At 30.6% G+C, this 72,089-nt stretch overlaps 1 protein-coding gene across 4 annotated transcripts; it reads left to right on the top strand.

Moving 5' to 3' along the window:
• Positions 1-49,511: 49,511 nt before the first annotated feature.
• On the top strand, positions 49,512-54,768 carry LOC149561030 (uncharacterized). Of its 4 annotated transcripts, none has more exons than XM_089823732.1 (6): positions 49,512-49,685; positions 49,906-51,657; positions 52,721-52,884; positions 54,111-54,177; positions 54,292-54,353; positions 54,457-54,768. In XM_089823732.1, exons 2-5 carry the CDS (start codon positions 51,576-51,578, stop codon positions 54,306-54,308), a joined length of 330 nt encoding a protein of 109 aa, XP_089679858.1. In that variant the 5' UTR covers positions 49,512-49,685; positions 49,906-51,575; the 3' UTR covers positions 54,309-54,353; positions 54,457-54,768. The 4 variants fall into 4 exon arrangements, with proteins under 4 accessions (XP_089679858.1, XP_089679856.1, XP_089679857.1 ...); XM_089823730.1 differs by having other exon boundaries at positions 51,558-51,657; positions 54,457-54,748; XM_089823731.1 differs by having other exon boundaries at positions 51,558-51,657; positions 54,111-54,162; positions 54,457-54,671.
• The last annotated feature ends 17,321 nt before the right edge of the window (positions 54,769-72,089 follow it).

Here is a 72,089-nt window from a genome sequence, read left to right as displayed (position 1 = left end):
AATTGTGAACTTGAAAGAACGTTCCCACACTTGGCTTAGAAATATTTTGTTATTAATTAGTATTTTTCTTTCATTCATTTATGTTTTCTAAGTTAGAAGGGTTTGGGGATATTAATATTCTTTGTAAGAGATTAAGAATGAGTATATGATTTTGTAAAAGATGGGATTAATCTGAGGTACACCTACCTAAACCTTGCAAAGTTCAAATAGGAGAAGATTGAGTTATCCTGTTAGTTGGTCCTATTGGTCTGTCAAAGTATATCTACCATTTATATAACTAATTCCTAGGTTTATTTGACATTCTGTAAGGTGATTAAAACCCTATCAAATCAGGCTCCAACAAACACTATATCATTTTTTGGGGTAGTAAACTCTAATAGATTTCACTCTTCTCCCATGCCTACTTAATTAACACTTATATTTGTTACCGAACTAAAATTTCATGATCAAATATTTAATTTTAATTAAATTTCAAAACACTTCATAATATAATCTAATCTAAGATAAGGGTATTTGCAGGATTATGGTGTGCCAAAAAGTGTTGATCTGAAAAATCTATAGTTATGAAATATCTCAAACCATTTCAAAATCAATTCCAACTTTTTTCCCATCTACCCTAATACTAAATGAAAAAAATTAATATCTTTATAAGGTCTACTATATCTTTTGATACCAAACCTATACGGTCAACTTTAAAAACATCCTAAATATGTGCTTTTGGCCAATTTTTATGTGATTTTTACTTCAAACATGTAGTTGATGACATTTTTTTCACCAAAATTTGACAAAATGAAATAGGTTTCTTATGAATGTTCTTATCTTTCCATAAATGTAAGGTTTGTCAAATTATGAGTTTAGTAAGTAATTATTACTTATTTTCTAGTGGAGTTACATATAAAGTGCTGACTGACACAATACTTGAAAAAAAATGATAACTTTCAAATGGTTCAACATTTTTTAAATCTAAAAGATGCATCCCATTCTATGTTTCTTCTAATATAAGGGGAAAAAATGAAAATTTGAATTTTGTAGAGTTTTGAATTAGTTAAGGTAGTTAGACACAAGAGTTTTTTTTATTCAAAAAATACTAAAGTGAAAAAATATTTATTTATTATTTATTTAGAAAAAAAACAACCAAAAATATGTGTCACATCCAAGCATAAATCTACTACTTATATGTAGAATATTATTAAAAAATATTATCATTTGATTTTGATTAAGGTGGTTAGATATACATCTACTTTGTTCGAAATTTTTGTAATATTGCATTAAAATTCAAAATTTTGACCAATCAATTTTTATCTTTTTGAGATAACTCCTAGTAGTTTATAAACTAGATTCAATTTTCTAAAGATTCTTTTCTCTGAACTTTTTGATATAAAGTTAATAACAAGTAGAAAATTGCATGTCAAGTTGACATAACCTTGATTTTCTGATTGTTTATTGCCACTTAAAAGCATAGTTTGTTTGACCATGATCCTGCACATACCCATAATGTTCTTTGTATTTAAAAATAATAATATTTTAGGAACTATATTATTGAAATAATTTTTAGATGAAAAATATTTAAGATCCTCTTACATTGAAGCATTTTAAATAATTTTTAAACCTTCTTTACTGTTTAAAAATTTAAAAAGTGACCCAAAATTCAAGGAAGAATTTGATGTGGTTGTGTCAAAAAATAAAGGACACACTCTCTTAATTATAATGAGACACAATTTTTTGAAGAAAGATCAAATTATTTCCCTTTGTGGAGATGTACATGTAAGAGTTATTACTCCTTGTTGATTGCACTTCTTGCTCATGCTAGTGATATTTGTGAGTTAAGCTTATTTTGGTCAAGGTTAATGTTTTAAGGACTAGTTTTATTTGAGACCAATAGATGCCAAATTTTATTATCAAGGGCTAGGTGTTTTTAGCTATTGATGAAAAGGCTATGTCAATTTCTCTAAGGAAGTGGTTGTGGATTTAGAGGTGAATTTTGATATTGACCATGGGAATCATGTTGAAATTGAGTCGAGTGAGATCCATGAGATTAATAAAAAAAGTGAACAATCTTGATATCATCATCACAAAGGAGGTTTACTATTTTTTGAGAAATGCATCAAGGGGCATGGTGGAAATGTGTCTATGTAGTTTTTTAACTCAAGGAATAATCAGCTTGCTACTTGGAATGGGATTTAGTTCAAAATCAATGAAGATGTTATTGCAAGGGCGAGTGGGCTCTCTTTTGAAGGTAGGAATGGTGCAAGAGAACTAGAATTTTAGATGAAGCTAACCTCAATAAATTTATTTTCCAAGGTGAAGAGTTAGTTCATTCTCATGGTAGGTTTGAACATGAATCCTTTCCACTACCATGGGCTAAGGTATGTTATGTTATCATACATTACATTATGCTCGAAGGCCATTTCCCTATATTTTATTACCACTATTTCCCTATTCTAAACCACTTTAGAAATAGGGACCTTATGTACTTTCCCTTCCTTCTTCTACATTCGATGGAGGAAAATATTGTAAAAGTCACAAAGAAGAGTTAGAAAGGTAAATCCTATGCAGTGCTTCATCACTCCTTTATATTTTTCCTTTAAAATAGACATTGGGCTCCATGTCCCCCTATAACTATAATAATTTAACTTTCTCAACCAAACCTGCAACCCTTTATTTCTACTCCTTAGATTTAGGGTGTGGGTGGCTCTGTTGGTGTAACTAAAAACCCAAGTCCTACCGCCACATACATTTTTCAACCAATTATAACGGAGAAATATGTTAGTCGATATGTTGAGCTTTATTTGGGTGGGACAAGATCCCCAAAGACAAAAAATAATGTTAAATAGGGAATACCTAAGGAGAAATAGTCTATTATACCATTAGCTTGGACTCTAGGAGCAATGAAAAAAGTAAAAAATCCATGAAGAGGAAATAAAAGGGAAGAATGGGGTAAGTATATTGAGAATGATAAGGATAACACTAATAGTGGAGGCCCTTAGATGGGGATGATTTTAATCCTATGGATAGCCAAGCTTGTCATATCCCCTCTCATATGTCCAATACTCTCAAGGAAGATACACAAGCTTAGCAAGTGGATGCTACTATAGGTGGTGACCCAGATACTATTACCTCCCCTAACTACAAAAATAAAGGTGAAGGGAGTATTTGGGAGGCAGCTTTGAGGTTATTTACTTGTTGGTAAAATCAAGATAGGAATGCAGTGGAGGAGATTATCAAGAAGATTATTAAGTGATAGGATAACTTGGACTAGAGGTTTGATGAGTTGACCAATTTTAAGGTTATGGTATGAACTCAAAGGACACCCACCTCCACCTTCTACATACTCAAAAAGATTGTATAGTTGTATCTACTAGATTTGACACCATAGTGTTCCTATAAAAGTTCTTGATAGATTACTAGCTTCATGTCCCACTAGGGAAACTAGATAAGGAGAAGAAAGAGAGAGAGCTCTCTTGGCTTTATTTTCTATGTTCTTTTTGGTAAGTGGCCTTCATGGTAGGAATTTCATTTTAGTTTATGACTGGATCCTTGCTATTTTTTATTAAGGGTTTTACAACAATAATTTTTTTACAAGGAACCTAAAATCCAAAAACCATTACAAAATAATAATAAAATTTCAACAGTTTAGACTATAATAGAAAAGAAAAAAACACCCCTAGAAAACCAACATCCCACTATAGAGCCAATAGATAACATGAACCAAAACTAGTGCTAAAACAAAACAACAATCATAAGATAAAGACACAAAAACATTGTTCTTCTCAAAATCATTCCTAGTAGCACCACTCATAGGCCCCTTATTCTTGTTGTTCTCAACTTCCTCCGTTTTAGCATTTTAGGGCTTTATAGTTGATGTTGAGTTATTCAATGGAGTTAAAAGTCTATTCCATCTTCTTATGGTCATTACTATGAATATGTATAATGTTAATTTAGAGACTATTAGTCACCCTACGAGCTATAGTTGTTTCAGAGAATGGGATTATCTAATGTGGGGGTTTTCAATATTAAGAAATGTGTAGGAGGATACTATGTTGTAAGTAATTTTTGTGGTTTTGTGAGTTTTGTTTCTAGGTTAGCCCCAAATTTGGCTACAATTTAATATTAAAAAATACCCTCTATATCATTTTTATTTCTTTATACATTTCTATTACAACATTATCTTTAAAAAATACTCTCTAAAATAAGAAATGCATAAAAAGTGGAGTCAAAGAAGAAAGAATATATAAAATTTGATATGTTGCCCATTCTCTTGTGACAATTTTGGTTATAATAAGTGGTGTATATATCATTGTGATTCGTTAGCATAAAATGGCACAATGAAAATTTTTCATAATAACATAGAGTAACATCTATTACCTATTTTCTTGACCGGAGTATGTGTACTCAATTTCTTTGAATCCAATACCATGTAGATTGTAACCCCTAAGGTGAGAGTTTGTGGAAATGTTCAAAATAATATATTTCCTTTCTCTATGTTATTATTAATGTTTTTATTAAGTTAATAAATGAAATAAGAATAAATTAATTAATGTCTATTATATGACAAGTTTGTGGTACTTTGGTATTGTAAATTTCTATACAAGTGTTATTTTGTTGGTTTTTGTAATACATACATATATATATATATATATATATATATATATATATATATATATATATATGATAAGAAGAGACAAATTTCCTTAATAAAACAAACAAATATTATTATGCTTTATCTGTTTAATTTTGTCTATTTTTAAAAATTTGTTGATTTTTTTTTTCAACTTATGTAATGTGGCTTCATCTTTATTCTGTAAATATAGATGCAATTATCTCTTTTTCAAGTAAAAGAGTTTACATAGAAAAACATATTATAGTTGACTAATGTAATTTATGAAAATTATTGAAGGATTTTAAGACATATTTAGAATTATTTTTAATATTTTCTAATCATGTGCTTCATAAAGGTAAGGAGATTTTGTGATGCAAAAGAGAATAGGTGTAGTGTTAATGATAATTCTATTTCATTTGTAACATAATTCATAATTGTAATACTAAATATAATACTAATTATTTTATATTCTCCCTCTAAAAATGTTTGATTGCAATGAATAATTATTCTCTTTAATTATGTATATTTAAATATCTATTAGTTATAAATTTTTAAGTTTTTCAAAATTATTTTAATTATTTGATATATTCTTTTACATTTTCAAATATGTAGTAAACATTACTTATTTATTAGATCTTCTTGCACCAATTCTCACTAGCAATAAAGATGTATTCTTTTGGATAGCTTATTGATATATATGTTTCCATGTTAAATTAAAAAAACAAAACATAATTAAATAAATGTATATAAAAATTAATAAAGACATGGTATTTTTGTATTCTTCATTTCTATAGAAAACTGTCTTTATTGGTTTAGATTTTTTTCCTTTTACATTATGAAAAGAGACAATTTGAACTAATACCAAACCATATATATTGCTATGTTTTTGTCTAGATAGGTTGTTCTAATTTATTTCTAATGTTTTGACGTGTGGTTACATATTTTAACCTTTGAAACTAAAACTATGTTATGATTAATAATTACATAGAATAAAGGGTAGATGGAGGAGGGAGGGGGAGAGGGAGAGGGATGAATACTGCTAGCTAACATTTTATTAAACAAGAATGGAGAAGTTTCCATATTGAAAAAAAAGGTATTTTGACAATCAATTTAAATGATACTGATAATGATCTATTGTGTGTGTGTGTGTGTGTGAGAGAGAGAGAGAGAGAGAGAGAGAGAGAGAGACAGAGAGAGAGAGAGACAGAGAGAGAGAGAGAGAGAGAGAGAGAGAGAGAGAGAGAGAGAGAGAGAGAGATGGTGTCCTTGGTGACAACAACTCTAAGCCTACTTCTCAATTTGGGAACCTCTATATTAATATCGCGATGCAAAACACACCTTACTGGAAGACTTTTCCTCTTTGGACTTTTCACTTAAAGAAGATCAAAAAGTCTTCATGCTAAAAAACCATTTCATGCTATATAAAAATTTTCACAACGAAAAAATTCATTTTCCTTTTTTTATAAAATAAATTTCTATCAAGTTTATTTGTCTTCCCATGAAAATAATCCCCCTTCTATATATAAATAGTGTACCATAATTTGTCCAAAAATTGTATAACCTTTATGATAGTAATATTTTTCCAATAACAACAATAAACCATACATTAAAAATCTACGCTTTTTTGATGAATAGACATTTAAAATAACAAACTTTAAAAATAAGGCTTATGTGGTTAAGTCATCAACCAAAAAGTAACAACATTAATTTGTCCATATCAAATCCTAAAAACCTCACATATCATGATGCTTCAGAGAATTTGAGGGAGTTTAGAAGTTCATAGGTTAAACCAACCTAACCTTCTTTTATAGATCTTCAATCATTTTATAATTATTCAATGTAAAGACCATCGAAATAAATTATGACTACCTCAAGTGGTTTTCCTATAAGTAGGATAAGTTTTTTATTTTGTTTTATTGAAGAAATCTGATAAAAAAATACAAATAAATGATTATAGTTAAGAATATATAGAGCAAACTAAAAGTTCTCAGCCAAAAAAATGGTAACTAGTCATAAGGCTTTAAAACAACTCATCTTTTAAGACAAATAATTAGCCAAAAGGCCTAAGAACTAGATGCTAACAAGCTGTCACATAAAGAAAACAACAACAATTACAAAAATTCAATCAGAATCTTAAAATAAGAAGTAGTTGAAGTTTCCTAGAGCATTTTATTTTACCTCCCTGTAGCTGCAAAAACTGATACTTGATCTCATCCAGCTGTTTTTGATATATTGCTCCATCTTTACGCTTAATCTTCAGCTGCAAACATAAATAAACTAGTTCAAACAACATGTCTAAGTAAAACACTAGAATATCTATTTCCTGATGCAAATAATGATTAGTAAGAACTGCTCAACATCTACTTTTCCATATATGTAACAAAATGCATTGCCACATAGAATTTGAAACTATATTCTCATGAGAACCAATCCCAAAGATTGCCTCCTTCCATCTCAAAGTATGATAAAATATACTAGGAAAATGTTGAAATATGGCATTTCATTTATTTCTGACTCTAGGAAAGCTCCAAAAGATATGTTTCAAATCTTCAGATTGATGACAAAATGGGCAAGAATTGGCTTTCACAGACAATAATCTTAATCTATCACTGACTGGTAATTTCTGGTGTAAAACTTTCCATGAAAAAATTTGTGCATTTTCCTCTTCAGAGAGTTCGTAAGTAGGATAAGTTGCAATAGAAGTCTTAAGGGTGAAATCCCCCAATAAATGTTTTGTTACCACAATATGGCACAAAAATCTATTTGTCAATGGGGGGTCGTGTATCACATTCTAAGTGCACCAAAAAACATATACATTGTTGTGTCACCCGATGATTATCTTTCCATTATTTTTTCTAGTCAAACTTGTAGACTTATGCCAGGTCATCTATATAATCTATTATTGTCATGTTGATGTTATATAGTTGACCTTATACCTTGGTAAGTTAAGTTGGTCATATCTACTGCAAATAGACTCTATTGTTGAATATAAATATAGTTCATAAATCAGTGCAACAAGCACTTTGACTTGGCATACATCTTTTTCTTCTATTTAATAAAATAAAAAGTGTGATTCTTTTCCTAAACCTCTAACTTGTCTATTTGGAAAGATATCATAACTTCTACATATGAACTTATTTTGAGCCTCTTCAATTTGTGCCAATACCATGTGAGGGAAATCCATGCATTTATGTCATTTTCATGAGAATATGAGTTTCTTCTCTCTCTTTTTGTCATTTAGATCTACCAAGATCATGCATATTTATTTTGTAGCTACATATTGTGGTTGCATCTTCATTTAATGTATTTTCCTTATTATATAGATGCATTAATAACTTGTTTAAAAACAAGAGTTTATATGAATAGATATGTCTTACATCTCTTAGTTTAGTAATACAATTTCTAATGATTTTTAAGTGATTGGTTTTTTTATAGGAATTTTCTTAATTTAGTTAAATCTTTTCTTAATTAGTGCTCGATGTGAAGTAATTGACAATTTTTGATACAAAAATTGTAGAGGTATATCTAGATGATGAATGAGTATTCCATGTATGTCACATTTCTCTAATTTCTATTTTTTCCTCATGTTTTTATATTAAAATGTTGTCAAAATGGGTAACATTCCCAAAAGGAACATTAAAAAAGTGATAAAATCACTATCACTAGATTGGTAGCCCACATGCCACAACCACAATCACCACACTAGCCACCCATATTGAATATCAAAATAAGAAATTGTGAGAGTTCAAAATCCTACTATCACACAACCTATAGATTATAGTAATAAAATAGTAGAAATATTAGCTACCCACATAATTATTCATAGTAAAACTAAAACCTAAACAAAATGAAACCATGTTTAAAGTTTTCAAAGTTTCCATAAAGGAAGCCACATAGGGTTTACATTCATCCAACATTAAAAATCACAAAAAACAATTTAAAGCATGGAACAAGAGCAAATCCTTATTGTTTTTTCTCCTCTAGGGGAGTTTGTTTAACCAGCAATACATAGAGCCAATTGTCAACAATGAATCTCTCATGTCTTTGGACACTGTTTGCATCCTCGTTAGCTTTACCCTCCACCTTCTCCTACTATAAGACCTCAAGGATGGTAACCACTTTGTGCATAGCTTCAACTAGAAATGTATGCCAAGGTGTTGAACCTAAGCTCCAAATCCATCATATATTTCTTTAGGTTCTCTAGCTCCACCCATAGATTCTTTAATTGAGTTCAACCTTCACAAAAGTAGTTTTATCCAAGTTGGGGGTGGAGAAATGAATCTGAACTAGAGGTGGACATAAGGGGCATACTAGGAGGAGGGGGGGACATGGTGGGCAAGGGTGTGGATTGGAGGATCCTCCTTTGGCTTCCTGAGAGAGGAATTAGTAGTTAAGGTTGAATTATCACTAGTGCCCAGGGCATCCTTGTTGGTAGTGACATCTAGCATGCCCAAACTAATTGACCAGTCTTAGTAGTTTCTTCTTCATCGTCCTCAATGTAGAGGTACCTCCTAGCTTTCTATTTTTGTCTTGCATTTTTCTTTTTTTCACCATTTCCCTTAGGTTTTGAGTTTTAATCAACCTCTTATGTACTCTCCTATTTATCTACCCTTTTTGCTTAGTAGAATTATTAGTAATCATGTGGGAGCATCTTTTCCCCCAAGTAGAATCCATAGACACCTAACCCAATTCAACAACAAGATCTAGCTTAGGGTAAATATGAAAAAATGACACCATGGAGGTGTTCTTCATTTCCAACCTTCTTGAAGAAGAGGAATCCGAGGAAACATCATGGGAATTTAGAATGTAGGTCAGCACAATTACAAGAGTATTATTGGGCCTTAGGGCTTGTATAATAATGATGTTGTGACATGGACACATGGTGCGATGAACCTTACATAAACAAAAAATAACGCCTTGGTGGAGGATGATCTAGTTTTTAAGATGGTCGTCGATTTCCTAGTGATACTCTCTTGTGAGTTTCTTAAAGAAATTCACTAAAACATAGTATCTATTAAAGTAACTTTAGCAAATTTAGTAACTTCAATAACTTCATTTAAATTCAAATGTAATAATTGAAATCTTTGGAAACTCTAGCATGAAAGCAATGATATCTAGCCTTCAAATACAACTTCTTTAATATCTATAATATATGTTGTAGGTCTACAAAACATTGTACTAAATATACATCAAATGAATAAATATGAACAAGTTTCTCATGTGATTACTCCTAAGAAACTAGGGCCAAAATTTGAAAGTCAAGCCTAGCTTTCAAGTGGTTATTATAAAATAATATTTCATTCCATGTCTTTAATTCATTATTTAATACATTCTTTGACTATCTAAGGTTGAAATTAAAACCAAACCTGTAAAAATGTGAAATAGTTAAACTGATATAAAATATTTCAATTCATAGGTTAACATTTCTTATAAAGTAATGTTGACTAAAGCTAAAACATAATAATTACCTAACAAGGGTTTGAACTTTAGTATGAATACCAAAAAAATCACCACTACACATCCATAGTATGTGATAAATCTTTATTTAAAATTGATTTCAATAATTAATAAGATGTGAAAAAATCAATTTTACTTCTTCTTTATTGGTATGCCAAAAGTACCAGCCTATATATACAGACTTAGACATATATACAGTAAACTATAGCTCTTACAACTTTATATTAAATTAAAATAAAAAATTATATATTATATAAAAATTAAATATTCTATAACTCTGTGTTTTCTTATCTATGATATAATATATAAAAGCTAGTTCATTTAACAACAGCCCTATTCGTTTTTCTTTGTATTAATTAAGGATAAACCATGAAACTGGTAGATTGTATTTTTATATAATAAAATATTGATATTTATGAGTTTCTTTTCTCTCATTCTTACCGGTGCGTGTCCTAGTCTACTTAATTTTTATAGATTGCAAAAGGATCTTCAATTATTGACATTAGTTTACAGCTTCAACGTAATTCATTCAGCTTGGATAAATCATGACATTTTTACCTCTGTCATCTATATATATGTTCACTCACCTTCAATACATAGAAAGCTGTGTATTAGTTATAACATTGAAGCGCACTGCACTGTGAAACAGAGAAATTACTTTTAATTTCTCCAAGTGAAACCTCTCAAAGAGGGAGTAATTAAGAGTTTCATGGCTGACATCCCAATGAAGAATTCTTGCAAAATTTGCATGAGCTCTGCAACTTGTAGACATCATCCGCCTGCACAGAAGAGAAAAGTGTTGACTCTATTATCTTTCTTTTTCTTCAATATTTTTGTGTTTTCTATTTCTGTTGACAAATTGATTTTCTTTATAAGCACTTTGAAATCATGTTTGAATTTATGCTTCCTCCTTTTCATTTTGCTTGTTTAGACGGATGTTTTGATTGATCTTAAAGTATGTCCTACTAAAACATTTGATGACAAAATGATTTTTGATGGAAAATGTTCAGATCCAAAATCGATTCTGAAAGAAATAGGAAGGTTATCATATTAATTCTATTACATTGCGTCAGTTTATCATTTAGCTGTTTTGTGCTTGAGTCTGTATTTTTCCATTTCTCTACTCCCACTTTCCGATCTATCATATCATTGTTAGAAAGTTCAAATAAAATCAGATTTGTAAAGTGAAATACATTTAATGTTTTCAGTCTATTGAATAATATTATAAGAATAACTATTTGTCGAGTTCTGATGAGTGAGAGTAAAAGTATCAGTAACACAAGTCAAATCTAGAAAACCATTTACAACTACAATTATGTCATGATCTTTTTGTGAGATCTCCATATAGAATATCTTGACTCTCTTTCTACTTTTTAAATGATGGTTTGGTTTAAGATTCAGAACTACTAGAGTTAATCAATAATTAGTCTATACTATTAAATGTTATCTTATATTATTAAATCTTATATGTTTCTAAAGACTATCTTCAACATTTAATACATTTTCATAGATGATGATGTAAAGTATCAAAATTTTATTTTGGCGAATGGATCTTGATCTGTTGGTGAAGTTCAAAGTTTCCTTTTAATTATATCATATTAAAAAAATCTGAAAAATTACAAAATTTTCTAATTTTTTTTATAAGTAGGGTCTTTCAAATGATACCCATCTCTATATATGTCCACTTTGTTTGCTGATGTATATCGAACTTTAAAGATTTAAAATATTTAATCTTATATATGTATGGTTCTGGTTGTGCCAATGATTTTCTTTTAACATTTTAGATCAAATGTCACATAGTCTATCATTAGGATAGATGGGACAATTCCTTGTGATTGAAGATTAAGATTTATATATGAACTATTTTCTTAATACATCAGGATGACAGATGAGGAGGTATAATATAGAATATTGGTAGAAAAAAAATCTTGTCCTTGTTCTATACATTTCATAAGAAGAATGCAAGAAATTTTTCTTCAAGAAATGTAGCATACTATTTGAATTCATAAGTCGTTTTATCTGTGTTTTCATGGGTAGAGCTTCTAAAACTTGAATGTCCTTTTTCTCTATTACAATGTCACTTGTCAGTTCAACAACTCTGGTAAAAATGTAATGGCTTTGGTGCAAACAATTCAAATAGAGTTATGTCATTTTAGTTGTAAAATTTCTATTTACAATCATTTTTGTTCTTGTTTAAAAAGATGGCTATATTAAATTTGCACAATACATAATATCACCAAATCTGGTATGTTTTTCGATTTCACTATCTTATTTTTTATTAACATTTCATAAAATATTATATAATTCGTTATCAAGGTGTTTAGTCTTCATGATTGATCATAGAGATATGCAAAGTGTGTCCCTCAATCTATCTATCTTAATCGTAGGTTACAGAATGTAATCTAAAATATTGTAGTTAATTAAAACTGTAAATCTACAAAATTTTAAAAATCCTATAGACTTTACTGATTTATTTTGTTTATTAATTTTTATTTTTTTATTATGTGCTTTCTGTTGATGATTAATAGAAAATAATAATAATAAATTGATTATGAAAGATTAGTTGAACAAATTTAGAAAAATTGTGAAACAAAAATTCACAACTCTAAAATTTTGCTCGGCACATAAAGCTGTTGAGTGTTAGTTTTGCTTGGCACCAATGGATGCCAAGTGGTAGGTAGAGGGTTCCGAGCTAGCTCAGCACAAGAGGAAGCTGAGTGAACTTGGCACAAGTGTATGCTGAGTGAACTTTGCAAAAAGGGATGCCTACCCACTACAAAGTGGTGCTCGGTAGATGTGGATGCCAAGTGAACTTGGTTCAAACTACAAATAGAACTCGATGAGAGCAACAAAGAGAGGACTTAATATAGACCAAACCGAGTGGGTTGTAAACTAGACTTAAAACATGGATTTTTCCACCATTAAAACCAAAGAGCTGAAGGATGAAGATTTCAACAATGAACTTCTCAAATGCAATAAATATATGAAGAACAATATATTTTAATATGGCTTCTCATTTTCTTTCTTTCTATTTAAATATGATAAAACTATTAAAAAATCTAGGAGCATTTGGCTTCAACCAAAAAAAACCCTAAAATCTTCAAACTGGTAAAACCTAAAACTTTAAACTTTAAACTCACAACTCTAATGGCTACATAGAACAATTCTTGGAGCAATCATTTCTTCATGGGACAAATCCAAAACAATGAACTTATAGAATAACTCCAAGGATTCGACATGTGCAACTAGAAACACAAAACTGAAACTTTCTTTTTACTTGATCTGCTGATCAACTTTTCTTCTCTACACTGCAACCTTCTATTATGCAACTTTTCAACTCCTTCTACTAATATACTCTAATCTAAATTAATGAAAACTAATTCATTCATTTTCATCTCTTTCCAAAAAAAAATTTCTTTCTCATTTTTCAATTTTGAACTCACCTACCACATTCAATATTTTTCACTATTGCTGGCCATTAGGTGGTAGGTAGGCATTTGGCTCCAGGGAAAAAAATGACTATCTACAATAAATATTTCAAAACTCCCCCTTTGTCCTAAGCCAAACCAAACAACGATCATTCTTGATCCAAATCAACTCCACCAAGACATTCTCTTAGGTGTACAAATGTTCCAATGCCTAAAGGCTTAGTAAAAATGTCTGCTAGCTGTTGCTCAGACTTGCAAAATTCTATTTTGATATTTCTATTCTCCACCAACTTTGTGATGAAGTGATATCTGATGTCTATATGCTCTCTTCTCCCATGGAAGACTAGATTCTTGGACAATGCAATTGAGGAGATGTTGTCACCATAAATTATTGTACCATTCTCTTTCATTTCATTCAAATCTATCAAGATCCTCCTTATCCAAATAGTTTGACATGCTATTGCATTTGCTTTTATGTATTCACCCTCTACTCTAGATTGAGCAACAATAAATTGCTTCTTGGATGCCTATGAAATTGCACCCAATCCCATATGGAATATGTATCCAAAAGTGTTCTTCCTATCATCTAAACTTCCAGCCCAATCACTATCCATGTAACCAACTAACTTAAAATTATTTTCTCTAGTATACAAAATCCAAAATCTCTTGGTACCATTCACATACATAAGGATCCTCTTTTCTACTTGCCAATGGGAATCCTTTGGTATTTCCATAAATCTAGAAATCAAACTTATTGCATGCATTATGTCTGGCTGAGTTGCAGTCCAATACATTAGATTTCCAACCATGCTCTTGTATAATGTTGGATTCACACTTTTATTACAATCTTCCTTGCTCAACTTCAAACCTACTACTGTTGGTGTTGGGGCTGCCTTACTATTTTGCATTTTGAAATTCTCCAAGATCTACCTTGCATATTTTTCCTGAGAGATGAAGATGCCATTATGCATTTGTTTTACTTCTATGCCTAGAAAGTACTTCAAAAGACCTAGGTTTGTCATTTCAAATTCAATCTTCGTGGCCTTTTTGAACTCACCAATTAGAAAATTATCATTTCCAATGAAGATTAAATCATCAACATATAAGACAACAATCAACACTTTATCATTTTCTGCCATGATGTATAGTATGGGCTCACCATTGCTTTTGCTAAAATCATTTTTCATCAAATATGAGTCAATCCTATTATACCATGCCCATGGAGCTTGGTTGAGCTCATATAGAGCTCTCCTCAATCTATACACTTTTTGTTCTTCACACAAACTTCATAACTAGGAGGCCACTCCACATAAATTTCTTCTTTCAATACACAATTCAAGAAGGTGGACTTCACATCCATTTGATATACCTTCCATTTGTGTTGGGTTGCAATTTCTCTAACATCACACATTGTTTCCATTCTTGCAACCAAGGCATATGTCTCATCATAATCTCTGCCATACTTTTGCTTGTACCCCTTGACCACTAAATATACCTTATGCCTATCTATTTTTTCTTCAGCATTGCACTTGGTCTTGTAAACCCATTTTTTTCCAATTATTTGTTTCTTGGGAGGAAAAGTAGTTAGCTCCCATGTCTCATTTCTTTCAATGGCATCTATTTCCTTATCCATGGCATTACACCATTTCTCTTTGTTCACAGCTTCCTCAAAATAAATTGGGTCACTATAAGAAAATAATACAAAATTTACACTCTCATCATAATCTTCCTCATACCTTTCATCTTGGTGTATCTGCCTTAGACTCTTAATCTTTCTTGGCAATAGGGAGGTGAGAGTGGGATTTGAATTTTCAATGTTGTTGTTGCTATTGTTTTTCATACTAGCTTGGGGCTATCTTTAAGTGCTAGGAGCTATTGCTCGACATGTTAGGGGTGGCTCCCCTTTCTACCTTTGTCTAGAATCTTTGTTTACTACTCCATCTTCTTGTTGATCACCAATGTCATCTTCTTTCTCTTCAATACTAGGCACTTTACTTGAAGTTCTTGAGGATTCATCTACCAAGCCATCCCATGACTAGTTTTCAAGAAATTCCACATCTCTTGAAATCATGATCTTCTTGTTGATTGGATCATATAGCCTATAGGCCTTTGATTCTAAGTTGTACCCTATGAAGATGCACTTTACAGCTTTGTCATCCAGCTTTTTCCTTTGTTCCTTAAGCACATGTGCATATGCTACACATCTAAATATTCTCAAGCGTTCAACTATCCATCTACTCCTTGAGCAAGCCTCAAGAGGTATCTTGTTACAAACTAATTTTTTAGGACACCTATTAATCAAATATAATGTTGTTGCTATAGCTTCTACCCAATATTATTTAGTTGGGAGTCCTTTTTCTTTCATTGTGTTTCTAGCCATTTCAACAATGGTCTTGTTCTTTCTCTCAGCCACTCCATTTTGTTGTGGAGTATAACTGGCTATAAGCTCTTTTCTTATGTCATTTTTTTTGCAACAATTTACAAACATATTGGAGGTATACTCCCCTCCACTATCTAATCTAAGGACCTTAATATAGTGTCCACATTCTTTTTTAGCCAGGGCTTTAACTTCAACAAATTTATCAAATGTTGTAGATTTGTTCTTCAAAAAATACACCTATTTCCTACAACTAGAATCATTTATGAATGTCATTAAATAAGTGCTCCCCCCAATAGAAATAGTTTTCATAGGGCCTACCAAATCAAAATGCACCAATTCTAATGGTGCTCTAGCACTTCTAAAATTTTTAGAATTAAAGGGAAGCCTATGTTGCTTACCCAATATGAAAACCTCACACTTGTCATATGAATCTACAATACTTGGCAAACCATCTACCATTCTTTTCCTAGACAACAAATTTAAACCAACAAAGCCAAGATGTCCATACCTAAGATGTCAAACCTTGGAGGGGTCTTCAATCACATTCCTAAGAGCTGACTGCTAATGTACTATTGCAATCTATGCTTGGGAGGTGCAACATTGACTTGAGAAGAGAAACATGTCTCTATCCTCAATGAGAACATTTGGTTCTTCCTCATTTGGACTGCTACAAGTAATCTATTACTCCCATCCTTCTCATGAATGACACACTTGTCATTTTCCATCAGCACCTTTTATCCATTTTGAGTGAGTTGTCTAACACCCATCAAATTGTGCTTCATACTAGGGGCAAAATACACATTCTATATATCCTTCTCACCTTACTTGGTGCAGACCATGATAGATCATTTTCCAACTATGGGAATGCTTCCATTATTTCCCATCTTAATTTTAGACTTAAAAGTATTATCAATGAAAGAAAATAAACTTTCATTACCACTCATGTGGTTCCTACAACTATTGTCCAAGTACCATATATTAGGGCTTCCTTCTTCACCAATGTTACACATGATGAAGGCTGTGAGATTGGTTTCATTTCCCATGTTCACATTAGCCACATTAGCATTCTACTTTGACTGATCACTCTATTTCTTCTAGAATTTACTTGCATAATGGCTGTACTTATGACAGTAGTAGCATTCAACATTACTTTTATTGGAACTGTAAATCTTCTTACCTACTCTAGAGTTGTTTTGAGAGGTGCCTGCTCCCTCTTGGTTGTTTGCTCTTCTTGAGCTTTCTGCACTAGCATTTCTTTGACCATTCCTTCCATGACCTCTACTTCTTGAGCCTCTATTGGACTCATTTCTTCCTCTCCCCCTACCTCTTGAATTTTCTTGAGCCTTGAAAGACTACTCTTGGGAAGTCGTTGCTAATCTGTTTATCCAGTGCTCATGGGTTTGAAGAGTTCCTATTAACTCATCCATGATCAATGTGGTGAGGTCCTTTGATACATCTATGGTCATCACAATGTTGTTATATTTCTAAGGTAAACTCATTAATATCTTCTCTACTATTCTCTACCCATCATAATCTTCTCCATTTGATTTGAGTTGGTTTATCAAAGTGGAGATTCGTGAGCTGAACTTTGTAATAGGTTCATTGTCCCTGATCTGAAGGTTCTCAAACTCTCTTCTAATCATATGTAGCTTTACTACTCTAGCCTTATTAGTTCCCTTGAATTTCATCTCAAGGATTTCTTGTACTTCCTTTACATAATTTGTTGCTGCAATCTTGGGAAAAACTATCTCTATCATTGTTGCCTCAGTCAAACTTAATGGCTTAGCATCCTTTCTCCTTAACCCCTTTAGCTGAGTCTTTTGATTATTGGTAAGGGGAGCATACTAATTTTTTTCTGTAACATCATTGAACCCATTAATCACAAACTCCCACAAATCATTTGCAACCATTATAGTTTTTGTTTTCTTTGTGCATGTATTGTAATTTTGTCCATTAAAGGATGGTGACTCCCACCATATGTTTCCTATATCTACTACCATGTCAACTATCCTAGAAAAAAAAATACCCTAACTCACTATTGATGAGGGGCCTCAAAGCTCTAATACAATGTGAAAAAAATCACAACCCTAAAATTTTGATCAGCACATGAAGGTGCCGAGTGTCAACTTTTCTTGACACCTATGGATGTTGAGTGATAGGTAGAGGGTGTCAACTTAGCTCAACACAAGAGGAAGTTGAATGAACTTGACACACAAGGGCAGCTCAAGACAAGTGTATGCTAACTGAACTCGACAACAAGGGATGTTGAGTGAACTTGGTAACCACTACAAAGTGGTGCTCGATAGAAGTGGATGCCAAGTGAACTCAGTTCAAACTATAAATAGAACTCGATGAGAGCAACGGGGGGAGAAATTAATATAGATCAAATCGAGTGGGCTGTAATCTAGACTTACAACTTGGGTTTTTCCTCCATTAAAACCAAAGAGTTGAAGGATGAAGATTACAACAATGAACTTGTCAAATGAAATAAATAGAAGAAGAACAATAGATTTTATTATGCCTTCTTGTTTCCTTGCTTTCTATTTAAATATGATGAAACTATTACAAAATCTAGGAGCATTTAGCTTTAGCCAAAAAAAAACTTAAAATCTTCAAATTGGAAAAACCTAAAACTTTAAACTTTAAACTCATAGCTCTAATGGTTGCATACAACAATGCCTGGAGAATTGATTGCTTCACAAGACAAATCCAAAATAATGATCTTATAGAATAAACAAAAGGATCCAACATGTGTAACTGCAAACACAAAACTGAAACTTCCTTCTATCTTCTAACTTGATTTGTTGATCAACTTTTCTTTTCTGGACTACAACCTTCTGTTGTTCAACTCTTCAACTCCTTCTATTGATCTCCTTTGATCTAAACAAATGAAAACTGATTCATTCCTTTTTGTCTCTTTCCAAAAATCAGTTTCCCTCTCATTTTTCAATTTTGAACTCACCTACCACTTTCAATGTTTTTGACTATTGTTGGCTATCAGGTCATAGGTTGGTGTTTGGCTCCACGGGCAAAAAACAACTATCTACAATAAATATTTCAACAAAAATAATAGATCTAATTGAATTTTCTAAATATCTTCTCACCAAATTGTACTAAAAATGTGTTCTTTGTGTACTTTGTTTAGTTGTTGGTGCACTCAGACATCGATCAAACTGGGCCTAAGCGAAAGGAGAAGATGAATGATGAAGTACATCACATGGGAATTGTTCCTATAGACACAGAAGGTATGAAATAGTAATTCACAGCTCTCAACATGTTTAATAATAATTTTACAGTACCATTTACTCTTCTAAAAAAACTTTAGTTCTTCACATCATGTAAAAAGAATAGTTTATAGTACCATTTACTTTTCTAAGAGAAATATAGTTCTTAACATCTTGGACAAAAAACCTTATGTACAATGTCTTCCACCTTTTAGAATGAGCTAAAACTCTTAGAGAAAATGTTTGAATTTTCTAATAATATTTCTTGAAATTGTACAATACTAATAAAATTTTCATAAATGTCCCTACGTACACTATACTTATAACTTTTACTTGAAGTTTTACAATACTAATAGTATTTTCATAAATGTCTATAACTTATATCTTTTACTTGTAGATTCCTTGCTATAAAATATTGTGAACACATTATCATATACTAATTCATAGTTGTTTTCATGTTTAATAATGATTTTACAAAGCCATTTACTCTTTTAAAACACTCCATAATATGGGTTTAAAGCATTAGGGTAATGAAAAAAATTAGTTTTTGGTATTATGGACAAAAATATACTACGAACAATGTATTCCTCCTTTAAATTTTTTGAATTATCTAAAAATATCTCTTGAAGTTGTACAATATCAATAGTATTTTCATAAATGCCCCCACATAGACTATAATATTTATATATAGTTTTACTTGTTTAAAAATATTTTGAGCATATTATCATTAGAAAAGAAGACAAAGAAAAAGATCTTGAAGATATTTACTCATTGAAGATAATACATATTGTAGTACTATAATTTATGAGAACATTCCAGAACAAAATGAAACAAAGATTCAAAATTGAACTAGCAATTTTTTATAGATTTTATGATGACATATATTTTATGGTAGATACAAACCTAACTTATGTTGAAGCAATAGAACCAAGGGAAACATTTATTGAACCCTTAGTTTATGAATTGAGTGATGATGTAGCTATTGGTTACATTGATCTATTGTTGAACTCTACAAAGAACAAAGCCTCATTCAAATTTGCAACATATGAAGAGATAACTTAGTCATCTTACTAGAAATCCTTAAGAAAACATCTCATAAGAAGGTTGAGAGTATGATGAAGAAAGCATTGGTTGAGGCTAGTATGATAGAAAGATAATCACAAGAAGTTAGACAAATAATCTCTAGACTGAAAAAAATGGTGAAAACAGTGTAATTTTTGTGCCACCTCTATCAGTTGGTCAAGCATATGGTGTATCCATTGTAGCAACTCCTGTAGACCAAATCATCCCATATGCTGCTATATTAGTCAAGAAATCTAGTGAACCCAAAAGGAGGTCTGAAAGGCTAGTAGAAGTTGAGAGTCACAAGTCAAAAAGAGTCAAGAAACAAGCCTCTAGACCTACGAAAAGGAAGAAAAAATTGTTGAAATTTGAAGATTCCAGTCAAGAATAAGAAGAGTAACAAGAAGTCAAGCAACCTAAAAAGATTATTTCTTCTGAATAGCTAACACGTAAAACAAGGCAACCTTAGAAATTGAAGATAGAAAAGATTAACACAACTATTTTCAATGAGGGGAACTTTATGAAAATGGATTTTTTTATGATTTATACAATGATATTGAGAGAGAGAAAATTGATATATCTCTACTGTGAGATATACGATTCTTAACAATTTGTAACTTGAAGACATTAAAGGCATTGTGAATTACAAAGTCTATCATAGACTTATAGCAAAGAAGGCACAAGTTTTTGAAGAAGATATGGAACTTTAGAAATCCATGATAAGAACTATGTGCAAAACTAATGATGAAAAAGAAATCAAGAAATTGATGAACAAACTAGCACCTTACTTACAAAGTAAGATGAGGGCATTTGTATTGATGGGGGGTGGGAAGAATGTCATAAGAAGTAAAACAATTGCAACCATCAACAAGATCATTATTGAGTTAAAACCAACACCTATCACTACAGTGAAAGCATTGGAAGTGTTAGTATGTGGTGATACAATGCAAATTGATCAAACAAATGTTACTTTTAAATTTTGATTAGCCTAAGTCATATTCCAAAAACATTCAAAATTAGTTAAAATTGATTGAAGAGGAGAAAAGGCAGTTATAAGAGGAAAAGAAAAAGGTTGAAGAAGCCAAGATGAAATTTCTTGAGGAGGAAAAGAATCATAAAGAAAAAAAGAAGAGGAGAGAGGATGACAAAGAGAAGAACCTAGAAGAAGAAAAGAAAGAAAAGGAAAGGAAGGAGAAAGAGGAGAAGGAACAAGAGAGAAAAACAAGGTAGACAATAGAGAAGAAACAAAAGGAAGATGAGACTAAAACATCTAGCTCATCCACTCCATTATCTCTTTCCAACGTTACAAGTGATGATGATGATCAATCTAACTTGATCTCATCTTTGACCAAGTTGATTGAGAAGAACAACAAAGTCAAGTCTAAAAGAGCATTAATGGAGGTGACTGATAGATTGCATAGCACTCTAGTAGCAAAACATATAGAATTAGACCCCTAACAAAGAGCCAAAGTAGTAGTAAAATCTTTTAATGATGAATTTATAGATTTGTTAAGTGTTGTAGAGTCTAAGGCTCAAAATTCTCATGATTCTAATAATTTTAGCATTGTTTGTCAAAACATAAAGAATGATTTGCCGAATCTTGATACTTGTATCAAGCAACTCCAAAGATGTCAACAAGATGGTAAGGTACTATACATCAAAAGTACTTTATCTCACAAGTTGACTAAAGATCTAGATAATAAGATCAAAGGGAAGTTGAGTGAGCTAGAATCTCTAACATGTCAATTACAGCAACCCTCTAGCAGAGTTGATGACTTTGAAGGATAAGTTGTTAGGGTTCACACTGACATCAAGAAACTACAACTTGAAAAAGAGAAAATTTTGACAAGATTATCAAATTTAAGAGAATCTAAAGCTCTAAATCTATCAAACATTGAGAGACAATTGGAAGAATATTTTAAACCAAAGGACACTTATTCCCATTTCATATATTCTAACCTTAATGTTGTTGAGATTGCATTATATTTCTTATGTGCAATTCTCACTACTGTTGAAGCAACCAAGGATACATGTGAGAAAGATATGGATAGTATAAAGGAAAATATTTATGATTGTATGAAGATGATATCAGCTTGAGGCAGCTAGACAAAAAATTTAATAAAGTTTTGACAATTTTTTACAACAATTAAATAGAACTTTTTGACAATTATTTTGGACATTCCAACATTTTTCATTAATGTCGAAGGGGGAGAAGTTGTATGAGAAAATTGTAAGTTATGCATTTTTTAGTCATATCAAAAGTGGGAGCATTTATAATAAATGAATATTGAGCATTTGTAATAGATGGTAAGTGTAGTAAGGTTGTAAGTTTTGGTAAAGTTTTGATACATAATCAATTTTCACTACTTCCTTTCCATCAATGCCAAAGAGGGAGATTGTTGACAATTTACTATATGTAGATATGTAAATGTTGTCATTAATGGAAATAGATGATGTACATTCTTGTTGAAAACCTTATAAATAAAAACACTTAGATTTTTGGTGCTTAGAAAATTGTCTAAGAATGAAAATGGTTTCCAGTGATGTATTGTTTTGTAAGCAACTTGTTGCTAACATCATACTATGAATAGCAAGTTTACATGGAGGAAGAATGAAGTGAGTTGAACATGTGGTTAATGTTGCTTGTAGGAATACTAACTTTGACACTTGTTATTCAAGTTCTAGTAAATGTAGTTTGGTGTTTATTAGACAAGAACAAAGAATGGTATTTGAAGTATAACTTTTTAATATGATGATATTTTTGAGAGAAAGGCTATATGGAAATAGTATACATGTTGATGATGATGTGTATAACCATACACATCAATATGAATAATAGAGAAAAGAGATAGGTAAGATTTACCAATATAACTATGTAAAAAACTATGGAATGAAAGGTAAATGAATTATTTTATTTTCCAAATAATTAATTGACCAATTAGGGATGACATCCTAGATGTTTAATCTAATTTGGAAAGTTCACTTTGGTCCTAGCTGACCTAACAACAATTTGGTAAAAGACATGGTATTTATGCAAAGACAACTTGCAAACTTATTCGAAAGCTATGTATAAAATTTATGGATGCAAAATTTTGTATCATATGCAAAACATGAGTTTTGGATAACCTAATTTTGTGATCTGAGATTGAGCTGAGGTCAGAGATCAACTGGAAAGAAGTTACAACATCTATACTTCTCTATTCGATGAACTTAAAGGATAAATTACTTGTTTGGGTAGTGAGCTCTTCCAATGATTGAAAGTGCATGTTGTACTGCAACTCTTAATAGGGTTGGAATCTCCTAACAATGATTTGAAGTCTGCTAATAGAAATTCTTATGTACAAAATGTGTTTATAGAGTCCTAACAGGTTCCATCCTCTAACTAACTAACTAACTAACTAACTATATATATATATATATATATATACATATATATATATACATATATACATATATATATATATATATGTATATATATATATGTATATATATATATATATATATATATATACATACATATGTATATATATATATGTATACATATGTATGTATATATATATATATATACATACATATGTATATATATATATGTATACATATGTATGTATATATATATATATATACACATATCTATATATGTATATATACACATATGTATATATGTATACATACATATATATATATATATATACATATGTATGTATGTATATATATATATGTATATATATATATACATATATATATATACATATACATATATATATACATATATATATACATATATATATATACATATATATATATACATACATATGTATGTATATATATATATATATATATATATATATATATATATATATATATATATATATATATATATATATATATATATATATATATATATATATATATATATATATATATATATCGGTATTATTGACATAGCAATCAAGTTTTTTATTAGTCAGATACACTTATTCAAATTTTGTATGGCTACCAAGCTCTTTGAACAATCTACAATTTTTTCCATGTAATTTAGTAGCCACCGAGCTCTACAATTGCTACCAAGTTTTCTAGACTAATTTTAGCAGCTACCAAGCATTCCAATTGTTACCAAGTCTATTTAGTTAGTGTAAAGCCATATAGTTCAAACTGGGTAGATTCAGTCTAGCAGTTCAAGCCGAGCATTTTAGTGGTTACTGAGCATTACAATTTCTATCGAGTTCTCAGTTCATGTAATGCAAATCTAGTGTAAACTGAGCCTATGTGTTTATTGAGTGATTTAGTTTACGACAGGTTACATAGTATGGACTGAGCTCCTATGTCTACAAAGTGTATGATGATGCAGAATAATGACAGTGGGCACTGAGTATCAGAACTTCACCAAGTTAGTCTTCAAAACTTGAGTGTCTTCCTTTGGGCTGACTTTGTGATATATGTGTTAACTTGTATGATGGCTGACTTTGTAACTATGTAATTTGGATTGGTATATATATGTAATGTATTATATCACATCCATATGTAAGATAATGAGCATGAAAAATGCAAATCCGAATAGTTGAAGCTAAGTAGTAGATAAAGAATGAATTGTGAAGGCCATATCAAAAGAAGAGTAGGAGAGACATATTCATCATAGAAAGGTGATCAATACAATCAAGAAGTCTCTATTAGCAATCCAATTGTAAGTTAGAGATCTATTGTTTCATCCTAACAGGTGAATCAGTCAAAATCCTTTCACAAGGTAGACTTAACAGTCTTTCTTAAATCTCTTAATAGAGCGCATACTTCATTGTGTGTTTGTAAAACCTCTAACAAGGTGGACCTAGAAGTCCTAATTGCTCCTAACATGGTAGATCATTAGAAGTGATCAATGTAAGCCTTAACAGGCCAACTTTATGTTGTAGTATTCAAGTTTTGTGGGTATCATCCCCACCCAATATGGACTGAGCTTCTATTTCTACCAAGTGCATGATAATGCCGAATAATGATAGTGGGCATTGAGTATTAGAACTTCACGAAGTTAGTCTTCAACACCAAAGTGTCTTCATTTGGGCCAACTTTGTGATATATGTGTTAACCTATATAATGGCCCTAACTTTGTAACTATGTAATTTGGATTGGTATATATATGTAATGTATTGTATCACATCCATATGTAAGATAATGAGCATGTAAAATACAAATCTGAATAGTTGAAGCTAACTAGCAGATAAAGAATTAATTGTGAAGGCCATATCAAAAGAGGAGCAATAGAGAAATATTCATCATAGAAAGGTGATTAGTACAATCAAGAAGTCTCTATCAGCAATCTAGTTGTAAGTCAAAGATCTATTATTCCATCCTAATAGGTGAATAAGTCAAAGTCCTTTCACAAGGTAGACTTAACAGTCTTTCTTAAATCTCTTAATAGAGTGCATAATTCATTGCGTATTTGTAAAACCTCTAACAAGGTGGACCAAGTAGTCCTAATTGTTCCTAACATGGTAGATCATCATAAGTGATCAATGTAAGCCTTAACAAGCCAACTTTATGCTATAGTATTCAAGTTTTGTGGGTATCATCCCCACTGCAATTTTACTTTCTATGTGGAAGGTTTCTAGGTCACCAAATCACTGTGTTCAAGTGTTATGAATGCTATATGTTTCTAGTTTTTCATGCATGCAATTAGATCAAATATGATGAACTAAATAGCAATTGGATTACTACAATTAATATCTATAATTGATAAAGTTTGTTTTGGTTACTAATTCACCCCTCCCCTCTTAGTAACCTAGCATAGTGTTTAATATTTTCAACAATTGGTATCATAGCTTTGTGGTTTTCAAGAAAAAGTTTGACACTTTGAGCATAGATCAAGGATAATGGAGATATTGAAACTTGACAAATCCATTGAGAATGAAAAGATGAATCAAGAAATGGCCATTTCCCAACTCAAGAAAGCAAAGGAGCAACTTTCCCAATCCCTAAAAGGAAGAAAGGAACTTGTAAATCAAATGAGTGACCATCTCTACATTGAAGAAAGAATTGAGGACCTTTTCCCTTCAAGCAATTTAGATGAAGCAAATGATGCAATCAAAGAACTCCTAGAGAAGAATGGTTCCCTACAAGAAGAAATAAGAAAGCTAAAAAGAAAACAAGAAATTTAGTTAGTAATGTTGTGTGAAATCTTGGAATAGAGGAAAAGAATAAAAGAAGAAATGGATGGAAGGAACCATGAGATCTAGAACCAATCCCTTCAGCATGTAGATTTTATGGATCAAATCCCCAATACAAATGAGGAAATCATGAGCTAAAGACAGATCAATGAAATATTAAGGAATGATCTAAATTTAGAAAGACAAATCGATGAAAGAATAAAAAATGAGTTGAGATCTAAAAAGAAAATCAATGAAAGATTGAGAAATGACCTAAACACTGAAAAGAAAATCAATGAAAGAATAATGAAATCTCAAGTAGATATGGTTCAACTGAATGAGCAAAATCTCTTTAGGCAAAATGGAAAAGTAGGAATTGGATACAAAGAAGAAGGTGAATCCTTTGAACAAGGTGCTCAAAGGAATAAAAGACCTACTTGCAATCACTATGGTAAGTTAGGTCATACATCAAACAAATGTTGGAGTAATGGTAAAGAAAAATTTAATGGAAAATTCTACAATTGCAGTCAGCATGGTCACATGGTGAATGAATGCAAAGAGAAACAAAAATTTGAAGGCAAGTCACAAGTGCAAGAAACAAGGTCACAAGGCATCAGAATGTAGAACTAAGTCATTCAATCTAGCAAAGAAAATTGTGAAAGCAATATTTTCCTGGGACTACAAAAGTTGGTGTAGATGTCATTACTATGGAGAATTTGGACACATTGGCATGAATTGTGTTAAACAACACACGAGGAGTAGAGATACCACCATAAGATGTTTCGCTTGTACCAAACTTGGTCATCTAGCCAAAAATTGTATGAGTATAGGTAAAATTAAATATGAAAAGAAGGAAAAAGTAGATAAAGTTTGAAAGTAGATGAGGTAGCAATGGATTCCTAAATTTTCCAAGGATGCTAGTTCAAGTAATCATGGTCATGTCACTCAAGAAGTGGGTGATTCCACCATTATCAACTAGGTTTCCAAAGGAGAAGTAAAACTGAATTATCAATATCACATTTAAATAGTTCCAATCGATAAGGTGACAAAGATCAAAATCTGTATGCAAGATACAAAGGGATCACCAAGTTACCTTCTCTACCAAGTAAGGTCGGGTCATGGACTCTACTGAGCAAGGTTGTGAGTAACAAGACACACATGGTTACCAAGTCACAAAGCCTTCACTGAGTAATCAATAGAATAGTGGATGGCAGCCTGTCAAGGATGATGTTAACTTAGCTACCTTCGTATCAAGCATTAATAACAAAGCTTTAACAAAAGACATGAAATCAAATTCATTTATCACTGTGAAATCTAATTGCTATTGTGAAGAAGTTATTTAAAGTGTCTTCTAGAATTTTGAGTTCTTCAAAAGTAAGTACTTCAATTTTGGATACTTTAGTTATGACTTCTTCAGTTTTGGATTGAACAAGCATTCCTGTTAGTATTCCATCAATTAGTACTATATCAATTTTCACTACAATTTCTTGTATATCAACTATTGTGTCCATTCCAGACATTAAAGCATTAAGTACAAGGATAGTTGAACCTAAGGCCCAATCGAAATTCAAAATTTTTGAGTAAAGGAAAGGACATAGAGGACAACATAAACTTAGATGAGGAAATAGAAATCCCTAAATGGGATATTCATAATCTTTTAGTAGATCAAATGCATGAGTTTGGTGAAGTTCTCCAGAAAATGGAAAAGCAATAAAAATTAAGAGAAGAAAGAGATAGAGAGTATAAGGTTATAGATGATGCTAAAAATATTTTGTTTGAGGCTATAGGAATTGAGGTTGATACTTCTCAACCTACATTGTTTCAATTAGCCGAAGTAGTCCAAAAGTTCAATGAGGACACTTGTGGACAAGACAAGCTAATTGAGAAAGCTAAAAATACATTTGATATTAAAGTGTTGGGGCACATTTCTCAGCAAGTTGCTATTCATCAAGTTGAGCTTTCATCAATTTTGATCAATCTTGAGACCACCTATACTAATATGATGTCACTTTTTGGGAAGTTTGTGGTGTTTTCGAGTTCACAAAGGAAATATAAGGCAAACTATAAAAAATTGATGAGGATCTAAAAGCCACTGCTTAGAAGTTGCAACTTGACCATTGTTCAAGCTCTGTGCATCACATGAAGATCAGATTTTTGTCAGACATGCAGGAAGAGTTGTTAAGAGAAGAAGCAAGGATCCGGTCAACATTGATTTATATTAAAAATATGATCCTTCCTATCATGGATACAATGTAGAAACATATTTTTTACACAAAAGCCTTGATCCATGATAACAACTTCTCTATTGCAGGTCACATGATAGAACTCTCTGTAGAAGTACAAATTGCTCTACATAAATGCAAGATTTTGCAAGAAAATTGGGATAAAACCTTGGCACTTATTATTAAGGTAAATTCTAATTTTTTATCTCATTAAGGTGTCTCCATGTAGATAAGTTCTGAATAAATCTTTGGCATTATTGTCAATAAGGGGGAGATTATTGTTGAGACACATGGTATGCTATATATGGAGAGAAACATAGTATGGGGGTGAAACATGCTATGAGGAGAATGTATATAATAGATGATGTATAGTATACCTTACAAAGATAAATTTTGGCTAATAAGTGTTTTGTTACTAATGCCAAAGGGGGAGATTGTTGACATATTAGTGAAGTTTGTTATTAGTGGCACACACTTATTCAATTTTTTTATGGCTACCAAGATCATTAAACAATCTATAGTGTTTTTCATGTAATTTAGTAGCCACTGAGCTCTACAATTGGTACCAAGTTTTCTTGACTAATTCTAGTAGCAACCGAGAATTTTAGTGGTTACCAAGTGTATTTAGTTAGTGTGAAGCACATTAATTCAAACTAAGTAGATTCAATCTAGTAGTTCAACTTGAGCATTTCAGTGATTACTAAGCATTGAAGTTTCTACCAAGTTTGAAGTTCATGTAATGTGAAGCTAGTGTAAACTGAGCCTATGTGTTGATTGAGTGATTCAGTTTATGCCAAGTTATATAGTATCTACTGAGTCACCAGTGTAGACCAAGTTTGAGACTACTTTGAAGTGATCAGTATAGACCAAGCTTCTATGTCTATTGAGTGTGCTGATGATGCCAAGTAATGACAGTGGGCACCAAGTATCAAAACTTCATCAAGTTAGTCTTCAAAACCCCAGTGTCTTCATTTGGGCTAACTTTGTGATATGTGTTAACCTATATGATGGGTGACTTTGTAACTATGTAATTTGGATTGGTATATATATGTAATGTATTGTATGAAATCCATACGTAAGATAATGAGTGTGTAAAATGAAAATGTGAATAGTTGAAGCTAAGCAACAGATAAAGAATGAATTGTGAAGGCCATATCAAAAAGAGGAGCAGCAGAGACATATTCATCATAGAAAGGTTATCAATACAATCAAGGAATCTCTATCAGCAATCTAGTTGAAAGTTAGAGATCTAATGTTTCATCCTAATAGGTGAACCAGTCAAAATCCTTTCACAAGGTAGACTTAACAGTCTTTCTTAAATCTCTTAATAGAGTGCATAATTCATTGTGTGTTTGTAAAACCTCTAAGAAGGCGGACCTAGTAGTCCTAATTACTTCAAACATGATAGATCATCAAAAGTGATCAATGTAAGCCTTAACAAGTCAACTTTATGCTCTAGTATTGAAGTTTTGTGGGTATCATCCCTACCCCAGTTTTACATTCTATTTGGAAGGTTTCTAGGTCACCAAATCATTGTGTTCAAGTGTTATCAATGTTTTATGTTTCTAGTTTGTGATGCATGCAATTAGATCAGATATGATGAACTAAATGGTAATTGGATTGCTGCAATGAAGATCTATGATTGATAAAAAGAAAAATTGGTTACTGATTCACCCCTCCCCTCTTAGTAACCTAGCATAGTCTTGAATATTTCCAAAAAGTATATCTTTGTGGACATCATTCCCGTTGGGGTTTTCCCTTGGACAAGGTTTCACTATTTAAAAAAAATGGTGTGATGAGTTCTCTTTGTGCATGGTTACTCTTACTATTCAACATTACTTTTTTACTTTCTTAGTCATGGTTCAATGTAATAAATAGCATCAAGTTGGTAATAAAAGTTTGTAGAATATTGATTCACCCCCCCCCCCCCTCAGTATTCCCTATTTCCAACAAATATTTATTATTAATTAATGATATTTTATTCTATGGCTAAATAAATTTATTTGGTTGATACAACTAGTTTATTCCTATCAACAAAAAATCTCTAAGGGAGAGGCTCTTTAGTCACATAAAGATCCTAGAAGGATCAAAAACCCAAAATTTCGTGAAACTTGCCACTATAAAATTATTAAGAGTGGAGAGCCTCTACAATCTCATTTTACATCATTGGAACATGTGAAACTTTTGAAAATGGGAAACCCATGAAACTCAAGGAAGATTGAAACTTTTTGATGATTAGAAAACTACTTTTAGTTTCACTCAACAATTAACTAGCATATTTAGAACTATTTTTTCCCGTGCAAAAGGTTTAGAAATGATAACAACTTCATGTAACTTGGTTTCATTTCACATTTCAACTTGTACCCCTACATTTGTGCTTACAATTGAAGCTTTTAGTATTTTTTTTTATTGAAATATTTAGATATTGTTCAATAGGGAGATGTTCAACAAAATTTTCTTTCTTTATGGGTGTATAGATTTCGGTAAATGTTGACATCATCAAACTCAGAAATTATTAAAAAAAATTCTCTATTAGCACTCTATGCAATAGAGGGCTTTGGTTGGAGAGATTTTAGATTAAATAAAAATATTAAGATAATTTAAGTATTTCTTTTGTGCAATGTTTCCCAAGAATGGATATTCTCCTTGTCCCAACTCATTTTGCAATCCTTCATAGATCTGCCAAGTGTTGTTTAGATTCTTGATTTTACCTTTAATTAATTTTTTTCTTTATTCCTATTAGCCTAGAGAGAATTTTTTTGGTCTATAAAACATCTAATTGTTTTTATCTTTTAAAATAAATTAAGTTAGATAGAAAGTTTCATTTTTTATTTAGAAACTAATAAAACAAAAACACTACCGACAAGTGAATCTTGGGTGGTCTCTAGAGTATGAAATGGAATGAAAATATTTTGTATTTTCATTTAACTTACTAAATAGAAAAATTATTATTTAACTAGCTAAATTGATATTATATTGTATATTATATATATAGAAAGTTGAGATATAGCAAGGCTTTAATTTTAAATATGAGATATTTTACTAAAGTAAATTAAAGCCTTAATATCAATAGGGTTTGTATATATATATTACATGCAATATAATATAAATATTGCTAGTAGCATCAAGAGTGCTAAATTCTAAGAATTAAATTACATAACTTAAAATTTAATTGAAATACTTCACTAATAAAATTCTTACCATTATTTTGAACAATATTTGGTTTAGTTTTAAAGTATGTTTAGGGTTTGTCCATGAGCAAATTTTTGGTTAAATTTTTTTTAGTATTAAGGTTAGGGTTAATTTTAATTAGAGATTTGGATTTAATTTGATTTAGGGTTAATATTCTTTTGAAAATGAGGTTGATGGTTATCATTTGGTTATCAATGATGTAAACATGGTTGTAATTAGTGACAAAATCCTCATTCAAAACTTTTTTGGTTCATTGGTGAATTGATGATTCCAAATCAATTTCTTTCTACCAATTGAGGTGTAATAGCTCAGGTGATTGTAAATTAGTTGGTTTCACTTATAACTTGTGCTTCCAATCTTAGACACTAATGTTAGTTTAGAATTGAATATTCTATCATTTCATGCCTTAGTGATTATCTGAATTCTCCTGCTGATATTATGGAGCTTATGTTTTGGATCAATACTTTGTTAAGCATTTGGATGAATATGGTTTAGTCATGAATTTTTTATATATCTAAAATTATTTCAAGATGAATAAATAACAATTAGAATGCAAATAATAAAATGTATTTATATTTATAATGAAAGTGTGAACTAATCAAACAAGTTGATTGGGGAGGTGCATATGGTTCTTAACTAAACTTTTTGGAAACCAAGTACTATAATCTATTTTCATTTTATTTATCATTATTTTGGTAGTGATGCTTTTTTTTGATAGAAAGACTTTATGTATTTCAAGTGTGGCTAGTTAAATAGATATCCTATGAACAATACCTTTTGTTCATGACGCTAGCCTTTCTATAGTAATTCACCCAATAAAACATTAACAATAATTAAACTATAAAATACACTAACCTATTATTTATACTAAACTTGAAAGAATGTTCCCGCACTTGGCTTAGAAATGATTGGATATGAATTAGTAATTTTCTTTCATTCATTTTTTCTCTAAGTTAGAACGGTTTGGGTATATTAATATTCTTTGTAAGAGATTAAGAATGAGTATATTATTGTGTAAAAGATGGGATTAATCTTAGGTACACTTGCCTAAACCTTGCAAAGTTCAAATAGGAGAAGACTGAGTTATTTTGTCTGTTAGTCCTATTGGTCTATTAGAGTATATCCACCATTTCTATAACTAATCCGTAGGTCTATTCCACATTCAATAAGGTGATTAAAAGCTTGTCAAATCAAAATCCAACAAACACTATATCATTTTTTGTGGTAGTAAACTCTAATAGATTTCACTCCTCTCCTATGCCTACTTAATCAACACTTATATTTTTTACCAAACTACAATTTCATGATCAAATCATTAATTTTAATTAAATTTCAAAAAAAATCATCAAACAATTTAATACAAGATAATGCTATTTGTATTTTTCAAAAATAATAATTTAGGAACTATATTATTGAAATAATTTGTAGATGATTTTATTTAAGATCCTCTTACATTGAATCACTTTAAGTAACTTTTTAACCTTCTTTATTTTTTAAAAAGTGGCCCAATATTCAAGGAAGAATTTGATGTGGTTGTGTCAAAAGATAAATGACACACTCTCTTAGTTATAATGAGACATAAATTTTTGAAGAAAGATCAAATTATTTCCCTTTGTGGAGGTGTACATGTAAGAGTTATTACTCCTTGTTGATTGTGCTCCTCGCTCGTGGTAGTGATATTTGTGAGTTAAGCTTATTTTGGTCAAGTTTTAATGTTTTAAGGACTAGTTTTATTTGTGACCAAAAAAAGCCAAATTTTCTTATCAAGGGTTAGGAGTTTTTGGCTAGTGACGACAAGGTTATGTCAGTTGCTCTGAGGAAGTGGTTATGGATTTAGAGGTGAGTTTTGATACTAACCATGGGAATCGTATTGAAATTTAGTTGAGTGAGATCCATGAGATTATTAAAAAATAGTGAACCATCTTGGTATTATCATCATGAAGGAGTTTATTGTTGTTTGACAAATGCATCGAGGGGCATGGCGAAAATGTGTTTATGTAGTTTTTTAACTCAAGAAATGATCAACTTGCTACTTTGAATGGGATTTAGTTCAAAATCAATGAAGATGTTATTGCAAGGGTGAGTGGGATCTCTTTTGAAGGTAGGAAATGGTGCAAGAGGACTAGAATTTTAGATGAAGCTAACCTCCATAAATTTATTTGCTAAGCTAAAGAGTCAAATCATTCTTTTGGTGGGTTTGAACATGAATTCTTTCCATTGCCATGGGCTGAGGTATGTAAATGTTATCATGCATTACATTATGCTCAAAGGTCATTTCACTATATTTTATTACCACCATTTCCCTATTTTGAACCACTTTAGAAATAGGGATCTTATGTCCTTTCTCTTTCTTCTTTTGTATTCAATGGAGGACAATATTCAAAAAGTCACAAAGAAAAGATAGAAAGGTAAATCTTGTGTGGTGCTTCATCAATCCTTTATGTTTTTACTTTAAAATATACATAGGGCTATATTTCCCCCTATAAATATAGGTATTCAACTTTCTCAACCAAACATGCAATCTTCTATTTCTACTCCTTAGATTGAGGGTGAGGGTGGCTCTACTGCTATAACTAAACACCCAAGTCCCAACTCCACCTATATTCTTTAATGAATTATAATGGAGAAATTAATTAGTTGATATGCTAAGGTTTATTTGGATGAGATAAGATCCCCAAAGCCAACAAAGAATGTTAAATAGGGAAAAATTAAGGAGAAATATTGTTGTACCATTAGCTTGGACTTTGGGAGTAGTGGAAAAAGTAAAAAATCTATGAAGAGGAAATAAAAATGAAGAATGGGGTAAGTATATTGAGAATGATAAAGATGAAATTAAAATTGGGGGCCCTTAGATGGGGATGATTTTATTCCTATGGATAGCCAAGTCACTTATATCCACTCTCATATGTCTAACACTCTCAAGGGAAATACACAAACTTAGCAAGTGAATGCTATTTGAGGTGGTGACCTTGATACTATTACCTCCCCTAGGTACAAAAATAAAGGTGAAGGGAGTATTTGGGAGGCAACTTTGAGGTTATTTTCTTGTTGGTAAACTAAGGATAGGAATGCTCTGGAGGAGATTGTCAAGAATATTATGAAGCGATAGGATAAACTGGACTAGAGGTTTGATGAGGTGACTAATTTTAAGGTTAAGGTGTGCACTTAGAGGCCACCCACCTACACCTTCTACATACTCAAAAAGATGGCATGGGTGTCTCTACTAGAGTTGACACCATGGCATTCCTATAAAAGTTCTTCGTAGATTACTGGCTTCATGTGTTGCTAGGGAAACTAGATAAGGAGAAGAAAGAGACATAGCTCTCTTGGTTTCATTTTCTATTTTCTTTTTGTAAGTGGTCTTCATGGTAGGAATTTCATTTTAGTTTATGACTAGACCCTTGATATTTTTTATTAAGGGTAAAATTATATTTTATATAAGGGATCTGAAACCCAACAAACATTACAAAAAAATAATAAAATTTCAAGAGTTTAGAATATAATAGAAAAGGAAAAGAACACCCTTGGACAACCAACTTCCCACTATAGAACCAATAGATAAGATGGACCAAAACTACTGCTAAAACAAAGCAACAATCATAAGATAGAGACACAAAAACATCATTCTTCTCAAAATCATTCCTTGTAGCACCACTCATAGGCCCCTCATTCTGACTATTCTCAAATTCATGCATTTTAGGGTTCTATAGTTGATGTTGAGTTGTTCAATGGAGTTAAAAGTCCATTCCATTTGCTTATGGTCATTACTATGATTATGTATAATGTTAATTTAGAGACTATTACTCACTCTATGAGTTATAGTTGTTTTAGAACATGGGATTATCTAATGTGAGGGTATTCAATATTAAGAAATGTGTAGGATGATACTATGTTGTAAGTAACTTTTGTTGTTTTGTCAGTTTTGTTTCTACGTCAATCCCAATTTTGGCTACAATTTAATATATAAAAAAACATTCTAAAACATTTTTATTTCTTTATACATTTCTATTACAACATTATCTTAAAAAATAATCTCTCTTAAATAAGAAATGCATAAAAAGTGGAGTCAAAGAAGAAAGAATATACAAAAGTTGATATGTTACCCATTCTCTTGTGACAATTTTGGTTATAATACTTGTGGTGTATACATCATTGTGTTTTATTAGCATTAAATGGTACAATGAAATTTTTTCATAATAACATAGGGCCCATTTGGCAACGAGAATACAAGTGGAATAGGCATATGTAAATTCTTAAAATTTTGAATTCTTCATTTGGATGCACCAAATTGGAATTAGAATACGAAATAAAATAGGAATACATATTCCAATTTTGGCCCAGAAATGAGGTTTTGCATTTCCACCCAAATATGTGGAATTGGAATATGTATTCCTATTCTAGTTTTATTTATTTTAGAAAACACAAATTTTTGGGTCTGGGAATTTGCTATCAAATTCTGGCTGAACCAAACAGAGAATAGCAATATGTAACCTCATTTTCTATTCCAAAATAAGTATTCTAGAATAGCTCTTTCTATTCCCCCGAAGCCAAACGGACCCATGGAGCAACATGTAATAACTATTTTCTTAACTAGAGTATGGGTACTCAATTTTTTTGAATCTAGTACCATATAGATTGTAACGCCTAAGGTGAGAGTTTGTGGAAATATTCAAAATAATATCTTCTTTTTCACTTTAATATTATTAATATTTCATTAAGATATTATTCTTCTTTTTTCATTGTGGGGATCTCTCTCTAATTCATTCATGGTCGAACTTTACTTTACCGAGAGAAGAAAAATTGTAATTGTGAAGGCGTGTTATGTTTGGAAACTATGAGTATTGTTCAATTTAAAATGGTACTAAGATATTTTACAAACCAATTTCAAAATTAAGAAAAATAGTCGTAATTACACAAATATAGCATACTAAGCATCATTATAGTATTTATCGGTTATTCTAATTAAATCATGTTTCGTAATGGTAGACCAACCCAATTGTATTATTTTTTATCCTTAAATTTTATTTTTTATTATTGTAAGTCTAGTTTGAATCCTCAAATTGTCTTTGTAAATGCATAAGTTTTGTAAAGATGTTTTAAGATTAACTTTATGATTTGATACTCAAATTATTTTTTATTTTTATTTTCAAATTTTAGTAAATCTAGAGTATTTCTTTGACATTCGTACATTAATTATTATCATGTGTTAGTTCAAGTAAATTTGTATTGACAGTGTCAAACTTGTGCACCAATTTTTATTGATTATAAAATTAAATAGTTTGATTTCAATAAAAAAAAAGTACAAATAAATGAAATAAAAATAAATTAATTAATGTCTATTAAATGACAAGTTTGTGGTAGTTTGTTATTCTAAATTTTATAAAAGTGTTATTCTATTGATTTTTGTTATATATATATATATATATATATATATATATATATATATATATATATATATATATATGACAAATTACATTAACAAAACAACCATTATTATGATTTATCTCTTTATTTTTTTCTATTTTTAAAAATTTGTTAATTTTTTTTCAACTTGTGTAATGTGGTTTCAGCTTTATTTCTATTCCCTAAATATAGATGCAATTATCCCTTTTTCAAGTACAAGAGTTTACATAGAAAAGCATATTATAGTTGACTAATGTAGTTTATGAAAATTATTGAAGGATTTTAAGACACTTTTAAAATTATTTTCAATTGTGCACTTCATAAAAGTAAGGAAATTTTGTGATGCAAAAGAAAAGTGGTGTAGTGTTAAAATGATAACCCTATTTCATCTGTAACATAAATCATAATTGTAATACTAAATATAATACTAATTATTTTATATTCTCCCTCGAAAAATGTTTCATTGTTTTAAGTCTATTTTGAATTCTAAAACAATCATTATAGACAAATTACGATTGCAAAGACTAATTATTCCCTTTAATTGTATATATTTAAATATATGTAAGTTATAAATTTTTAAGTTTTTGAAAATTATTTTAATTATTTGATATATTCTTTTACTTTTTTAAATATCTAGTAAAAATTAGTTATTTATTCAATGTTCTTGCACCAATTCTCACTAACAATAAAATGTATTCTTTTGGATAGCTTACAAATGTATATGTTTCCAAGTTAAATTAACAAAATAAAATATAATGAAATAAATGTTTATAAAATTGATAAAGACATGGTATTTTTGTATTCTTCATTTCTACAAAATACTCTCTTTAGTGGTTTAGATTTTTTTCCTTTTACATCATGACAAGAGACAAATTGAACTAATACCAAAATATATATATAGCTATGCTTTTGTCTATATAGGTTGTGCTGATTTATTTCTAATGTTGTGATGTGTAGTTACATACTTTAAACTTTGAAAATGAAACAATGTTATGATTTATAATTACATAGAATAAAGGGTAGATGGAGGGAGGGGGAGAGGGAGGGGGAGGAATTACTACTACCTAACATTTTATTAAACAAAATTGGAGAAGAAGTATTTTTGGCAATCAATTTGAATTATACTGATAATGATCTATTTTTTGGAGGGAGGGAGGGAGGGGGGGAGGGAGGGGGAGAGAGAGAGAGAGAGAGATGGTGTCCTACAACTCTAAGCCTACTTCTCAATTTCGGGACCTCTATATTAATATCGCAATGTAAAACACACCTTATTACAACACCCAAGCTACAACCTTCTTTGAAGACTCTTTCTCTTTGGACTTTTCACTTGAAGATGATTAAAACCTTCACGCTAAAAAATCATTTCATGTTATAAAAAAACATTTCACAACAGAGAAAAATCCTTTTCCATTTTTTATGAAATAAAATTCTACCAAATTTATTTGTCCTCCCATGAAAATAATCTCCCTTCTATATAAAAAATAATTTAACATAATTTGTCCAAAAATTGTATAACCTTTATGATAATAATATTTCTCCACTAACAACAATAAACTATGCATTACAAATCCACCCTTTTAAGTATTTCTCCATGTAATTTTCAAAATAAAATAACATACTTTAAAAATAAGGGTTATGTGCTTAAGTCATCAACCAAAAAAGTAACAATAATTTGTCTATATTAGATCCTGAAAATCTCATGTATCATGATGCTTGGGAGAATTTGAGGGAGTTTATAAGGTGATAGGTTAAACCAACCTAACCTTCTTTTATAAATCATCAATCATTTTATAATTATTCAATGTAGAGACCATTGAAATAAATTATGTCTACCTCAAGTGGTTTTGTTGTAAGTAGGATAAGTCGCATTAGGAAGTGTTAAGGTTCGAATCCCCCAATCAACGTTTTGTTAAAAATAATAAAATCATCCACAATGTGGCACCAAAATCTATTTATCAATAAGTGGTCGTGTATCACATACTAAGTGCACCAAAAATATATACATTGTTGTGTCACCCGATGATTATCTTTCCATTATTTTTTCTGGTAAATCTTGTAGACTCATGCTAGATCATCTATATAATCTATTAATGTAATGTTGATGTTATATAGTTGACCATTTACCTTGGTAAGTTAATTTGGTCATATCTACTACATATAGACTCTATTGTTGAATCCAAATATAGTTCATAAATTAGTGCAATAAGCACTTTGAATTGGAATAAATCTTTTTCTTGTATTTAATAAAATAAAAGTTTGAACCTTTTCCTAACCCTCTAACTTGTTAGTCCCTACCTATGCTATAGGCAAGGAACTATTGTTTTCGATGAGGGTCACAATTTAAAACAAAAATCAAATTTAGTAAATCTCTAAAGTCTAAAAATCATTTTATTTTTAATTTTTTTCAATCATTAAATCCTATTCTCTGATTGGCTGTCACAATTTTGCAAGGGGTAAAAATAATTTTGTGATACATAAAATTATGAAATTAAATCTCCAGAATGTTCTAGCTTCCAAACATCCAACTTCATTCTATGTGACAGTGTCTTCTAAACTCTTGCCTCTTTCCATTTCCAGGGAAGAAATTGACCCCCCTAAACTTACAACCATGCAACACCTAGATGAACTAGTGGCCAGTGGCTTCCAATCCAAGCACTAGATCTCTAATTTGGTCACTCTAACTCTTTGCCATGCTAAATCTAAAGGAAGGTTTGAAGCCATGGAGCAGGATTAAACTCGAGAGCCATAAAACTTACAAAACCCAATCTCCACAACTATACAAAGATTTCATAGTAAAATGGAAGGAGATTTAAGACGTGGTAGTTGGCCATTGGCTAAATAGCCAAATATTTGCATCAGCTATTTAGATAGTGGCCTTACCTCCGTCAACTCCATCAATTCACTATTTACTTCTTATAGTCTTGTTCACTCCATTTTGTCAAGGGCAAGATGCTTGTGTGGGCCCTTATAGTTTTGTTAAATAAATTTAAGTTCTTGTTTCTTTCAATTTTTTATATTGCTTGATTGTGTATGGAGAGCATTGGCTAAATAATAATAATAAATACATTAATTACAATACTCTATATAATAAGAATTTCTTTTGTGCTACAATAAGAGATTGGTATTAATATAAGTAGTTAAAAAAAGAAATGTAACTTTAAATGAAGATATTGAATAATACCCTAACTAAATGTCAAAAAACTCTTATAGATTTTTAAAACAAAATTTAGAATAATTTTATTAAAAGAAATATATTTATAATATAAAAATATTAACTTTGATATGAATTTTAATATATTTTTAATAATAAATGAATGTTGCAATCTATTAAACAAATCAAATATTTTGTTTGTTTTATATAAATTTAGAATTTGATTTTTGTTTAGTTTGTTTGATTCTTATTGTTTTAATTAAAAATTATTGCAAATCATATTTAAATTTTATAATTACATAAATATCCTATCAAAAAAAATAACAATAAACATGTTGTATATATATATATATATATTGTATTTTAAATTGATCAAAAAATAATATATTATTATTAATATATTCAAATAAAAGGATCATTCTTTAAAATAAAAATATAAATGTAAGATTCAACAAAATATAGATTTAATTTTAAAAATGAGATAAAATAATTTTAGATAAAGAATCTTCATATTATAAAAAGTAGTAAACATCACATAGGACCATAAGCATGTATTATTATTGAAATATAATTCATAATAACTCACCTTCGTAATCGTTTGATACAATGAAAAAACTTCCATAGCTAACTAACTAATCTTGTACATTACAATTTGATACATTAAAATAAATCTAGGTTTACAAAGATAGACTTAATTTACTATATATAAAAATTAAAATTAAAATTTTAACCAAAAATAAATTTATATTGTAAAATAGATTGTAATATTTCTTTATATATATATTTCAAATTTCAATATTTATTTTTTGGGGTAAAATTAAATATTTCTTTCAATATTCAATAAAATTATTTTAAACAAACAAACACTTTATATTGAAATTCATTACATTTTAGAAACAATACCATATGAATTGTTAAAATTAGTAATTTTAATATAGAATCTAAAAATGTTATTATAAAACTTGAACAAAGCCATTGGTAGGACCTTCCAAAATGTTACTATAAATTTTGAAAAAAAACCATTGGCAACAAACCTTATATTTATTAGAGTTCAAAGCTACCATTTAGGCACAGATGGAGAGTAAAGTGGATAGAAAAAATACTCCTAAAGAAAATTTGTGAGGGCCCAACACTCTGACTTTAATTGACAAAATATAAATGTACTTGCATGGGATAGACTATCAAAAGTACATGCATTCTGTTTGAATTAGAGAATTGATGTAGTAACAGAGGTAACCCACTAGCTAAATAACTGGTGCAAATATTCAACTATTTAGATAGTGCCTGGCAGTTTCAGAGTGGTAAAAAATCTTACGCATTCCTTCTAGATAAAATTTCATATAAATTAATGTAATTGTTCAAATTGTCTTGCTTATAGTGTAAATATCTAATGATAGATTCACTTACGCCATATGTCTTAACCTTACTCATCTAAATTTTAGATTTGTATTATATTGCATTGTTCTTTATGACACAACATATTGATGCCCAGTAAGCATACAACAAATTGATGTTGATTTTTTTTACATAATCTAATCTGAGAAATTGTTATCTTATCCACTAAGAATTTAAGTGTCAATATGAATTATCTCAAAAAAAGAGAGAAATGGGAAAGGATCTTATATAAAACAAATAGAGGAGGAGAACAAGTTTAATAAGGAACCACAACATATAAATAAGTCATCTACTAGCATGTTCAAAAGACATATAATCTTGATCTTGGGCCTCCACATCAATTTTTTATGAGAAAATGTTTAATTGATGTAGATATTCTAACTTTCACCTATCAAACAAACAATGGGATTGGATAAGAAATGAACGGACCATAAATTCTAAGAAAATATTATTTTGGGTATGTTCCCCATAGTAGTTAAATAAGTAGTACAATAAGCTTTATGGATGTCAAATAAGGAGGTCACAAAGGAAGACAATAAGCTTTATATATAGGAATTTATTGTGCTTTATAATAAGAATTCAGTATAGGTTCTTATTGAATTAATTTGTGACTTTTGATTTTTAGAGATCTGTATATATCCATATAGGAAAAGAAATCATAAATTGAATAACATGGTAGAATATAAATGGGAAATTTAAAAAAAGTAATGATGGAATTTTTTAATAATAAGTAAAAAATATATATTTGAAAAACAAAAATTTGCTATAAACAATTGGATTCTCAATATGATACAGACACAATAGAAAATAAAATTAATTTAAAATCAAATCAAATAATACATTACTTAATTATTTTAGAATAGGATATATATATATATATATATATATATATATATATATATATATATATTCAAAAGAAATAACATCTTCCCCTTGCTAATAATGTCCACATTATAAATATAAAATTAACTTATTTATTTAGTTTTAAAATTTATCAAAATTATGGATTATTTTTGAAAATTTTATAAGCAAATTATTTAACATAAATTTTTTATTTTGATCTAGAAATGGCTAAAGCCTTTGATTATATTAATTAAATTAAATTAAATACAAAGGAGTGTCTCATTCAAACTAGCATTGGTAGGATAGAATGGAGAAGAAAACCTCGAGTCTTGCCTAGGACCTAAGTCCTTTATTATTACATAATAAAATAGGCATACCCTAGTTCAAAATTCAAAATATATTACGAAATAGAGGACATCAATCAAGTTTTGTAATATAGAAGCTTTATAGAGGTTCTCTTGGATCAAGAATTCATCAAAAGTGGACTAGTTAGAATAGATCAAAGATAGAATTTGTAGAGATCTGAGCTTTATAGTAACTAACCTTGCAATCCCATAAGAAGGTTAGCTTCTCTTTGAGCTCTATAGGAATCTCTAAATTATCTATAGAAGGAAGTCCATCCCATGAGTCCCCATAGAATAAGGCTTCATCTCCTTTACTAGTGTCCCATGTGAGATATTTACTAATTAGAGGTGTACATCTAGCAATAAAAATCCAGCTCTCTGATCCTTTGGGGAGAGTCTTCATCCTAAAAATAGACAAGGGGTCCAAAACATTGAGATACTTACAATATTTAATTTTTTCCTATTTGCTACTACTTTCCATGAAGAGATGCCATATTAATTTGGCCCCAAATGCTTAATTTTGCCAAAGTAAGTTTTTAATGCCTCGACCTCCAGATTTCGTAAGGTTTATAATTGTTGTCCCATCTTATGATGCAAGATTATTGGAGTCCTCACTATTATTCTAGAGGATGCTTCTAAGAATAGTTTCCAACTTCTGGTTGATATTCTTAGGTAGTTGGAGACAGGAAAGAGGATAACTAGGGATGGTAGATAGGACAGATTAAATTTTGGTAATTTTGCCAGCCTTTGTGAGCCATTTATCCTTAAACCCACCTATCTTAGACTCTAATTTGTCCAAAGTGTTTTGCCATTCCTTGCTGATTTGCTTGCTTTTTCTAGATCAATTCCCAAATACTTGCAAGGGAATTCATTCTTCTTGAAGCCCATGATGTGATAGATTTGGTTTTCTACTTTAGGACTAGTGTTGATGAAGAAAATTTCTGATTTTCCTACATTTACTTTTTGACCCGAACCTGCCATATATATTTGAAGGATAGACATGATGTACATAGCCTTTTTTGGAGTGCTTTCACTAGGTAGAATAATATCATCTACAAATTGTTGATGAGTAATATTATGGATATCATCTGTTATAGTTATTCCCTTAATATCCTCTTTTTTATGAGCATTGGTGATTTCTCTCCTAGAGGTTTCTACCATAATGATAGATAGGAATGGAGAGAGGGGGTCTCCTTGTATGATCCCTCTTGAGGTTTCAAAGAAACCCTCTCATGAGTCATTTACAAGGAGGGAGAATTTAGTGGTTAAGATGCATTAACAGATGAGATTCATCCACTTGTGGGAAAGACCAAAAGCTTTAAGGGTTTTACAAGGAAATCTCCAATCCACCATGTCATATGCCTTTTGGATGTCTAACTTCATAAACATGCTTGCCCTTTCTTTCTTGTGAGCTGAGTGGAATGTTTCTTGTATAATAAGAATACCATCTAGGATCAACCTACTTGGAACAAACATGGTTTGTTCTTTAGAAATAATTTTTAGAAGAAATTTTTTAAGTCAATTTGCTAAAATTTTAGCTAAAATTTTATATATTGTATTACATAAGGCAATAGGTCTGTAATCCCCTAGATATTTTGGGCCCCCCTTCTTGGGAATCAGAGTAGGAAAGGTGTGATTGATTTCAGACAGCAGCAACCTACCATTTCTAGAAGCTTCAATAGCTTTCTAGAGGTCTTCACCCAAGATACCCTAGCATTTCTGATAGAAGAATGTCTAGAAACCATCAGGACCTGGTGATTTATCAGGATTCATGTCAAGTGCTACTGATATAACTTCTTCCAAGGTGATGGGTTTGTTTAAAAGTTTATTATCCTTAGAAGATAATGCTTTACGAATGCCTTCCAGAATATTTGATTGGGCTATTTTGTTGGAGTAGTCATAATTATTTAATATATTCAGTACATGTTCTTATTGAATTAATTTGTGACTTTTAATTTTTACAGATTTGTATATATTCATATAGGAAAAGAAATCATAAATTGAATAACATGGTAGAATATAAATGGAAAATTAAAAAAAAATAATGATGAAATTTTTTAATAATAAGTAAAAAAATATATTTGATTTTTTTTTTCTTGCTATAAACAATTGGATTCTCAATATGATATAGACACAATAGAAAATAAAATAAATTTAAAATCAAATCAAATAATACATTAATTAATTGTTTTAGAATAGAATGTCTATGTGTGTGTGTGTGTGTGTGTGTGTTGCGTGTGTGTCTGTACATATATATACATATACACACACACACACACACACACACATATATATATATATATATATGTATGTATGTATGTATGTATGTATGTATGTATGCATGTATGTATGTATGTATGTATGTATATTATATATACATGTATATATATGTATGTATATTATATATACATGTATATATATGTATATATAATATACATATGTATATATACATATATGTATACATATGTATACATATATATTTATATACATACATACATACATATGTATATGTGTATATATATATATATATATGTATGTATGTATGTATGTATGTATGTATGTATGTATGTTATAGATACATGTATATATACATATATGTATAAATATATCTATATATACATGTATCTATAATATATATATATATATATATATATATCTATATATACATGTATCTATAATATATATATATATATATGTATGTATGTATGTATGTATGTATGTATGTATGTATGTATATACATATGTGTGTGTGTGTGTATGTGTATATATATATATTAATATATATATATGTGTGTGTGTGTGTATATATATATATATGTATATATATATGTATATATGTATACATATACATATGTATATATATGTATACATATACATATGTATATACATGTATACATATATTTATACATATATGTATATATACATGTATCTATAATATATATATATATATATACACATGTATCTATAATATATATATATATATATATATATATATATATATGTATGTATGTATGTATGTATGTATGTATGTATATACATATGTGTGTGTGTGTGTGTGTGTGTATATATATATTAATATATATATATATATGTGTGTGTGTATATATATGTATATATATATATGTATACATATATGTATATATGTATACATATACATATGTATATATATGTATACATATACATATGTATATATATGTATACATATATTTATACATATATGTATATATACATACATATATAGATACATACATACATACATACACATACATACATACATACATACATGTACGCATGTATGTATGCATGTATGTATTCAAAATAAATAACATCTTCCCCATACTAATAATATTTGCATTATAAATATAAAAGAAACTTATTTATTTAGTTTTCAAATTTATCAAAATTATGGATTATTTGTAAAAATTTTATAACTAAATAATTTAACATAAATATTTCCTTACTAAAGTAAAAATTATATTTTAATTTCAATCTTTGTAAATGCATTTTATGTAAAATAACTTTCTAACAACTCAGTTTCACTCATCAATGAAAGCCTCTTTTTACGACTAATGTTCATTAGTGTGTGTTCTTAATAAGTTGTCTTGTTCTCTTTATTGCTCATTCCTATCACTGTGTCTTAACTACACAACCAACCTTCTGTTTCATACAAAGGCAGGGACTCTAGCTTCTAGAGTTGTCTATTTGGAAAGATATTTGATTATGCATAAGTTCTACATATTAACTTATTTTGAACTTGTTCCATTTGTGGCAATATGATGTCAAGGAACTCCATGCATTGATGTCATTTTAATAAGAATAGGATTATGTTTTTTTCTTTTCTTTTTTGTCATTTAGATCTAAAAAGATCGCGCATATTTATTTTGTACATACATATTGTGGTTGCATCTTCATTTAATTTATTTTTGTTATAATATAGATGCATCAATGCCTTGTTTAAACACAAGATTTTATATGAATAGATATGTCTTGCATCTCTTAGTTTAGTAATACAATTTCTAATAATTTTTAAGTGATTGGTTTTTTTATAGGATTTTTTTAAATTTAGTTTTATCTTTTCTTAATGAGTGCTCCATGTGAAGGAATTGACAATTTGTGATGCAAAAATTGTAGAGGTATATCTAGATGATGAATGACTATTCCATGTAGGTCATATTTCTCTAATTTCAATTTTATAGTCATGTTTTTAATATTAAAAAGTTGTCAAAATGGGTAACATTCCCAAAAGGAACATTAAAAATGTTATAAAATCACTATAACTAGATTGGTAGCACACACACCGCAACCACAGTTACCACACTAGCCACTAATATTCAATATCAAAATAAGAAATTATGAGAGTTCAAAATCTTACAATCAAACAACCTATAGATTGTAGTAATAAAAAAGTAAAAATCATAGCTACCTACATAATTATTTGTAGTAAAACTAAAACTTTAACAAAATGAAACCATGTTTAAAGTTTGCAAAGTTTCCATAAAGGAAGACACATAGGGTTTGCACTTATCCAACATTAAATATCACAAAAAAAATTTAAAGTATGGAATTAGAGAAAATCCTCATTGTTTCTTCTCCTCTAGGGGAGTTTGTTTAACCAGCAATACATAGAGCCAATTGTCAGCAATGAACCTCCAATGTCTTTGGACACTATTTGCATCCTCATTAGCTTTATCATCCACCTTCTCCTACTATAAGACCTCAAGGGTGGTAGCTGCTTCCTATGTAGCTTCAACTGGAAAAGTATGCCAAGGTGTTCAAGCTAAGGTGCAAATCCATCATATCTTTCTTTAGGTTCTCTAGCTCCACCCATAGATTCTTTAATTGGGTTCAACTTGCACAAAAGTGGTTTTATCCAAGTTAGGGTTGGAGAGGTGGGCCTGAACTGGAGGTGGACATAAGGGGCATACTAGGAGGAGGGGGTGACATGGGGGGCAAGGGTGTTGATTGGAGGATCCTCCTTCAACTTCTTGAGAGGGGAAGTAGTAGTTAAGGGTAAATTATCACTAGTGCCTAGCGCATACTTGTTGGTAGTGAGGTCTAGCATGCGTAGACTACTTGAGCTATCTTAGTAGTTTCTTCTTCCTTGTCCTCAATGTAGAGGTACCTCCTAGCTTTCTATTTTTTTCTTGCATTTTTCTTTTCCTCACCACTTCCCTTAGATTTGGAGTTTGAATCAACCTCTTCTGGACTCTCCTATTTATCTTCCATTTTTCCTTATTGGAATTATTAGTAATCATTTGCAAGCATCTCCTCCCCCAAGTAGAATCCATAGACACCTAACCCAACTCAACAACAAGATCTATCTTAGGGTAAGTATGAGAAAATGACACCATGGAGGTGTCCTTCATTTCCAACCTTCTTGAAGAAGGGGAATCCTAAGAAACAACATGGGAATTCAAAATGTAGGTAAGCACAACTACAAGAGTATAGTTGGGCCTTAGGGCTTGTATAAGAACGATGTTGCGACATGGACACGTGGTGTGGTGAAACTTACATAAACAAAAAATAAGGCCTTGGTGGAGGATGGTCTAGTTTTTAACATGGTCCTTGACTTCCTAGTGATACTTTATTGTGAGGAATCGTGGGTTTTTTGAAAGAAATTCAATAAAACATAGTGTCTATTAAAGTAACTTTAGTAATTTAGTAACTTCAATGACTTCATTTAAATTCAAATGCAATAATTCAAATTTTTGGAAACTCTAGCATGAATACAATGATATCTAACCTTTAAATACAACTTCTTTAACATCTATAATATATGTTGTAGGTCTACAAAACATTGTACTAAATATACATCAAATGAGAGTGAATAAATATGAACAATTTTCTCATGTGATTACTCTTAAGAAACTAGGGCTTAAATTTGAAAGTCAAGCCTACCTTTCAAGTGGTTATTATAAATTAATATTTCATTCCATGTCTTTAATTCAATATTTAATACATTCTTTGACCATCTAAGATTGAAATTAAAACCATAATTATAAAAATGTGAAATTATTAAACTGATATAAAATATTTCAATTTATAGGTTAACATTTATTAAAATGTAATGTTGACTAAAGTTGAAACATAATAATGACCTAACAAGGGTTTGACCCTTATTGTGCACACAAAAAAAAATCACCACTTCACATTCAAGAGTATCTTCCTTTAAAATTGATTTGAATAATTAATAAGAAGTGAAAAATTCAATTTGTTAAAAAATAAATTAAAAATTTCACTTCTTCTTTATTGGTGTGCCAATAGTACTAGCTTATACTTACACACTTGGACACATATATAGGAAACTATAGCTCTTACAACTTTAAATTTAATTAAAATAAAAAACTATATATTATATAAAAATTAAATATTCTATAACTTTGTATTTTCTTATCCATGATATGATATAATATATGTCTAGTTCACTTAACAACAGCCCTATTTGTTTTTCTTTGTATTAATTACTTGGATAAACTATGAAACCTGTAGATTGTATTTTTATATAATAAAATATTGATATTTATGAGTTTCTTTTGTCTCATTTGTGCTAGATAACAAAAGGATCTTCAATTATTGACAGTAGTTTGCAGCTTCCACGTAATTCATTCAACTTGGATAAACCACGACATTTTTACCTGTGTCATCTATATATAGAAAGCTGTGTATTAGCTATAACATTGAAGCGCACTGCACTGTGAAACAGAGAAATTTCTTTTAATTTCTCCAACGGAAAGCTCTCAAAGAGAGAGTAATTAAGAGTTTCATGGCTGACATCCCAATGAAGAATTCTTGCAAAATTTGCATGAGCTCTGCAACTTGTAGACATCATCCGCCTGCACAGAAGAAAAAAGTGTTGACTCTATTATCTTACTTTTTTTTGAATTTTTTTCTGTTTTCTATTTCTGTTGACAAAATGTTTTTCTTTATAAGCACTTTGAAATCATGTTGGAATTTACGTTTCTTCATTTTCATTTTGCTTGTTTAGACGGATGTTTTGATTGATTGTAAAGTATATCCTACTGATTTTTCAATGAAAGGTTCAGATTTAAATTCGTGAATTTATTGAACAGAAGGAATCTTGTGCATGTGGATTGGCATTTGGCTCTGGTTATTCAGTAGATCACTCAGTTATGCAATTATCTGGATTCTGTGTCTTTTATGCATATCTCTCGGGAGTGGAACGGTGGAGCTGATTGTTTGGCTAAATGGGCTTGTGAGCATGGACAGACTTGGAACATTATTGATCATAGGATTCTTCCCCTTAATTTATCTCATATACTGGTTCAACTTGTGGACTAAGATAAAGCTTTGTAGTTCTCTTTGTTTCTTGTGTTGTTCTGCTCTTTTTGATATTCAATAAAAGTTTTACCCTTCTTTTAATTTTAGATTTAAATTTGATTCTGATAGAAATAAGAAGGTTATCATATTAATTTTATTACATTGAGTCAGTTTATCATTTAGCTGTTTTGTGCTTGAGTTTGTGTATTTTTCCATTTCTTTACTCTCACCTTTCCGATCTATCATCGCATTGTTAGAAAGTTCAAATAAAATCAGAGTTGTAAAGTGAAATCCATTAAATGTTTTCAGTCTATTGAACAAAACTGTAAGAATAGCTGTTTGTTTCTGTGATGATGAGTGTGGGTAAAAATATCGGTTCTCTGATGATGTGTGAGTCAAAATATCCGTAACACAAGTTAAATCTAGAAAACCTTTTACAACTAGAATTATGCCACGATCTTTTTGTGAGATCTCCATATAGAATATCTTGTCTCTCTTTCTTGTCTTTAAATGATGGTTTTGTTTAAGCTTCAGAACTACTAGAGTTAATCAACCATGAGTCTATACTATTAAATCTTACACGTTTTTAAAGAATATTTTCAAAGTTTAATACATTCTGATAGATGATGATGTAAAGTATCAAGATCTTATTCCGGTCAATAGATCTTAATCTGTTGGTGAAGTTGAAAGATTCCTTTTAATTCTATTATATATTAAAATTTTTAAAAATTACATTTTTTTATAAATAGATTCTTTCAAATGATACCCATCTCTATATACGTCCACTTTGTTTGCTGATGTATATCAAACTTTAAAGATTTAAAATATTTAATAGTATATATGTCTGGATCTGGTTGTGCCAATGATTTTCTCTGTTACAATGTCACTACTTGTAGGTTCAACGACACTTGTAAAAATATAATGGCCTTGGTGCAAACAATTCAAACAGAGTTACGGCATTTTAGTTGTAAAATTTCTGTTTACAATCATTTTTGTTCTCCTTTAGAAAGATGGCTATATTAAATTTCAACAGTTCACAATATCACGAAATCTGGTATGTTTTTGGATTTCACTATCTTATTTCTTATTAAAATTTCATAAAATATTCTTTAATTCGTCATCAAGGTTTTTTAAGTCTTCATGATTGATCATAGAGATATGCCAAGTGTGTCCCTCCATCAGTCTATCTTAATCATAGGTCATAAAACACAATCTGAAATATTTTAGTTATTTAAAACTGCAAATCTACAGATTTTAGATATCCTATAGGCTTTACTGATTTTTTTTAATATATAATTTCTGATGATGATTAATAGAAAATAATAAAAAATATTGATTATGGAAGATCAGTTGATCAAGTCTAGAAAAATAACAGATCTCATTAAATTTCTAAATATTTTTTCACCAAATTGTACTAAACACGTTCTTTGCGTGCTTTGTTCAGTTGTGGGTGCACTCAGACATGGGTCAAACTGGGGAAAAGCCAAAGGAGAAGATGAATGAAGAAGTGCATCACATGGGAATTATTCCTGCAGAGACAGAAGGTATGATATAGTAATTCACAGCTCTTGAGATGTTTAAGAATAATTTTACAGTATCATTTACTCTTCTTACTTTACATTATGGACTCAAAAAAAATTTAGGGACGACGATGTTCCACCTTTTTAGAACGACTTAAAATTCTTAGAGAAAATTAATGTCATTTGATTTCCACAATCCATTAGTAATACATCAAAGATTTTCTGGAACTTGATTGTGTCAAAATTTTTAAGCATCAACATTTTGGATCACAGACAGTGATCCATCATCAGGATGAGGAGTGTGATCCATCATAAGGACAAGGAGTGCACTCCTCATCCTGATGATGGATCACTATGTGTGATCCAAAACATTGATGCTTAAAATTTTTAACACAATCAAGTTCCAGAAAATCTTTGAGGTACTCTTAGAGAAAATGTTTGAATTCTTTAAAAATATCTCTTGAAGTTGTACAATACAAATAGTATTTTAATAAATGCCTATAACTTATAACTTTTACTCGCAGATATCTTGTTTTAAAATATTGTGAACATATTATCATATACTAATCTATAGTTCCTGTCATGTTTAAGAATGATTTTACAGAGCCATTTACTCTTCTAAAACACTTCATAATATGGGTTTAAAACATTAGGATAGAGAAAAAAATTAATTTTTGACATTATGGACAAAAATATACTACGACCAATGTCTTCCTCCTTTAAACTTTTGAATTCTCTAAAAATATCTCTTGAAGTTGTGCAGTATCAATAATATTTTCATAAATGCTCCCAGCTAGACTATAACTCTTACTTGTAGATTTACTCGTTTAAAAAGATTATGAACATATTATCATTCGAAAACAAGATAGAGAAAATGATCTTGTATCATTAGAAGACAAGACAGAGAATCAGATCTTGTAGATATTTACTCACTAAAGACAATACATATTGCAGTACTAGAATTTATTGAACCCCCTGTCTACAACTGTGAAAGGCAATGTGATAAAGTTGTGGTAAAGTTAACATCTTGTTGATATTTATACGTGTCTTTTCTGAAAGACCTAGTGTTATTGTGGGAGTAAAACAGAAAAGGTACAAAAGCATGGAGTGGCTGAAGAAGTAAAGCAGTACGTAAGTGAGAAACGTGGAGGCCATTCTCAAGAGCATTCTTTTCCCTGCTCTTCAGCGTGCTATGGTGGACCACATGAGTATTATGACCCTCTCAAGCAGAGAAAGGAACCTCTAAATAAGGTAATTTCTTAGCTTTTACTTTTAAATTATTAAAGCATTCTAAATAAGGTAATCTTTTAGCTTTTCCTTTTAAAATATTAAAGCATTAAAATACGTATAATTAATGTTCTCTTGGATAAATAAAAAGTTTACTTAATGTCTAATGGAATACAAAGATTAATAATTATGAATTATTATTCATAATGGATTGTATCAATCTTGGAAAATGAAATTAAATGAACAGTATTGTTAAAAAATTATACGTTGTATTGACAAGACTTATATTTTATTTTTAGAGTTCATTTAAGTAGTGAGATCTAGTGTCTTTGAATTTTATAACAAGAAAAAATATATATTTGTTTCATTTTCTTATTTTTAATTTAAAACATGTGTTTTGAAATTATGAATGTTTGGAACACATTGCATGATTCAGATTGAACAGGGAAAAGAGAAACATGTAGACTGTAGATCTAGCTTTTGGAAAGAAGAAGGGGATAGATTGGTAGCAAATAAAATCTTTATTTATTTTATTTCATTGTTTTTAATTAAATTATGTACATATTTTATATCTACCTTTAGATCACACTACATGATCCATGATAAGTTGAAGTGGAAAGTAAAAAAGAGGTGACTCGTACAATTATATTACCTAAATAAATTTTTTTGGACTAATAATAGTTTAGTTTATTGGTGTGCCACTTCATCACATTAAAAGAAAAGAAAAGGAATTTCTAGATATCTGGCTCCTCTATAAAACAGAGATTTGGCCATAGTTAATCATTTAAATTCTCATTTGTACACTAACTTGATTTAGTTATGTTTTTTAGCTTATCATTGATCTTTGGTTCACATTTCATCCACTGCAATGCCAAATTAAGATTTCTAGTAAATAATAGAACAATAGATTTATATAGAACAAAAGTTTTAATTATTAAGTCTAACTATGTATTAATTAACTTATATTTTTATCAATCATGTTTAAATCATACTACAGAACTCATCAGATTAAAGATTAAAAGCTGTGATAGATTGCAACTATATATGAACGAAATTTTAATTCTCCATTCTATTGTGGGTCTTTTATGTATTTAACAAACTTGTTTTTATGATGAAATTCAAGTTTTATTTTCCTTTTATAGTATCATTAAAGAAACACAATTATATATATTAAAAACACATGTTCATTAATAAATTGCAAAAATATTATATCTCTAATCTTGGTATCTTAATTTAAAACTGTGTCACAGAATAAGACGGAAGAGAAAGCGGAATCATCAAATCCTGAATTAGCAACACGAGGTGATTGGTGGAAGGGTATGCTAAAGTTTAACACAAATATCAAAATCCTATTTGAACAAATATCTCTGCCCAGGAATCACTTTACAAGAGCTAATGTTGTAAATTAATATAAGCATTTGATTTTTATAGGTTCTCTCCACTACTAAAAAGCTAATGCAAAATGTTAATTCCAGCTTCTTCATAATCGTCAGGTACGGATGCCTAAACAATTATCAAGATGCATGGATTATTTTGTTGGCAATGATGTTAGAATGTGAAATTAGACTGAATCAAAGTTGCTGCGTTGTTTCTCAGGCAATACGTACAATGGTAAAGCTGGAATAAGCAAATGGATGGATATGACGTTAAATATTATATCTCTAAGTTTAGCTCTCTCGAGCATAGCAGGAAACTATTTAAAGCCTGGAGTTTCCTTAAATAATTTAAGTAGAATTTCAGACTAAATCTAATATCCTATTTTTGATAAATACTTTTCTTTTAAATTTCATGCTATCTTAGCTCTTTTCTACAAAAATTTTGGACTAAAAAATAGTGTGATTAGTATTGGTATTTTAAAAAAAGTCTAAGTGGATACCATAATTATATTAATAAATTGATTCGAAGACTCATCCATGGAAGAATCAAGAAGAAACCCCATAATCATTGTTATATATGTGGATGATATTTAAAATGAATGATTGCATCTAATTTTCCGACCACAAAATTATTGAGAGCTATACATGAGGGGCACTTTGTCCCTAAGCTATACCCGAACAAAATATTCAAGAGTAGTCGAAATACCAAATACATAATTTGTCAATACAACATTGGTTTGACATCGAGAACAGTGAAAAATACTTGATGACAGAGAAGTTGACACAAGGGCCACTAGAAGCACCCCCGCTGACCACGCTAGCAATCAACTAGCAATCTAATGAATGCTTTAGTTGTCCATACAATTACCTAGTCCATTTACATCCTATACAATCAGCTCATGAAGTTTAGTATCCTACCTAGTAACTTCTTCAGAGGAAAATGTTGTCACTTCATGACCATCACAACCTTTATTGGCATGGTGTTCTGCTACCACACTACCTTCGCGGAGAGTATGAGATATGTATATTTCTTGAAATCAATCAAGGAGAAGCGAGACTTGCTGAAGAATGTATGTGAGCTGCCAATTATGTGTTTACCTATTAATGCAAGCATTGATTATTACCAATGAATCACTTTCTATTTGAACACATTGAAATCCTCTTACTCTTGCAAGAGGCAAACTAGCCAATAAACTCTAAGCCTCAGCCATATTGTTTTATACCTCAGGGAAGTGGGCAATATTTCAATGCCAAAAAAGAGCCTAGTGGTCTCAAATGCACACACTCTCCCCCGACATCCCTTGGTTACTTCTTGAAGAGCCATCAAAATTTATTTCAACAATCCCTTGAATAGGAGGAATCCAATGAACTAAATGATGGTCTTGAGTTTTTGAAGAAAGTGATTGGTGACACCAACCAATTGGAATATGAATATGCTTCCATTCCCATGTAACAACATTTTCCCAACATGTCATACAAAGATTACATTTAAGCTTTGAATAACTAGCATTTATCACCTTAGAGATTGACTTTTCTAAATTTGGGAGAACCACTTGAATTGGGGTGATTACTTTGTGAAAAATTCTTTTGTTGTGCTCCCATCAAATAACTCAAACAACCAAATCTAGAATACATACCCATAGAGCAAAGAAGAGGGAATTTGAGAATAATGTTGGTCATGACTAAAACAGGTCTCATAATTTGTTTGCTAGAGGTGTAGAGTATTGCAATTTTCCCATTTCAAACAAATGTCTAGCATTGTTGGCCAAAAGAGTAGTTTAAAAAAAGATGATCCACATTTTCCTTTTCATGATCACACATAGTACATTAGAAAGGATATGCAATCTTTTATTTATTTAGTCGGTCACTAGTTAATGCCCTATTTTCTAAAGTTAACCATGCAAAGCATCCAACTTTGGGTAGTGTGAGGTGACTCCAACAAATAGTAAAAGCATGAGAGGAATGATTATTAATTTCGTATTGTTGAATAAGATTATATCCATCATTGATATTGAAGTTACCCTCTTTGGTGGACCGCCAAATCATCTTGTCTTCCAAAGTTGACAAATACTAGACCACTTTTTCCGAGAGAATCATTTCTAGATGCTTACATTCCATAAGTGGAAGGGGCAATTCTATTGGATCTTTCAATATCAGTTTTCTTGAGAACATACATAATGCTAACATGAAATTTGTTGAGTTCCCCATACATTTTCTGAAGCTAAAACAATATCATCAATTCCTTCAAGGTTGGCAAGGGGAGGTTCCCTATTCCATGAGTCATGCCAGGATTTGACTTGTGAGCCACTATTGACTTCCCAAGAGATGTAATTAGTTACTAACTCTCTTGAAGACATCATGAAATCCCATATTGCTAACCCTTTTGGATGATAAAAAAATGGTAAGGATTCTAATTGAATTTTCATTATCTAGATATTTATGTTGTATAATTTGATACCAGACATTGTGTAGATTAGTATCCATTTTCCATACTAGTTGACCTCCAAAAGATTTATTTTATTTTTTCAAGTCATCAATCCCTGCACCACCTATTTGTTTTTCTTGTGCCATGTTATCAATTTACACGAGTGGATTTTTTTTATACCCATTCATATTTCATGCCCATAAGAGTTCTCTCAAGATTAGCATTAGTATTACCATTATGCGCATGCTGAGAATAATGGGATATGTTAGGGTTTATACTATTGTCACCAAAATATTCCAATGCATCAAGTAGACAAATGAATGAGAATATGTTTAATGGTGGAAAGTCTTGTTTTGAAAGGACTCTAGTATTAGATATGTTTTTGTCGATATGAGTGGAATGAGAATGTGTTTAGTGGTGGAAAGTCTTGTTTTGAAAGGACTTTGGTATTGGATATGTTTTTGTTGATATGATTGGTAATTTTTTATTATGTTTCTAATTAACTAGGTAGGGAGAGGGTACTGATTTGGAATAAAGAGTGGCATATATAATTAGAGTGTAGCAAAAATAAAAATAGAAGAACTTGTCAAAATGTCTAAAGATCAATCATGCTATTCTCTAGGCTAAAAAGCTAGATACAATTAAAAGACATTTCCTATGGGCTAGAGATTAAGATAAACTTGCTTATATATACTAATATATATAATATGACTATATTAATCCTAAGGTGTTTTTGTTTGGGTTAGGATTACATGAAAATAGGTGCCTCGAGAAGGATCTCTCTCTCTCTCTCTCTCTCTCTCTCTCTCTCTCTCTCTCTCTCTAAGATAGTAGCAGCCATGACAAATGATGGAAGACATTCTTGAATAGATTTTGATGACAATAAACCTCTCTTAAATTTTCATTACTTCATAGAAACCTTATATAAAGGTAGTTTTTTAGTTGCATAACTTGAGCACATGATTGATAAACATCAAAATTTAGTATAATGTTAGTAATTTATATAATTTTATATTTTTCACTCTTTGATCATATGTTCTATAGTTAGGGTTAAGAATAGGGTAATGGATAGGATACATGTAGACATAGCATCAAGAATATCATTAGGTTTATAGTTAGACTTTGGTTTAGCAATAGGGCTAGAGTTAGGATCAATGTTGGAATGAGAAATCAGCCTAATGTATTTATTATGATAATACTTGGATTTATATTTAGGGTTAGGGTTTGGCTTAGGGTTTGAATTAGAGTTATAGTTAGAAGTAACATTAAAAATATGGTTAGGGTTATTGTTAAACTTAGGTTTAGGGATGGGGTACTTGGTTAGGATTAGGGTTAGAGTGAGACATATTATCAGGTACTTGTTATGATGATAGATAGGGTTAGGGTTTGGGTTAGAATTACAATTAGAGTAACACCTTTATTTCTAGTAACTCAACAAATATAGTTATGATAACAGTCAAAGTTACCACAAGGTAAATGTTAGGCTCATGATTAGGGTTTAGATTCAATTTAGAAGATATTTAAAAATTATAATTGGGAAAAGTCTTACATCTAGTAGTTGGGTTATGTAGTGGTTTAGAGCTAAACATATGATTAAGAGTAGGGCTAGCATTAGGGTTATGGTCAAACATAGGATAACTAAAGGATTAGGCAAGGATTAGGGTTAGGACCATGATTAGTCATAAGAATTAGGGTTAGACTCATAGCTACTATTAGGGACACACTTATGATGTGGTAAGTGATAGAATTATAATCAGGTTTGCAGTTAGGAGTAGAGTTAGGGTTAGGATTTTAGATTTGATTTATAGTTATAGTTGGGTACCTTATAATAGTTTCATAGATTCTTGTGATTATGGGTAAGGTTAAGGATAAGAGTACAACTATGGTTAATGGTAGAAGGAAGGTTACAAAAAGGCTTATACATAGGGCTAGGGTTAGGTTTAGAGTACTATAAACATCTCTCAAGGTTCAAACCTCAAGCTCTCTTTCACACAAACATCCCTTTATACTCCCTCTAGATATTACCTCAATCACAGTCTCTCCCTTTCAATTCTACCTCATCCCACCATCTCATTGACATAGGGTGTTTATAGTTAGACTATGACTATTATTATGGTTAGATTTGATTTTGACATCATGGTTATAAGTATAGTTACAATTTGAGTTTAGGTTAAGACATTTATGTTATAATAAGATGCATAACTATGTTTCATTTCATAGTCACCCTCTCTCTCACTCTTTCCCCTCCCTTATCTCACCACCATATCTCTCTTTGTTTTAGAAACATAATATGAGAATCTATCTCTCTCTGCCCCCCTCCCTATCCCCCTCTCCCTCTATCTCCTCCCCTATCGCTTCTCTAATTATGCCTTGTAATTACCCTCTCTCACTTTCTCCCCTTATTTTTCCTATTATCTCTCTCTGTGGATATGCTACCTATATCTCCCTCTAACCACCCCTTCTCACTCTTGATTCCCCTATCTCACCATTATATCCCTCTCTCTACCCAAGAATCAAAGATTTCTCTAATGAAAGAATCTTTAGATAATAATTTTTTTACATGTCCCTCTATCTTCCCTCCATTAAAAATACTATATGAGTTTATTTACAATTAGACCATGCCTACTATTATGGTTATATTAGATTTTAACATCACGATTAAAATTGTAGTTAGGATTTGAGTTTAGCTAGAGACATTTCTATTAAAATAAGATGCATAACTATGTTTCCTTTCATACATGTTTTTTTATAGTTATATATATATATATATATATATATATATATATATATATATATATATATATATATATATATATATATATATATATATATATATATATATATATATATATATATATATATATATATTAAAATTCATTTTTGTTTAAAAAAAATGAAGACATTTTCCTAGATTTTATTATTATATTATACAATCATATACATTGAAAAAGAATTCAAAACAAAATAGTTGTATAATAGCTTTTATTTTAGTTTTATATAATATTATTAAATCATATACAATAGGCATAATAATAATAGCCATAGTCTAATTGTAAAAATACTCATATAATGTTTTTGATGGAGGGAAGATAGAGGGGCACCTAGTTAAAGGAGGGAGGGGAGAGATAGGGAGTAATATCTATTTTTATAATAAAATGAATAGATTTTATTATTAAAAGAGAATTCGAAAGAAAACAATTGTATAATAGCTTTTATTTTTGTGCTAATTGAGAAATGAAAATAGTAACCTATACAAATAGTAATCATTTAAAAGTAAAACATTGAAGATGTAAACAACAATATTTGATCTTATTATTATTTATTTAGGTATCTTATATCTCATGAATGAAATTAGAGGTTTTTTGAACAATCTTATTTTATTTAAATAAGCTATAAATTGATTTAAAAATTAAAAAAATAGTTTTTATTTATTTATTGAAAAATAAGTATATAAAATCATTAAAATAGGTTTGAACTTATGTATATTTTAGTAAGTTTCTTAATCAATTTTGATTTATTTAAACATAAAAATTATTAAATTTTATTAAAGATAAAAAAAAAATGCAATAATGAATTTTTTAATATATTAATATGTTAATGTGTTGACTATCTTAAGGAGGTCTTAGACATACCCTATCCTGATAGTTTTCTCCTAGTCAGCCAAGGGATTCAGTCAGAGCTTTTTTTGTTTGTGTGTGTGTGTGTGTGTGTGTGTACACAAACACACAAAAAAAAACAAAAAACAAAAAAAGCTCTGACTAAATCCCTTGGCTGACTAGGAGAAAACTACCAGGATAGGGTAGGTATGTCTGAGACCTCCTTAAGATAGACAACACATTAACATATTACACACACACACACACACACACACACACACACACACACACACACATTATTATTATTGTTATTTTCTTGGGGGGGGGGGGGGGGGGGGGGTTGTGTTCTAATTAGGAAATTATGTGCCAAGTGAATGGTTAATAGAACTCATGCAATGACATCATACTATCTTTAATTACATTTCTCTCAAAAATGTTAGGATAAACCACAGACAGAAATAAAAACTACATGCAAATATAACCAATAACAAAAAATAATAGAACACACAGAAATGAACACAAGGCACCAATATTTAACGTGGTTCACCCAATCCCTAGGCTATGTCCACCAAACATCAAGTCCGATCTTATTACAATCCAGTGATTACAACCTGAATACAATCCGTAATCCCTTACAGCTCAATACCGCTGCAAGAACCAATTTCGTATCACAACATTATGAAAAATACCCAACCCTAAGCCCTTTTATACAAGTATTAAACCGCTTTAGGGTTATAACATGTCGGCCATATGTCGGCTACCATGTCGGCTACTGCCCAAAACAAAATTTTCCCCACTATTTATGAAGTATGTACAGCACTTTCCTAATCAGTCACCACAATCTAACAATCTCCCACTTGGGGACTGATCAAGCTCCACACTAAACAACAATCTCCCACTTAGAGACTGATCTTGTAGCAATACCACTACCACATGGGGCTCCCACTGGATCAAACCATCCTGGACTCTACTGTTCTTTTATTCATGTTCAGTCTAAAAGACCAACCGAAGCTGAAGAGGAGTTCAGCTTCTCCCTTGTTACAACCTTTGTCAACATATCTGCTAGATTTTCATTGGTATGTATCTTCTCCAGCTTTAACTATCCATCCTCCAAAACAGACCGAATGAAATGGTACCGCAACTGTATGTGTTTGGTCTTAGAATGCAGAGCTGAATTCTTAGCAAGATGAATGGCACTCTGACTATCTGTGAACAAATAATTATCCTTCTGAGGATGTCCCAATTCTTCCAAGAAGAACTAAAGCCATATCATCTCTTTGGCTACCTCTATAGCAGCAACATACTCTACCTCTGTAGTGGAGAGAGCATTAATCTTCTGTAACCTAGAAATCCAGCTCACGACTGCCCCACCAACAGTAAAGACATAACCTGTAGTACTCTGCCTAGTATCAATATCCCTAGCCAAATCTGAGTCAACATAGCCCTGTAAATCAGTAGTAGAGCCGACAAAATGTAAACACTTATTGGATGTTCCTCTCAAATATCTGAGAATCCACTTGACAACATTCCAATGCTCAAATCCTGGATGACTCATATACCTGCTAACGACTCCCACTGCATGTGCAATATCTGGCCTAGTGCATACCATAGCATACATCAAACTTCCTATAGCTGAAGAATAGGGTACCTTGGACATCTTATCGTCCTCTTCCTGTGTCTTGGGACACATCTCCTTAGTCAATTTCAAATGACCAGGTAAAGGTGTGCTAATAGCTTTAGCATTCTCCATAGAGAAACGTTGCAACACCTTCTCAACATAATCAGCTTGAGATAGCGTCAATGTTCTGTTCTTCCTATCTCTGCAAATCTTCATACCAAGGATTTGTTTTGCTGCCCCCAAATCCTTCATAGCAAATGCATGTGCTAATTGGCGTTTCAGCCCCTTAATATGATCCATGTTAGACCCAGCGACAAGCATATCATCAACATATAAACATAAAATAATGTAGCTATCATCAGCCAACCTCTTAAAATAAACACAGTAATCTGAATGACACCTATTATATCCATGCTCATGCATAAAACTATCAAATTTCAGATACCATTGCCAAGGTGCTTACTTCAAGCCATATAAACTTTTTTTCAATTTGCACACTAAGTTCTCCTTACCTTTGACCTCAAAACCCTGTGGCTGAGCCATATATATTTCTTCATCCAAATCACCATGAAGAAAGGTTGTTTTAACATCCATCTGCTCTAAATGCAAATCTTCAGTAGCCACAAGACTTAAAACAGTATGAATAGAAGTCATTTTAAAAACAGGAGAAAATATCTCATCAAAATAATTTCCCTTTTTCTGTGCAAATCCTTTTACAACTAACTTGGCCTTAAATCTTTTCTTACCTCCTTCCTCTTCTTTCAACCTGTAAACCCATTTATTCTGTAAAGCCTTTTTACCTGCAGGCAACTTGCACAAATCCCATGTCTTATTTTTCAGCAAAGAGTCCATTTCATCTTTCATTGCAGACTCCCACTGAATCTTAGTATCCACCTGCACAGCTTCATCATAACTTTCAGGTTCACCAGCATCAGTAAGTAAAATAGAGGGAGAAAACCTTTGTGGAGGTCTAATTTGCCTTGTTGACCGTCTAACATTCACTAGTGTGTGTGGTATTTGTTGTTGCACATCATGAGGAATGGCTGGAACATTAGCTTTTGGAGTATCATCCAGCACTACATAATCATCTTCTTTCTTCTCATGTTGCTGCAACAGATCTTTGTACAACACTTTCTCATTGAATATGACATCCCGACTTCTAATAATTTTAAGATTTTCAAAATCCCAAAGCCTATAACCAAATTCATTAATGCCATATCCAACAAAGACACATTTCTTTGATTTAGCTTCTAGCTTGGTTCTATTTTTAGAGTCTATATGAGCAAAAGCTTCACAACCGAAGGTCTTGAGAAAAGAATAACTCACCTTCTTACCAGTCCATGCTTCCTCTGGAATACCATATCCCAAAGGAGTAGAGGGACCTCTATTAATCAAATATACTACAGTATTGACAACCTCCGCCCACATGTCTAAGGGCAACCTAGCATGCAACCTCATGCTCCTTGCGTGCTCCATTATAGTCCTGTTCATGCGTTCAACCACTCCATTTTCCTGTGGAGTCCTTGGAACAGTTTTTTTTTTCTACGAATACCATTAGTGGAGCAACAATCTTCAAATTCATGACTGCAATACTCACCACCATTATCAGATCTGAGACATTTTAATTTCTTACTAGTCTCATTTTCAACCAAGCATTTCCATTTCTTAAAAGTTTGAAATACATTAGATTTCTGTCTAAGGAAATAAACCCATACTTTTCTAGTTGTGTCATCAATAAATGTAACATAATAATCAGATCCACCAAGGGAAGATACCTAGGCTAGTCCCCATACATCTATATGCACAAGCTCTAATTTCTCCTTTTTGTTTTCCTTCCCTGTCTTTAGAAAACTCACTCTCTTTTGATTTCCATACACACAACTTTCATAGAAATCCATATTCACACATTTTAGACCTGGTAAAACTTTCCTTGAATGAAGTACTTTCATACCTTTCTCACTCATGTGCCCAAGTCTATTGTGCCACAACGCTGTATCAGAATCTACAACAGCTATTTGTTCTCCCCGCTCAACTACAATAATTGTTCCTGAATATTCATTTTTTTCTAAAACAATCAAAGTAGAAGGAACAATATGACCTATACAAAGATATAAGGTGCCTACTTTCACACCTTTTGCTACTACAAGGGAACCTTTTGAAACCTTCCAATTTTTATCATTAAAAGTAACTACACAACCTTCATCACCGAGTTGCCTTGCTGAAATTAAATTTCTAGTTAGTTTTGGAACATGTCTTACCTCATGTAGTAGCCAATGATTCCCATTCTGCAACTTAATCTTATCCCAAATAAACAAGCCCAAAATCCCCTTGGACATAATCAATGAAATAACCTCAAATAAACAAGCCCAAAATCCCCTTGGACATAATCAATGAAATAACCTCTATGAGGTGTAGCATGAAATGAAGCACTAGAATCTAAACCTCATGAATCATCAACACTCTCTAAAGACAGAAGCAAAGCATCCTCTTTGGATTTGTTACTTACCACATTTGCCTCCTTGTCTCCATTTGATTTATCTCCTTCATTTTTCTTTCGATTCCAGCAATCTTTCTTTTTGTGCCCTGGTTTCCCACAGTACCAGCAATCATTTGGTCCTCTCAATTGAGACCTCCTCCCCTTTGACTTTCCTCTTGATTTCCCACGATTTCTAGAGTTACTTCCTCTTTCAGTCGTTCTGCCCCTGCTTTGTGCATTTAAAGCACTTCCTGATGTAGATCCACCTGAGAATTTTCTACGAGTTTCCTCACTTAAAATAACACCGATCACATCATCATATTTTAGGGTACTAGATCCAGGAATAGAATTACTCACTGCCATTGCCAAGCCATTCCAGCTTTCAGGCAAAGAACACAAAATCAAGAGAGCCCTAATTTCTTCATCAAAATTGATACCCACAGAAGATAATTGACTAGTAATAGTATTAAACTCATTTAAATGATATGCAACAGATCCACCTTCTGCCATTTTCATATTAAATAAACGCTTCATGAGAAATACCTTATTTGAAGTCGAGGGCTTTTCATACAGTGTCGCTAGGGTTTTCATCAAATCTTCTATCGTCTTTACTTTTGTAATATTAAATGCCACCAATGGTGCCAAGCATAACCGAATGCTTTTGAGTGCCTTTCTATCCAAAAGATCCCATTCAGCCTCTGACATAGTTCCCTAATTCTTGGCTTTTCCTTCCAACAGCTTCCATAAATCCTTCTGACATAAATAGTCTTCCATTTGCATCTTCCATAACTGGAAGTTCTGCGCATTAAACCTGTCAACCCTCAACTTACCCTCATCTGCCATCGCTCCCACTCAACTATGAGACTCCTAGTTAACTGTGAGACTTTCCTGTAGAGGATAATTGAAAGACAACCTTGCTCTGATACCACTTATTAGGATAAACCACGGACAGAAATAAAAAATACATGCAAATATAACTAATAACAAAAAATAATAGAACACATAGAAATGAACACAAGGCACCAAGATTTAACGTGGTTCACCCAATCCCTGGGCTACGTCCACCAAATAGCAAGTCTGATCTTATTACAATCCAGTGATTACAACCTGATTACAATCCGTAATCCCTTACATCTCAATACCGCCGCAAGAACCAATTTTGTATCACAACATTATGAAAAATACCCAACCCTAAGCCCTTTTATACAAGTATTAAACCGCTTTAGGGTTATAACATGTCGGCCATATGTCGGCCATAATATGTCGGCTACTGCCGAAAAAAAAAATTTCCCCACTATTTATGAAGTATGCACAGTACTTTCCTGATTAGTCACCACAATCTAACAAAAAAAACCTATTTCTTGTGGGTAGAGGTCTAAGAAGTTCACTAATTATTAGTTCAATAATAACATAACTCTTCAAGATTTGAAAATACTAAAAGTAGGCAAGGATTCTAATATTGGAAGGGTCATAATTAAAGACATGTTTGTAAATGTGTACACTAATTCTTGCTACAAACTTGGGGACCATATCATATTTCCTTGAAATGTTATAGAGAGAGAGAGAGAGAGAGAGAGAGAGAGAGAGAGAGAGAGAGAGAGAGAGAGAGAGAGAGGAAAAAAGACAAAATGACATTAATTTTATCCCCATTAGGAATATTGTTGGGAATGGGAAGAGGCTACCTAGGGGAAAAGGATTACATATCATCAAGGGTGGGAAGCTTAATAAACAATTATTAAAACAAAAGAAAATGGACAAGAAATGAAGGTGTGAGCATAACCATTAACAAAAGGAATAGGAAGTGGTTTTCCCTTTTTCTTAATGAAATGTTTTTTATTAAGAAGGTAGGGAGGCGGCTATGAACCCAATAAGAAACAATAAGCACCAAAATATTAGTACAAAGAAGGGACATTACAACCTAATGCACCACCTTCTAGCAAAATAATTTAAAACCACCACTTTTCATAGTATGAGAGCTACTAAAAAATAACAACACTAAACAAATTATCAAGATAATCTATCATATTACTAGTGATATTAGAATAAAAAAATTTCTTAATAAAAACCTTATTAGTTTGACCAAAATATTAGAGTGTTTAATGAAATATTTAACCTAATTAAATGATAATTTAAAATATAACCTAATAGCCTTAGGGTTAACAAAAAAAGAAGAAGAAGTCACATTAGGCATGCTTAATACCCTCACAATCAGTATCGAGGCATTGGAGGTCTTCATTCTTGTCTTTGGGGTCTCTAGTGTCATTCTTTTCCTCTATCATATCATCTTTTTTTTTCATCTACCTTATTCAATTTACTTGTTCTTGTGATAGTAACAAAAACACCCTTTTGCATTAGTTCCCACTAGATTTTTATTTTTTTTTGAAATACTAGCACCAAATTTAATGTTGGTAATAAACTCTAGAATGGTGCATTATATGGCCAAAATTTAGGTCTAAATCTTTGAATATAACTTTTTAATTTATTTTCCATTTCATATAACAAAACCTCCATAGAGTTAGGGGCGTTCAAGTGATAATCTCCTTTGCTTTTTCATTGTGCTTATCCTTGTTGAGGATTGGATCATAAAACCCTAGGTCCACTTCAATATACACAAATTGTGTTTCCTCCATATTATTTTTTGTGTCCTCAAAATCCTCACCTTTATAACCCTCATCCTCAATGTTGTAATCATCTAGGTTCTCTAGGGAGAACTCTTGGTTGATTTCACAAATGACTTCTTCTTCCATGTCTTCTAGGTCACCCTCTTTGTTGCCTTCCCAGTTTAGTATTTTCCCCTATTTGGTTCTTAATCAAAGCGACCTTCTTTGAGCTAGATCTATAGCTCCTTACTGTAACCATAAGTTGTAGGAATTCTTTAGATTAACTAAGAGAGGGGGTGAATCAGTTATCCAAGGTCTAGATGTACAAATAAAACGTTTCAATGCTTAGTAGACCCATATCCATAAAACCTTATTATGGATGCATCCACTAGATCATACAAATCTTACGCTCTGTAGGTTACTATCCTAGGTCAAAACAACTTAGTAGAAATGTAAATTTCAAACATAACATATTCAATAACAAATTTGACATAACAATTTTATGTGGAAACCCAATTTGGGAAAAATACCAATAACATGCTACTAATTATCACTCTTCTGAAGTGATGCCTCATAAAAGGCTAACCCTCTTAAAGATTATAATAGACAATGTAAAATGTGACATGGTTAGAAAATTTCAATAACCCTACTAAGAGTAAGCCTTGTTAGAGGACATTAGACCATTCACTTGGAATGTTACCCAGCTATAGGATTTACAAATGACTGTTACGTCAACCTTAATCCTGAGGATTTACCCTAGACTGATAGAATGATTAGAAAGTAACATTAAGGTTTGATCTAATAAAAAAGTACAACTCACTTGTATATTATAGATCTCTATTTTAATTCTCCATTCTGCTTGGCTTTCACACACTTGAACTCTAATAGCTTGTTCACCTTTCAAGCATTCATACTCTTCAAACTTCTTTCTTTGCATGCCAATTGCAGTCTCTTATATTTGGTCATTTAATGAAGCAATACCCTAGACTCCTTGTCTCCCTTGGGTTCTCACACATGACAACCTTTTCTTTTGACTCTCTCTATAAATAGAGATTTAAATTATTTTGCTTACTAACCAAAATCATTCATTTTAAGGTTAGGTTGTGTAGTGCCTGCCCCTAGGTCGCATTTTTGTCAAACTCTTGTAGAACTAGTTTTATGTTGTTGATTATTAGTAACATTGTTTTGAGATTATCACATATTGTTTGAGATTCAGTCGATATATGATGAGATTACTTGAACTTTACATTTCATGTATGCATGATGATTATTACAGTCTTTGCAATTATTGATGATGATTAGTTAGATAGTTTACTATCACATGTGTTTTCTTATGGATACTTACCCCATACTTGCATGTGTATGGTGTGCGTGTTTGTTTTCTTGTTGTATGGCATTTCTGATGTGGTTAAGGAAGGGATTCGTAGTCACCTGCTAGTTGGGATCTACACGATGCACCACTTCCTATCATTAATTGTTTAGTTTAGTATATATTGTGCTTGTACATGCATATTTTTTATGCAGGTTGTAGGTACCAAGTATTGACTTCCTTGAATTGCCAGGATGAGCGTACCCTATTGCATTATCTCAATGGTAAGAGAGGGGAGATAAATTCTCAAGTCCAAATCCCAACCCTTTAAGCCATTTGTCCTAATTGGAAATTAGGACAAGTATCTAAGTTGAGTACCCTTCGAATACGTTGGATGACGTAATTCATGATATTAACCCTTGGTTTGATTTTGTATGTATTTTGGCTATGATGGGTTTTTGTATTTTACCTTGTGAGTCTTTGGTGTATTTTCTATTAATTAAGCCTAATTAAAATATTTAATTAATGGTTTAATTAAATGAAAAATTAATATGATATTTTAATATTTGTTTTATTTAATTAATTAGGAAATTAATTAAATAAAATAATTAAATTTGAATATAAAAGTTATAATTTTAAAGTTGGAATGTGATAATATTTATTTAAGTTAATAAATATTTTAGCAATTAATTTTTAAAAATGAATTTATAAGTGGAAAAGATATTAAAATTATTAAAAGATTCTAGATTTGCATGTGATAAAATATAAATATATTAAGATAAAAAAAAGTGGATTTATTAAAGTAAATGCATGAGATTTAAAAAAAAAAAAATTAAATTGAAAAGAGTAAAGTGTATATTAAATTAATTATTGTGCATTATTTTAATATTTGTTCACATAGGAGTTTACGAATTCTCGGAAGTTGTCATGTAGACAACACAGAAGTTTGCACTCTAAGTATGCACATGTTGTCTACACTTAAGAGTTAGCGTATTATTTGAGCACATGGTGTCTACAACATTCTAGAGACCTCATCATCTTTATCTTCTTATCATGGAAGTTATGTGCTTAGTTCTCATGCTTATCTCCTAGTTCTTTCTAGACACATTCTAGGTGCATCTTAGAGGCCTTTAACTAGAGGCTCTCCTAGTGTGTATGGACAAGCTAAAAAATGCAATCGAGAAGCTCATATGTTTCTACATGCTCATATGCTTCTACAAGCACTTCTAGTCACTTGGGGGTTTCGGTTGGTTTGATTCTTGGAGGAATGGCAAATGTTGGAGAAGGAAGGGATTTTTCTACAAACTTCTGAGGCATAGAAAATTAGCATCAGTGTCCAGGTGCACTCATGATTTTCACATATTCTATTTGCACTCTTTCTCTTCCTGTCTTCATCATGTCTGTTATATGCGTCTGAATATACTCCATGAATGAATCTTCAATCTTGAAATTAGAATCTAGATATGTATGTTAATTGGTTGAGAAGAAAACAATAGAAAACTCTAGTTTCCAAATAAGAAAGAAATTAGATCTAAATCGGGTTTGGGTTGTAATTGTAATAGAATCGAAGATTTGATTAGAAAAGGGTTTGTATTTTAACAAAGACTTCTAAGTTAAATTTTATAATCAAACCTATTAGAAGAATTAATGAGTTAATTACCTTTTCAGAAAAAATTTTAATTTGTCTAAATGGAAAGCCCTTCTTGTATAAAATTAGATATATATGTTCTCTTTTTATATATACATATGAAATTTGCATATACATATATATATACATATGTATATATGTATATATATATATATATGTACATATATATATATACACACACATATATATAAATGTATGTATGTGTGTGTGTGTGTATATATGTACATATATATATATGTACATATATATATATATATATGTACATATATATATATGTACATATATATATATATATATGTACATATATATATATATATATATATGTACATATATATATATGTACATATATATGTACATATATATATATATATGTACATATATATATATGTACATATATATATATATATATGTACATATATATGTACATATATATATATCTATATATGTACATATATATATATGTACATATATATATATATATATGTACATATATATATATGTACATATATATATATATATGTACATATATATGTACATATATATATATATATATATATATATATGTACATATATATATACATATATACATATCTACGTATATACATATGTTTATTCAAGAAAATGTGATAGTGGAAATATATAATAAAATTTTGAATTGCATGAAAATGTTTAATGAAAAAAATTTTTATTTAAAAACATCATTGCTTTTGAAGAAGCGTTTATTATAAAACGTTTTATAAATTATGGAGGGAGGGCGGGAGTTTACAACCCACTCCCCCATTTTTATTCATAGCTGGTGGTGGTCTTTTGCACAATCGTACCTGGGTAAAAGCACAAACCTGTGTCACCTTTTATAAAGAAACGTGATATCAAAATGCGACAGTTCAACATTAGTGACAAAAAAAATGGTATTTGTGTTTAAAATATGAAGGTGATGTAAACTAATGAAATATGTAGAATTGGATGAACTGTATGCCTATAATTTTTATAATTTTTTTGAGTAAGAATTTATTCATTTTATTTTATTTTGAAGTCCCTTTTTTAACTATAAAAAATATAGGGTGTAGTTCCCGTCAAACAAGTATATGCAAATCATATTTTTTTGCTCTGATTTAAAAATATCTTATAGATGACATGTATAGCTAGTGCACAAAAAAAGAAATAATTATTTTTGATGTATATTTTCTTTGTTATAAGTACTCAAGTTCGACCTTATCAAAATCCAACAGTTTTTTCCTCCTGTCAAAACTTTCCTATCAAATCTATACGTTCTTGAAAAAAAAATACATATTAATGAAGAGGATTCTCTCCTCTAGAGATAAATTTAATTTTTAAATTTTTTTGTAATGATTTACTATTTTTTTTCTTTTTTTGAGGGAGCATCCTCTGAAATGTTGAAATATCGACTTATAATACTTTGATATTATAACATATTATAACTAATCAAAATACTCAAAAAATTATATAATAATGATATTGAATCTGAGATCTATAAAAGGGTATTTTTAGTTTTTGAAAAAAATTGAGTTTTGATAGAGAAATGAAATTTGACCAAAATAGGTTTTGGTATCACAAACGGTGACACAGATCTATGCTTTTACCCACCTATGACTGCGGTCGTAGGGCTTACTGCGGCCACAGCCCGACCGCACGACACTGTCATATATGTTGGAGGCAGCGACTTTTAAGCCTGCACCCATATTTTAAATCGTAGGGGATAGTACACTTGTTGCATCATTTATAATATGATAAATATGCATTTTAGTATTTCGATTCGCAATTTTATAAAGTTATATATACATACATATATATACATATATATATATATATATATATATATATGTATATGTATATGTATATATATATGTATATGTATATATATATATATATGTATGTATATATATATGTACGTGTATATATATACACGTACATATATATATATACATACATATATATATATACGTACATATATATATATACGTACATATATATATATATATATGTACGTATATATATATGTACGTATATATATATATGTACGTGTATATATATACACGTACATATATATATACATACATATATATATATATATATATACATATACATATATATATACATATATATATACATACATATATATATATACATATGTATATGTATAGATATATATGTATAGATATA

This window comes from Cupressus sempervirens, chromosome 4 (genome assembly GCF_028749045.1).
Source record: "Cupressus sempervirens isolate cs-2001-9-10 chromosome 4, ASM2874904v1, whole genome shotgun sequence".
Lineage (NCBI taxonomy): Eukaryota > Viridiplantae > Streptophyta > Pinopsida > Cupressales > Cupressaceae > Cupressus > Cupressus sempervirens.
Note: the sequence above shows the minus strand (reverse complement) of the source record. Positions and strands in the feature narration are given on the sequence as shown.

Excerpts from the sequence above, each read along its gene's own strand:
- LOC149561030 (XM_089823730.1), top strand. The coding sequence starts at position 49,599 with ATGGCTGACATCCCAATGAAGAATTCTTGCAAAATTTGCATGAGCTCT. Across the intron at positions 49,686-51,557 it reads CGCCTGCACAGAAGAAAAAA|TTGTGGGTGCACTCAGACAT; the intron begins GTGTTGACTCTA and ends TGCTTTGTTCAG. Across the intron at positions 52,885-54,110 it reads GAAAGGAACCTCTAAATAAG|AATAAGACGGAAGAGAAAGC; the intron begins GTAATTTCTTAG and ends ACTGTGTCACAG.